This window comes from Gasterosteus aculeatus, chromosome 1, assembly GCF_964276395.1.
Source record: "Gasterosteus aculeatus chromosome 1, fGasAcu3.hap1.1, whole genome shotgun sequence".
Taxonomy (NCBI): Eukaryota; Metazoa; Chordata; class Actinopteri; order Perciformes; family Gasterosteidae; genus Gasterosteus; species Gasterosteus aculeatus.
Window position 1 is genome coordinate 12,557,873 of NC_135688.1, and position 70,332 is coordinate 12,628,204.

Genomic DNA, 70,332 nt, shown 5'->3' on the forward strand with positions numbered 1-70,332 from the left:
TTGGACTATGAATTGAAACACGCTGTCACATCCTTGATAGAATGAATCCATTCTCCCGCGCTGCTCTGCTTACCTCTGTCTGGGGGGTTATCAACAGTTCATCGAGGGAACATGGAAGTGAGAGACAATACCTTCCTCCACTCTAACGGGCTCTCGGGGTGGCTCGGATCACTTCAATGAAACACCAGCATCCATGCAGTCGGATCATTTCAAGAGGAAGACATGCATTACGAGATTGTCAGCTGCTGTTGTGATCAAAACAAACATAAATAGTCTGGTTAGTGCTTTTTAATGACCGGCGCGATGGTGAAGAGCAGTGTCATCCGTTTCAACACATCACCCCACATGAGGGTGGCTCTTAAAAGATATGAAGGGACATTAACAGACAAAGTTTTTATGGTGATCGAGGGAAATATCACATCTAACCGCTTATTCAACTGTTCAGATGAGTTCAAATTACAATTACACACACACACACACACACATACGTATCAGCCTCCACATCAACTCCAATGCTGTAGCCCCTCGTTAGCCTCATGTGGTTTTTTTCCTGATCACTCAATCCCCTCACCTGTATCAAGTCTCTAGCCCCAAGGGGTTTCCTCACATATAAACGTGTTGCCATGTCAGATTGTAGTTGTTCTTCGCTGTGAGGACTCTGTGGATCAAGATGTCGGTTTCAAGACCCCCCCTGTATTATGGACCTTTGATTATTACCCCTGCTGGACTCATTTGCCCGACTGATCACCCGTGTATAACCTTTATTAAATAAGTATCTACCTGGTCTCCGCTGTCGTTTTGCGCTTGAGTGTCAGTACTGCCTGTCAGGCCCTTAACAAACGCAGTGCATGAAACATCGACCCATACAGGCAAAGTGCAATCAAAAAAACATACAGCTTAAAAATAAAAAATGCAACAATATAACATAGACTTTCTAATGTACTGTGTGTTTTTCATACAGTAAAGCACAGAGTAAACTTGTGCCTTACGACTGCCAACTTCCTCCATTGGGTGTCGCTGTGCGCGTAAACTCTCCTCCGGCAGCTTTGGTCCGACCGGACCCCGGATCGTCACAAGTGTCAGACTGTCTTGTTAACACGTGAGATAGCGAGGGCACGGAAGAGGGTGAAATAAGCGGGGGACACCGAGGGCGGCGAGATTGTGCTCCATAGACCTTTCGAGAGACTGAGCGGGACACGGCGGATACTGCGGAGGTCCTAATGAGGGAATGCCGAGAAGGAGAGCAGACATACGGCCAGCGCTCCAGACATGAGCCCGAGGTAAGATCGAGAGACGGCAGAGAGAGAGAGAGAGAGAGAGAGAGAGAGAGAGAGAGAGGGGGGGGGGGGGGGGGATGTGATTTGGGCTGACGTGTAAGTGACACTTTTTCTTTAGTAGTCTATCATGTTGAGTTTATCCACGTTTGAATGTCTCACTGCTTGGAGCCGATAGTCCTGATGTTGCCCTCAGCGACGAGGCTTCAGCATCTGGATCAGATGAGCGCGTCCGGCCTCACGCTGATAGTTGAGATTTACAGTCACTCGCGCAACATTTTAATGTGATATTTCTCTGTTTTTAATCCTGCCATATTTAAATCCTACACCAACATGGTCTTGTGGAGAAGATGTTTGGCATAAGGACGCGGGCTTAAAGTGAAAGAAGGATCATCATTATGTTATGAGTCGAAACCCTTGTGGTGAAAAAACGTTTCCAAAAGCTGCAGCCTATAGGCGGGCTGTCACACTCTTCTCAGGGGAGGACTGCAGGTGAGACACGCCTTCTTTTACCAGGTGTATTATTTTGTACTTAATTAAAAAGCGTAGGCCTACTATGAATTAATACGTTTGAATGGATTATCCCTATGACACAATAAAGCAGCAGGATTTGGATTTATTTTGGCCTCAGGGACACAATGATATTAGATATGGCAGATATTGGAGGGGGGGTTCCAATTCCTTGAAGGTCCGAAACATGAAACGCTCCAGCAACGCTTGATGTGGGTCCAGGTGCCTCCATTATTAAAGTTACCTCCAAAGCAAATGTGGACTTCTTTCTCATAAACGCGCAACATACGTGCGTAGGCAATTGCTGCCTGTCTCTTTAAGACGATGTGTTGAGAAGTTCAAGTTGGGGTCAGTTGAAGTTCCTGCCCTCGATTTTACCTTTTTAGTTTTATTATAGACTGACATCACACGGGGCGCTAAAACACTTAAGGCGCATAGAGGCTCCATTATCATCCCGGTGCGTATTATTGCTGCGACTCAAAAATAGCAAAGGAAATTACTCGAAAAAAAAATAGGAGGAAACCGAAGTATTTTTTTTTTATAGCAGAGGATGAGAAAGAGGGGAGAGGAGGGGCAGAGACACACAGAAAGAAGGAGAGGGAGGAAAGTGGGTGGGAGGACGGACCCAAGGAGCAACAAGAACTTCATATCAATTAATAATCATAAAAAAAGAGCTGGCAGACGCGCTCGGAAAACTGGCATGTTTTTTTGGAGGCTGGCAGTTCAAAGCTGAAACGTCAGATATGACTCTTAGGCTGCTGAGATGATCATTAAGGGGGACTTAGATCGGATGGCAGAAGACATCGGGCATGCAGGTAAGAGCTGATATGCTGAACACGCGCTGGCCGCCAAACACGAACAGGGGAAGCTTGACGTGAAGGTTTTTAAAAAATCTTTTTATATGCAGCGCATGGTGCAAGAGAGTGCGTTTTTAATGAATTGTTGAAATGTTTGCGTTTTATATTGCGCTTTACCTCTTTCATTACAGTTTGATTTTAACACCGAGAAGAGTGGTGCCGTCTATCTATTCTTTTTTTTTTGACCGAATTTATTTGAGTTAGTTTTGTCTCCAATGACACACAACACTAAATTTAATCTGAAAAATCTATATAGATTTTAAAATGCTTAAAAATTCCCAGCAAATGTATGTCACTATTTGTTTTTTCAAACATTTGGTTAAATTATTTTAATAATTATAATAATGCAAATTGAATGCAAAAGTTGGAGGGAACATCTGTCTCTGTTAAAAGGGAACTTCAACTTATTCAGTAATAAATTCACGAAGGAAGAAACCATAAAATAACGACTTCTCTACTAGATAATATTAATCAGGTTCAGCAGTGTGCAATAATACCACTTCCGAGTTTTTGGCGAACACAGAAACGCCAACGACTATTATAGGAATATTTTTGGTGTTAACATTTTAGTTTACAAAGGTGATAAAAGCCAGTATTTTATATACGTGTAGCTCGACGTGAAAGAAGCTCCTGCGCTGAAGGACAAACAGCTGATCGTCCACGCTAGAAGCGCACACACGGTTCTTCTGGAGGTGATTTAAGGCTCTTTTGGCGGAGATCTGGTGAAGTGTTCGAGGACGAGGAGGGGAAATGCAGTCACTCGTGATCCGGGTTTCTGTACTGTATGTGGAGAGTAAAACCGATTAGAGGCGCGCCACACACACCAAGTCAGCAGACAACTCCATGTTCTGCTTTAAAGACGGGACGTGAAGTTCCCAAATGACATTAGACGATGAACTTTGCATCTCGGTGAGCGATCGACCGTGACACGAGCCAATAAAACCCTCAGAGCTTACATTTAAAAGTCATTTTCGAACGAAGGTTTGAGACGTTTTTAAGAATAAGCAATGCAAGCATAACGTTCGTTCAAGTGGAATAATCTGATGTAGAAGTCGCACGCTCGCACATATATGTGTGTTCAATTTCATCATCCGTTATCTGCACCGTTACGAAAATGCTGTCAGACTTCCGACGGTAATTTTTCTTCATAAATGTGATCAGAATGTTTTTTTAGATGCGTGATTACAGCTGTAACGCAGGAAACTGACTTGTATGTTCCATGATATTGGCTGACTTTAACTCATTTTCACCCATCGTGGTGCTGCAGTTCGATCTGCCCTTAAGGATGCAGTTTCTCTCAGCTAAATATGAAAGTCAGTGTGAAATTTAGTTTGCGTATTTGTCTCTTGGGAGTCACAGAAAAAAAGTAAAAGTATTAAATGACAGTAAAATATCTTCTTGTTATTTTACAGTGACGTTGCACTGCAGTGTTGCCTCATAAATTAAACATGGCCTGTATGTGAATATGGTTAAATGGGTTCTAAAGAAAACAAGGAGGCAAGAGCATGGGTAGCAAATTGAAATGAAAGAAAACAAAATGTCAACACAATGTTTTAAACAGATGTCTGGAGTGTTTATGTGACTGAGGCTGCATGTAGAGGTAAGAGGTTTAGTCTCCCACTTCACCCCAAACCACAAAGTGACAAAACAGAGAAAAACCCAGGGGAATTAATTCTAATCTAATGCAAATAACTTAATGTCATCAATGCAACACGTAAAGTTTCCATTATGTAGACGGGGTTTTAAAAAAAACAATACTATCAGATTGGCACATGCTGCATCAGAATGACTCGAGTATGAGCAACCTACATCAATGATTTAATTTAGCCTGTTTATCACAAACACATTAACAAAAATAGCTCCAACAGGCTTCGTACATTCTCCGAGAACCTTATAGCGAGATGTTATCCCACTAGAAATCCTTTCTATCACAGATGGCCATCTGACAGGATGCTATGGGCTGACACATGCCCTCCGCATCAGGAGTATTATAAATCATGTTTGTCTGTGGTCTTTCATTTTCTGTCAGTAGGCTAAATCAAACAGTGAGCTCAGATATTTTAAAAGGCAAGTTATCGCTTCTTCAAAGACTCATACTGTCGACACAGAGAAAGAACTCTTCCTATCGCCAGGTGTACTTTTTTGTACGCGTTAGCATATTGCAGGTGCACAGATATTTAGAATTCTGCATGAGTTATTTTACTTTTCTTAGGATTTAAAAACTCCAAAAAAAAAAAATATCTGATAGCATGAATCTGTTATAAAAAATGGTTTCAACTTTCTGTTATGCAATTAAACTGTGTTGCATAATAAGGTTGTGTAGGCCACAAACAGACGAGAATGTACATTGATCTTGTGTATGTGAGTAAACACTGTGTCATGCCGAGCGGTAACCAGTCACAGTAACGGTAAGCTAAACACCCCTTAATGCAATGGAGGCTGCACAAGCTCAGCACGCTGTTTTAAGCACTTGGTCTATTCCTCATATCACTCTCTTTTCCAAACACCTTTGATCTGACCGACTGTGAAATTTATAGTAAAATATGACTGTTGAGTAATCAAAGCCAGACAGAAACCAGAGGTGGAAACACTTTAGATGACAACATGGGGACATAATGGGGAGGGAACCTGTCTTACCCACTTTTTTAGTATTCAATTTATTTAATATTCATGACCATATAATAAATAGCATGCAATTCATATATGGGCATAGAATCACTGAAGATAATAATTATTTTCATGAAAAGCTATTTTCCTCAGTTGGGATGACTGTTCTCCACATGACCACGAGCTGGACGTCATGATTGTTCTGTCTCTTCATTTTCCACCAGTGATGAAATCAGTGTTTCCTTCTGATGCTAGACGCCTAATGCTGAACATGCGTTTATGAAAAAATACACAGCTGCAATTGTGTTAATGAATGACTTTGAAGTTTTGGAGTGAACTATTGTGGCGGGCGGGCGGGCGGGGGGTGGCTTAATAGTCATATGGCTTTCTGTTCAGGATTCTCAAGATTTCCCGAGTAACTTAATTATCCGTCTGTATTTTAGATGATTTCATGCTTCCCTATTCTTGAGCAGAGCGTGTACACCGAATGAAATAAACAAGGAGTGAATGAGCTGGTTCAGGAAGACCATAATTAGACAGATGACATGATATTTATTTAGTAGGTTGTTTCCCAGAAGTGAGACTAAACCCATGGACAGTGTGAGACGTTTAATCTCATGTCTAAAATATCCTCAGATGCCACCAGTTGAACAATACACAGGGTTTCATGCATGCAGTTCATATAGTTTATTTTAAGCTTGATGGAACAATTAGTGTTGCTGTGTGTGTGTGTGTGTGTGTGTGTGTGTGTGTAAGAATCTGTGTGTGTGCGCATTAGATCCCCAGAACTAATCTCAACGCACCGGTGATTTACATCACATGCATCACATTCCTTATCTGAATGGTGCTGAAATATCCATCTTTTTTTGAATGTGTGCGTCCTTCGCAGCTTTCTTCCTGCTGCTCATCATACTTGTGAAACATTCATTCCTTGCTTTGTTTAAAACCCTGCACACTACTTCTGGAGTACTTTATCAGGAAGCCAGCGGTTACAACATAGTGATCTGGCGTTCTGTGAATTTTGAGCTTTCTTCTTGGTCACTGCAGAGGAAGTGAATGCGTTGACTTGAATTTCTGATAATGAGAAAACCATTGCAACTGTTTAACAAGTAGCATCCATGTGCACTTTCACCCAAAAGTTCTACTTTTGTGCACCTTGCATTGAGGAGAATCAAAGAATTAAACATGTTTTTGTAAACTGTAGCTTTTATAATTAATTACCATTATGCGATATGTCGGAAATCCGTTGTTTTTTACTCGTTTGAAGGCAATGAAATTCCTCTCAAATATATTTAAAATATAGTCTGATTATTTTCACACAATTCACTGTTCACTTGAAACAATTGAAATGCTGACTGCCACATGATACAGATATCTGTTGTTGCAGGTGGCGGACTGAAGACGATGCTGGGTGCCATGGAAGTTCCAAGTCATGCTCGGGATCTCCTCCTGCAGCTCAACAGCCAACGAACCAAAGGCTTTCTGTGCGATGTTATCATTGTGGTGCAGAACGCTCTGTTCAGAGCTCATAAGAACATTCTGGCTGCCAGCAGCCTCTACTTGAAATCTTTGGTGGTCCACGACAATCTCATCAACCTCGACCACGAGATGGTGAGTCCAGGGGTCTTCAGGGTCATTCTGGACTATATTTACACGGGCCGCCTTAGTGATGGAGACCCCACCTCTCCCACTGAACCCAATTTAGGCGCTGTATTGGCAGCAGCCAGCTACCTTCAGCTGCTTGACTTGGTGGCTTTGTGCAAAAAGAAGCTGAAAAGAAATGGCAAGTACCCTCCCCGCCCAGGTCCTGCATTTCTGCCCTATCCAAAGATGGTGCCCAACAGCATGGGTTTAGGGGGTGGTGGCAGGTATAGGATTTCTACCCCTGTCATTCAATCCTGCCCTCCTGGAGGGATTTTAAACAGCCACGCAACCCGTGCATCACCACTAGAGGAGCTAGTTCCCCATCGGCTAGCCATCCATGCTGGGGAGTTGTATGCTCCAACCTCCCTCCAGGGCTCTCAGGTGTTCCCGTCCCTGCAGTCAGCTCTGCCCGCCCAGCTCGGGCGCTCGGCCCACCCTGAGAGGAACCGCTCCCCCAACTACGGCCTTGATCTCTCCAAGAAAAGCCCCAATTCCCAGTCGCAGCACACACCGTCTCGAGCCCACCTGGCGAACGCCCACAACGACGAGGAGCGAGACGGGAGTCTGAGCGGCCGCGCCAGTCCCATGCATGGGACGAATGGAAGGCCCTTCCCCTCAGAAAAAATGGATTCAACCGACCAGGGAAGCTCCCTCACTCCTCCACATTTCCCCCATCTCAACCAGCCTCTTGGCCCACACCTCCCCCACCTGCACCGCTCAGGCTCCCGGGCCAGAGACCGCTACCCATGCCCCCCCAGCCCTGACACCCCGACGGAAGCCGGAGAGGCGGCCAGAGATATGGGCAACATCTACCGCTGGGTGAAAAATGAGCCCCTATCATACACGGCTGAAGATGAAGATGAGGACGAGGATGAGGAGGAAGGGGGTGAAAATGGAGACCAGCATCATAACCACCACAAAGCCGGGGAGGAGAGCGAGGGAGCAGACGACAAGAGCGGGTCAGGCACAGAGGAGACGGGCAGTAGTGAAGGCCGCCCGTCCCCGTCTGGGCTGATGGGCCGGTTCCACATGCCTTATGAGCCAGAGAGCTTCGGGGACAATCTCTATGTCTGCATCCCCTGTGACAAAGGCTTCCCGAGCTCAGAGCAGCTCAATGCGCACGTGGAGACACACACGGAGGAGGAGCTGTATGGCAACTCTGGCGGGGAGATGGGGAACAGCAATAACAGCAGCACGAAAAACGCAAGCAGTAACACAAACGGTTATGGGAGCAACAGTTTGAACTGTCTGTCCCACCTGGAGACCAAGTCCAGCCAGGGGCTGAGTTCAGGGGGCCTCGGCGAGATGATCCGACCCTATCGCTGTTCCTCTTGCGAGAAGTCCTACAAAGACCCAGCAACTTTGCGGCAGCATGAGAAGACCCACTGGCTGACCCGGCCTTACCCCTGCAGCATCTGCGGCAAGAAATTCACGCAGCGGGGCACCATGACTCGCCACATGCGCAGCCATCTGGGCCTTAAACCTTTTGCGTGCGATTCCTGTGGCATGCGCTTCACCCGCCAGTATCGCCTCACCGAGCACATGCGAATCCATTCCGGGGAGAAGCCCTACGAATGTCAGGTTTGCGGGGGAAAGTTCGCTCAGCAGCGCAACCTCATCAGCCACATGAAGATGCACAGCAGTGGCGGGTCTGCTGGAGGCCTGACCACAGATGGGAAGCTGAAGCTGGACTTTTCTGAGGGCATCTATCCTCTGAGTAAATACGCAGCGGAGCACCTGGGGCTGAAGCCGGAGAAGGCCAACGAGCTTCTCATCCAAGCCCAGCAGCAACTTGTTGCCGACGCAAAGGTCATGGAAAGCCTCTACCCCCTGTCCAAACGGGCCTCGGAGCACCTGGGTATCTCCCACGACAAGATGGACGTCCTGGGTCAACCCCTCCCTCCTCCCCAACAGGCCCTCTCTGAAGCCCACACCATCGGCCGCTACTCACCCAGCTAAGACCACTAGAGCTGTATAAATGGCATTCACCACCATCATCGGCCTGTGTGCGCACACACACACACAACTTGCAGTATTCTAAAGCCATTCACCTCAACTCGATAGCTCCACTGCACCTCAGACTCAGGCCAAGAGGAATTGGTCTCTTCCTGCACACCAAAGTGTGTAAACTCTAAGTGCCTTTCTATGCATCTAATGTGTCTTAAAGTGCTCCTGCATAAAGGAGCTCTATGCTATTCTGTAACCAAGAGACAATCACTCAAACACGTGCAGTATATGCAAAAAAACGTTTAGAAATTACAGCCATTGAGCCAAATTGAAAACCAAAATGAAATTGAAATGTTTTTGTAATTTATTTTTGTATTATGAAATCCAAAGAGAAACCGTCCCCTAAACCTGTTTACTATTAAATATTATCTTTTGTATAAAAAATGAAAAAGCACATAAGGACAAGTGTCAGGGTTTTGGTCCAGATCTGAGCGGAACTTTTACCAAATGAGTAAGCAAACTCTTCTGTACTTTAACGTAATGGTTGGATGTATATTATTTCTTTTTTTCTCCTTTTTTTTCTTTCTGTTGTGGGGGTGCTGGACAATTTATGTATCTCCCTCTCCAGCGTCTCCAAATCATGTTAAGGCTTCCCAAGTTGTAGGGAAGTGATAAGAGCAACGGCTTCACCATTTCCCTCAAGTTGCCTCTGTTTTATTTTCCTCCACATTTTGAAAAGTAACTCACTCCCCCGCGTTTTGTGCCGCGGATAAAGGCTCCAACTATGTGACAGTAATAGTAGCTTAATCAGCCGTAGCCTTGTGTTAGCGTGTAACCCTCCTTGAGCTAAAATCTTCTCTGCATCGCAGCTTTCAGTTGTTATTGAGATGCAGTTAGCACGGCCCTGTGATCTCATAACTGGGACATGATCGCACATACCCAGCTGATGACACACTAATCCCTGTTCATGATGAGTGTATCTCCGTCTCATGCTGTAGACGAAGCTGGGGTGGTGGCGCTGACATTTCGTAACATTTTGCAATTACCGAGGCAGCCGATCGGCGAGGCCACGGACAGAATGAATTACACAGAAAATGTTGAGTTTGACAGCACAGCGCGTCGGCGTTTAGCGGGTCGTATAGTCGGATGCCGCTTTGCAGCTCCGCTGTCATTTGACCTCCCTCCCCTGCAGTCTGTTGTCTGGGTCCCCCAGCTACTGTTGACGGGCCAAAAGTGAGCGCCTTAAACGCGCTCCACTCCACCGGCCACACACACATATGCACCCCCCCCCCTCGCCCCCCCTGCACACGCACGCACACACTTAGCAAGCTGCTAATCTGTCATTGATATGAAAAATAAGAAACCGTTTGTGGGCCTTCCCTGGGCCGGCGAGGTGAACGGCCAGCTGCTGTGCCTGCAGTAAGCCCTGTGAAATCTCACTTTCTCCTGGACAATTCCAACTGCTCGCCCCCGCGTGATGTCCCATTTCATGCCTGCCATCTTACCCCGCTGATCCACTTATTAACATCTTGTCCGAGGCTAGCAAATGTCTGCCGGCCTGGCCTCCCTTCCCCGCTGGTATCAAACGCGGAAACAAAGAATGACACATTTCTGTGTTGGCTGACCAGCAGTTCCTCCGGCTTGAAAACAAAAGAGCACTTAAAGGCTGCGGGTTGACGGCGCAGTTTTGTCTAAAACATTTTGAATGTTTAAAGAACACGCTGTCCTTTTCTTTACTTTTCTACTGGTCCTTGTTTTAGAACAAAAATGTCTGATCACTATAGCGCCAATGCCAACCTCAGTGGGTGAATGTGAAGACTAAAGCCATAAATACACTGTGATAGAGGTGGTGAATCTTAAAGGCAAAAACCAAACAACAATGTGCCTGACTTTTAAGATGTTTTTGTTTTCAATGTAACAATAATTTAAGGGCTTCTCTTTTTTTGTAGCATATGATCATATCAAACATGTTGTTTTCTGTCACTTACTTTTCTTTATTTTGGTTTGAACTGAAAGCAGCGCACGTGAAACTGGTGCTTACCTCAGGACTGAACCCAGCATGGGGATGCTAAGCTTTACTAAACTTTTGGATTATCAACACACAGATGCACACTCACAAACCGTATTTTATTTTGTATATTAACAGGGCAGTTGTCCTGTGTTAAACCTGTGGTTATTTCTGTGTTTATACATTTCTTGTTACAGTTTTATGGTGGAGAGATAATATGTGGTATTAACATTTTATTTTATTTTCATTTTTACAATGCGGTATACATGTTCTATTGTGTCCTCAAAGAGGCTTGTACAGGTCTGACCAATGCTATTCTTTCAACGTAAGGCAAAGTGTTTTTGGTAGTGTTTCAACTGGCTGTCTGTGAATTTCTGAACCTCCCTTTAGTGAGCGTCAATCTTTGGTTTCAACCACGCATTGCAAGTTCTAGGTGACGGGTGTCGTGCTTTGAAAGGTCTCCACGAGACACAACGTGCTCCCCGTACTTCCTTTTAACAGACGCGCAACGGCTTTTCAGGGCGAGTGTGAAACCTGGACTCGTTCTGTGTGACTCCTTTCCTCCAGAACTTAGTGAAGGCCGAGAGTCAGACATACGCTGCAAATGCACAAAAACACACAGGAAGTCGGCTTGTTTTGGATGATGCTTCAAGTAGTGGGACTGTTTTGTTTAGCTGTGTGACAAATAAAACGAAAGTATAGCTTCAATTAAACGGCATCTTGTGCTTACGTGCCAAACATGAGTTGTGGGACTTTCAGACCTCTCACATCTTCTCAAACTTTCTCTCCTTCCTTTCCATGCCTTACACCATTAAAACAACACACAAATCACAGGGTTTTCCACTGTCACTCCAAATCTTTGCACGGGGGGTAGAGCAAGATAATGGCTGAACATTTCTGTGGGATGTGCACCGTTTGAAATTTGCTTAATTGCATTAATGTGTACGACGGGCGCAGAGGGAGGGGTTGTGTATCTAAGGAGAGGGGAAGCGTTTGCTTGTCTGTTTGTGTGTCACGATGCCGTTCGAGCGTTCGGAGGGCTGTTAATGCACGTCCTGGGAATAGGGTCGGCGTGAAGGAGAAGAGCTGAGGAGCAGGAAGTGAACTTTTGGCTGGTGTGTTGCGCTAAGCAGGATGTGCCGTGTGTTTCTGCTCAGAGGCAGATAGAGAGGTGGAGGATGGGGAGGGAGAGGAGCAGGAACGGCGCAGCAGGGTGGATGCAAGCCATTGTCTCAGTATGAAAGCCTGTTCGTACTTCTGAAACCCACCATTCAGAAAACAAGTATACTGTATCTTCTCTTTTCCTTCCCCTCTTTGCTCTTTGGGAATAGACCTCTGCTCAGTGTCACGGTGATACAACATGATGGCCTTTTTAAGGGCCGCGCAGCAAAGATGATAAATTGGTTTATGACAATATTGTTTCATATTCATGAATTTTTACTTTGGGCAGGCTATACTAAACTATAATGAAAATCCAAATAAAGAAATTGCAGTATTATTGCTCTGTAGTAAAATTACAAAAGCATTGTTTTAATTTACTGGTTTGCCCCTTGCTCCAATTGTTTTTTATGCCTTTATTTTACTTTTATACAGCAAACCAGAATAACCTCTTATTGCCACAAAGTGGTTTAGACGAAGATGTTTTGAAATTGCTAGAATTAATTACATTAATTTATTATAATAAAAATGAATAAATGCAAATATAAACGAGTGTAGGAAGATAAACCAACTTGTTAGTATTTCGGCCACTTTATTCCTCTCATGTTGTTATGGCAACCAGCCCAGGCCTGTAACTTTTATAACACTAACAATATAGAAGTAGAAAACCTGGATGAGGTCCAATGGCGCTAGACCAAAAAGGGGTTGAGGTTAAATGTAAAAAAATGTAAAGTATGTCATTAAGCTTTCTACCAGCGGCAGCAGGCAGAGGTCACCTCTGTGAATCTGACAGCCTGCATGGTCCCGATCTGCAATCATAGCGCCGTTTGACATTTTATTGTATTTCTATACGCGTGCCAAAAGTACTGGAGCATTAGCAGACATCGCAGATCCCCCCCCCAAAGAAAAACTGAGATCTTTTTTTAGTTTCCACGGGTTTCATTCTCAGACTAAGCTTCTGACCAACTGGAGTTTGCCTTATCATGAAACCTATTATCTGCAGTATATGTGTCTACTGTGGCTTGAGAGAGAAAGTGGGATATACCACTTTTGTGTACATATTTATTTTCATGAGGACTAATTTTATATGTAAACTAGAGCCAGATTATATCAATAATCAAGCCTTGTCTTGGTGTTCAAACCAAATAGTGACTCGCAATATAACAAGCATTGATGATTCTGGATCCGCTTGTGTAATATATATATATATATATATGCATGCGTGTCCACACAGTGCACCTGTCCATCTACATGTCTGATCACCTTTCCCACAGTGTAGCAGGGTGAAGTACAAGAAATTTCACTTTCAAAGAAATTTGACACCTTCAAGAGTTGTAATTACAAGCAGCTGCTTGAGATTTATTGCCCCAGACAGCACTTTTCTGGAAAAATCATTGTGTTGTGATTTTATTTTTTCTATGATCCCCTAGAAGTCCCACAACTGCCCTTTTCCTCTCGCACCTTGCTCTCTTTTGCTCTCCTCCTCTTCCCCTCTCTGGAATTTGGCCGCGCTCGTTCATCATCGCCCTTGTTACCTCGAGACACAACTTCCCTCCTCACCTCTCTCCCCCTCTCTGTCCCCTCTCTCTTCTTACACTCAACACAAACCGTTGACCCCCAGCGCCCACTGCCCCCTTCCCTTGATCCACTTACTTCCAGCTGTTTTTCATGCTGACGAAGACGGTTGTCTAAACGTTTATGTGAGGAGGAGCTTTTTCTCTAAGCCCTGATCAGTTTCCCAAACGAACTTTGCGCCATGTGTTAAAATACAGGAGATGTTGGGCCAAATAGTAATTAAAACCAAAAAAAAAGTACTCTGATTTCCAAGCCAAGAAAGGGCTTACAAAGGAAGATTAAAGGCAGCATATCGTTGTAGAGGAAATGCAGAATAATGTGAGGGGAAATGTTTGGGGGAAAATATTCTCCGAAAGATGCCAGTAAAGTAAACACTTATAAATTTCACAATTGAGCCTCCGCTGCACCAGCCAAGTCATGCACCGAGATGGAGAGAACAAGAGAGATCAGTCGAGAGGAAAAAGAAGCAGCAACAGAGAGAGAAATTGCTTGTGCTTGATAGTCACAACCTTCAATAAATCACAAGGAAAAGCTGAGACTCTTTACCCCCCTTCACCCTCCCACCTCATTCTGTGAGCTTACTCGATTTCATTTATTTTAGACATTTTATATTTTTGCCTTTTCATGTTCACTGCTGCTGGTTATTGTCACATTTTTTTTTCTTCTTCTAGATATTAATGTTCGAGTCATCGCGCCCCCAGAAATGTCATCCTTTTTCCAGACCTAACAATTATCACCCGATAAGCACACGACCCGCTGTAGGCTCTCTGCAGTTGATTAGTGAAAGGGGGTTCTGGCTGCCCGCGTCGTCTTCCATCTGTTTAGCTTGGACCTCTGTTTCTACCTTGAGCACATACAAGACAAACTGAGTGGACTTTGGCTGGAATCCTTTTGTTTACAGTGTACAACTTCTGCTCCAGAAGCTTAAATTTTAAAGACAAACAGAGCAAGGACAAAACTAGCTGGAATTTGTAAGAGCAAATGTTGGTCAATGAGAATATTTGATATGTGTGTGTGTTTCTCACACACGTGAAAGTTTGCACGTACAAACACACACACGTACGTCTCCCGTAGACGCACACAGCTGCACGGCAGACCGATGCTCAAATTCAGATTAGATCAGATTTAATAAGGTTTCCCTGCACTGTTCGGACTGCAGCTTTTTGTAGAAAAAGCCATTATTAAAGAAAAGCTAAAGCTACTGACTGCTAAACAGACGCTAAAACACCCGCCAAAATGTTGCACAGCCTTAAGTGTCTCGCACACACATATAGTCACACACCCGCAAAAACAATTTACTCTGGTTTTGGGAAATGGCTGCGTTGTGAAATGATGGATCGTGAGCGAATGGAGATCAGTGTGACGTTTCGAGGTGTTTGTTCCCGACTGGATGTGGTTGACGGATAAGAAAGTTCAGCAGTAGCACAGACTGCCACGCAGACAGTAGTAGCTGCGGATAAATGAGGAAAATAATACTCGAAGGAGCATACGTGACTCATTTGAAATATAAATTAGAATGTTTGGTGCAGGACAGGATCTTATTTCAGCAGGCATATTAAGCTAAACGTCAATGCCATGAAGGCAATTCAAAGCAATACATTTAACCAAATAACATTTTCTGCATTTCATTGTCAATATTGATTTTACTTTGCTTAAAGAACTGAATGTATTTATTGCATGTCAACATGTTTTATAATTCATTTTTGTGTAAATTTCAATTTCATTTAAAAAAAAATAATTTCCTTTCAATTATGGTGTCCTGATAGTCATGTTTATAAGGCTTTTTTTTTTTAAAGCCAATGTGAAAATTTTTGTTTGTTTTGATTGTTCATATACTCAAAATCAACTTGGCAATAAAGTGAATTGCATAACGGATTTAATGGGAAATGTGTCATTATTTCATTTTTTTGTTGTTGCACATTTTAAATAAATAATTTAATAATAAATATACATTTCTGTACACTTCTTTTAGATTTGACGAGATTCTTAAATTCCATTACGATAGATTTACCCCAATCCAAAATCACAATTAACTTAAGTATAAGACCAGTACAGCAACCATATAATATTTGTGACACATTTATTGTGCATTATATGGGTTTCACATAGAAAAGAAGAAAAGAAAAACAAAAGACCACGATCAAAACCATTTCACAGCAATGATTAATGCAAAAGCGATACATTTTTTCCAATAATACATTCTCATTTAAGTCCATATTCCCCAATAAGGGACATGAGCCATGTGAGTGCCTCATTTAAGAAAGAGAATTTCAAATGAATCTCATTCATCACACAGTCCACATGCAACATTGAACAGATCCATTACTCTGTCAGCAGGAGCAAAACCAGCCAGGACGGCGCACACACACACACACACACACACACACACACACACACACACACACACACACACACACGCATCCTTTTCCACCGTGTGAAAATAACCTTATTATCACCAGCACATAAGAAATCATAGTGCCTTCCAGATGTTTGATATGAATCGAGCAACTTGCCGCAAACTACGTCTTGACACTACAGAAATTAGCATTTTTTTCCCCCTCGGGTGCCGTAATCCATCAACATTCATGAAGTAGAGGTGCTTCTTAAGAGATCGAGTTGCCCAGGTGTAATCAAAGGCATCATCTGCTTTATGCTGTTTGAACAATGGGTGAAAACAAAAGGAACAGCATGACATTCATCCTGTTTCTTTTCATTCTGTTTCCACAACCTGAAACGCAGGCAGAGTTGTGTCTGAGTTAAAGGAAAAACGTATTACAAACTTGGCTCTATTTTGAAAATGGTGGCAATCGTGGTATCTATTATTAAACCTCAAAGATCACTCACAAGCTTTTTCCAGAGTTTTTAAGCTGTTTCTACTGTTAATAATAAACGTTGTCAAGATCCTTTCGATCAATGATGAGCACAATGTGCACACTAAATTCATTGCAGAGGTCTACAACGAAGTCCAATGAAGAGAGAAACAAAAAATGAAGACGCTGAACCACTTGTGTTCAGAACAAAGCCTTACATTAAAACATTGCAATATTGCAATTAATAAAACGTTTTTTTTTCTCCAAAATTTAGTTTCAGTGCCAAGTGAAATTCCTTGTATGTGTGACATATTTTGGTTATGAATGTTCCTGATTCCTGATTCCTGAAGGGTGTTGAAAGCTTGGACCTCTAATAATGGATACCGGAATCTCAAAATGTCCATTCAGTCCAATGAGAGCCTCCTTTGCGCATACGGCTATAAAGGTTCCAGCATCTGGTTTACTTTTGGGTTATACAGTGTCTCTGCAAAATAGTTTTGAAACGATTTTGCTGCAGCTGCATTTGTATGTAAACACGTGAAGAAATAACAGAGTAGAAAATCTACAATATAACCACAAGAAATATAATATTAAATTAAAGTCTAACTAAACAAAAGAGCAAAGATTTAACCAAATATTTAACAGTGTAATGGTGTTACAGCAGTGTGATCATTGCAGAGGGCAGGAATTATCAGTCACTGAGGTTAAATGTTCACCCCGTCAGAACGTATCTAGCGAAGGCATTTCCTTATCTCATTTTGCAGGTCAACCCTTTTTCAACAAGACTCACCTTATGGATGCATGAAAGCTTGTTCTTGCAAGTGAGGACCTAAAATATTGCAACCTCCAAACAACTTGTATATTGTAATTACATTGTGATACTTGAATGTTTGCATACCACATTGTGAATGGAAACAAGGCTATGTCGATGATATCGATTTAGAAACTGTACTCTTGGTTCAAAGAAAATTCAACCAATATAACCTACGTCGATTTATTATGAAAAGCATTGTAGAATTGATGTTGTTTTGGGTTGAAAATGTCCTATTAACCGTTTTTTCAGATATCTCTTTTATAATGGTGGCCTGTGGAGAAAGATTTCTCGCTGCAATACCGCAAATGACCACTGAGACAAATTGGAACCAAGGCTGCAATTTCATTTCATCATAACTGATAAACTGATAGAAACAATGGCCAAACGATCCACCAGGTTAGGAACATAATGGTGCTTTCGGTGGATATCTTAACTCATTGGCAGCTGTCAGAAACGTCAGTGTCCACTGCTCATACTGAGAGAGCAGTGGACCTTCTGACAGCAGGAGCACCTTCACTCTGCACACACAGACACACTCAGTGACTGCTGACAGAAGGGAAGTTTATATGACAAAAACAAACAAGTGGATCATTATCGAAGAAACAATTCCTGCATAATTTGGCTTTGTGCCTATTTTGTGACGTTAACAAATCCTCTTTAAGATCGAATAGATTTTACACAATTATTGTTTAAAATTAACATTATTGTCTTACTGATTACAGAAACCAGCAACACGTGTTAACATCCGCTCATGTGTACATTCTATTCAAAATAAACTTCACAGGATACAACTCAATTAGGTTCAGGCAAAAGAAATGTGTTGAAAAATAGATTGCAGTTTTGGTTATAATAACCACATAAGCGCAGTTACATAATTTTAATATTTCAATAGCTGCAAAAATGTGTAGCTTATCAATAAAAGCATATTCTAAATTCAAGCGTCTAGAAACAACTAATTTCCTTAAACACACTTGTTGTGGTAAAATGAACAAATCCACATTTCAATTCAGTTTGCGAGAGAAAGAGGGAAACATAGACAGAAAGAAAAGGACACCAGTTCACTTTGGCCATCGTTGTGATCTTAACATGTTCTGTCTTACGCCATGTTTTACAGCCTCCCTCCTCCTCTTCTTCCTCTGCGTGTCCATCCCACCGCAGCCACATTTCACCACTTGAATGGAAAACAGCTGGAGCAGGGACTGCCAGAGCACATTATGCCCAATTCTTCAATGATTCCCATCAACCTCTCCCCTCTCCTCCCCTGTCCAGTATGCTCCCTTGCTCGCTGTCCTCATTTAAGGTGGGGCCGCGCAGCTGAAACAAAAGAAAAACAGCCTGTATGAGAGCAACGTTTCTCACCCACATATGGTACTGTCTGCCTCTCCCACTTTCTGTGGATTTGTTTCCCAACCTTACTCCCTGGTGAAACTGGTGTTGCGGCTAGCTGTGCTTTTGACAAGTTGAAAAACATGGAGATATAATACAGCTGAGCCGTACGGCCGAGAATGCATACGCTTAAGTGACGTGTGAGAGTTATTACTTTGCCCTTATAGCCAACCTCATTCACCCAGTGGGCTAAGAGGTAAAGACAAAGGCAGCCATAGAAATGTGCTTGAATTCTTTACGGTCCTGATAAACAGCTCTGTAGAAATAGGTGTTTTTACAGGGTTTTTTCTGGAGATATGTCTAGGTGCAATACGTCAACACTGCTTGTATCCACCCATAACGTGTTAAAGTACGACCACATAGCTTGTGAAATCTGCTAAAAAACAATCTTCCCTTAATTTAAATTAAGAAGCAAGATGATGGTTTGGCCCACTTTGGAAAGGTGTAACAAGCTGGCAACAGAAATGTTTACATCCAGCCAATATGGAGCATTATCATTTGTTTGGACATCGTGTCTTTGTCCAACAACCTGCTTGCTTTGTGGTGTTGGACAAATAGATGCCAGTTCGGAGGCCATCTGTGTGTCGTTAGAGTTTTTCTACCTGGAAAACTAAAAATAATTAGCTATTTGATGTTAAAATGATATGTAGCACTGAGGAAAAGTGAATTAAATTGGTTTAAGCAATGGTCAATGCAATGTAATCTTGCTCAATTCAGTATACTGTTAGTTTTGCGGCTACAGCTTTACTTGATCTGGTGTGATCAGCAGCTAATAACAGCTAATGGAAGGTAACATTAGCTAACGAAAGAGATATCACTGAATATAACTTTATAATTATGGACGTTCTTTGGGAACAACTCAATGCATCATTATTGGATCATTGCTATTTTGGACGCAGCCACAGTTTAAAGTGTAGAGACACTCACTTTATCCTCTTTGGTAAAAACTTAAAAGTCATGTGAATAGTATGTGAGGGTCGGTTCAATAGTTCAATTAGATGGTGATTAGAGTGATTAGGAGGATTGTGACAGCGCCGGGTGGTTTGGGGTGTCACAAAGATGATATAAGACTTCACGAGAAGTGTGACAAGCGGCAGGTGATTCAAGAGAAGCGTACCAGAAGGAAGTATTGCTTCAGTTTCTGAAGGGGCACGGGTGACAAACTGGGTGTGTATTGCGGGCAATGTGTGTGTTTGTGTGCCTCTGCCAGTGCAATTTCCTGCCTTCAGATTGACTAACAAGCGGGCACCTGCCTTGACAATTCCGCCCATCCTGTTCCTCTCAGTTCACACAATGTTTATAATCTATCTACCACTGCACAGCAGGCCAGACCAACACTAATACAATTTTGAGGAAATACACACAAGAGTGTAAAAACTGCCCAGGCTTTTGCGTCAAAACACCAATAAACTGAGCTTGAGTGTGAGCTAAACTTCCCAGAAATTGGTGTTTCTTACCCCCATGATGACAATAGAAGCTGGTGTGAGAGGTTCCTGAATTTGCCATTTGCTGGAAGCAACAAGGACAAGCGCACACAGTAAACCAAGACTTCACACTGTAACGTTTGCACATCCAGCACAGAGGAGTGCCGCGGCCAGGCAGGCCTGGACAAACCCGCGTGTCCTCGGGGGAAGAGAGGCTGGCGGCCAGCCTGGCTGAGTGACACACATACGCACTCATATTAATACCGACAGCCCAAACATTAGAAGTAATAATGAGATCTTTATCATTCAGGGGGAAGGAGGAAGCCTTTATACTGTAAGCCTGGAGGGGAAATAGTTGAACAACTAATGAGCTGGCATGCTAACCAATTGCAGTTCGGAGGGTCAGAGAGTTACTGTCAGATACACACATAGGCTCTGTGTGTTAGGTTGGCGTTAGTTGTGTAACCTTTATTGTGAATGACTTCATGTGAAAGCATTGGCGGCGAACGTGTTCTGAGTGTGACACAAAGTGTGAAGGTGAGACCGCCGGATCTGTTGCGGTAACTTCGACTTTATTGTGTTTGGTGACGCACTCTCAAGGCAAAGAAGGAACCTGGGCACAGTGTGTGTTTGTGTACCGTACGTGTGTGTGTGTGTGTGTGTGTGTGTGTGTGTGTGTGTGTTTCAGAACAGAGAAAGTCACTGACCTGTGAAAAACCAGGTGTCCATTACCTCCTTAGCGTGGAGTTACACACTTAAAAGCAGTCCATTAGCATTCTGTTCAGTTTGACAAGGGTAATAAATGACCAAGTGCTTCATCATTTTCACTTTGTGTGAGTGTGTGTGTATAAATGTGTGTTTAAGCACAATGGAGGGGTGTAGACCAACACTTGCAAAGGTGCGGTTTTGGTGCATCTTTTCCTGTTACTAAGCACCTGCCTGTGAGAATTTGTTCATTTATGTGTAAGCATTTAATCAAATCAAATGTTTATTTTTTTACTAATCAAATACAGATATACAGAAAACAAGCAACACATATGAGGAAGCTGTAGCTCGAGTGGTAGAGAATTGCGATCACCAATATTGCCAAGTTGGTGGTTTCATCCCTGGCTCCTCCTGTCAACAGATTGGTCAAACATCCTTAAACAAGGAGCAAATTGCTCCCCATGTGGGTGCAGAAAAGTAAGTTGCTTGGGAAAAAAAACGGAAAAGCATTTGTTTCCCACGTACGCTGACTGCATCGCGCTGAGTAAACTCTGTGAAAAGTACGGTGAGAGTATGTTGTAAAGGCACATGTGGCACAGAGAGGTTAGCTGGTCTGTTTTGGGAAACTCAGGAGACAACTTGTGTGTGTCATCCAGCTCTATAGATTAGAGCCCCATTAGCCTCTGTGGCCGGTCTGTTGTTTAGATTGAGTGTAAACACAGAGAGAGGGATGGTACCACGTCCTCTGTCTCCATCTTCAACCTCCCGACAACACACGCAAAAACACACACTTACACACATGCAGACACAAAAACATGTCTGGAAAGGGATGCATCAACATGCAACATGTGTGTGTGTGTGTGTGTGTGTGTGTGTGTGTGTGTGAGTGTGTGTGTGTGTACTGTGAGAACGCTCTCATGCCCTCCACTGGCATCATCCTCACTTCCTGTACCAGCTGCAGCTTGTCTCCCCTCCTCTTCATGTCTTTCTCTCCGCTGCAAATCATATTCTTCTCTCATTCCCACGATCGTATTACAAAAAAGGGTTTTAGGAAAAGAGCGTCATCAGTTATATCGTTGGTGATATCACCTTGAGAAAATGAGGTCAGCAAATAAAGCAGAAAGCAACTGCACGCCATGTAAGACAAAGTGGATGAATGTACATAATACATTAGCAAACGCATTTTATAATCCAGTACATTTCAAATCAGCTTTGTCATATGAATGTTTGTCTGAGGGGCTGTGACTCAGAGTAGGTTGCCCCTTAACCATAAAGTGAGTGTCCTCTGTGGATGTGATAAGATAAGTTTAATATGGTCACTTCAACATTAGATACGATTGGAGAGGATGAGACTGGATGGGATGAACCCCAAACTGGAAAACAGAAAACATTTTAATGGAAGTTAATTGTTCATCAATTGTGTGGAAAATGTCCTCTTTCGTACTTCGTTCTAACAAACATGAAATAGCTTGCAGATTTTTGCGTCCCTGTTTCCAGTCAAGCTTGGGTAGTTATTAAGCTTTACATTTAAGTGAATAATGTTGACCTATTCCTTTCAATTTGTGCCATCCGTACATGCGATGGCTCAAGCAAAGGCACCGGCTCTGAATCGTTGTGAACCGTCTCCTCTGCCGCTCGCGTGTGTGGCAGTCAGCCTCGTCCCACAGACGCCACGGCGAGCGACTGCACATCTCCAACCAACTCTGCCCCGGTTTACTGGCAGCGACCCCACTGTCTGTGCTAGAAGTCACGTCGCGAAGAGAGAGAGGGAGAGAAGTCCAGAGAAAAAGGGAGGGGTGGGAGCGAGGAGGGAGGCCGGGGGGGGGGGGGGCATGTAGAGGGCACACGGAGCAGGACACAGGAAGTGGAGAAAGATGAAGAGCAGGGAGAAGACAATGTGATGCACGGGGGTTCTGAACCGGAGGGGAGGACGGTGGGGAGGACAAGCAAGCAGAGGAGAGAGTAAAGAGGCAGAGGAGGAATGTTGGAGAAGGAGGAGAAGAGGGAGAGCACAGGGTGTGTGCATCTGGCACTAGGAGGCAGGGGAAGATAGCGTGGGCCAGGCTGGCCGGACGTGTGTGTTTGTGTTTGATTGAAGAGGGATGTGAGACAGAGACCCCTCACTGACTCAGTTTTACTGGAATGCTGCCACGGAGAGATGGACACAGACACACATGCTTTAGAAACACACAAACACACACACACACACACACACGTGCACACGTTTGAACAGTGCAGAATATGGAGGAAGGGGAAGTGAAGAGAGGCGAATGAGAGAGTAACAAGGATGCTTTATGGGTACAGAGGAGGGCATCCTTTGTTTTTTAAGCAACATCATTACGGACTCATGCTGTGTAAGCGTTCAGTTATTGATTTAGAACACGGGGAAGTCCCCAAAGTTGTTTGTTAAAGTTTAGCGAGGCAGTAATTTGGCCGCGGCGGGGCTTCACAGGCCGCAGTCCATTGCCTGCAGTTCAACGCGGCTGCTTAATGCTGGAGATTCCATCAAAATAACTAAACTCTTTTTAATTTCCCAGGAGTCGACGAACAATCAGCGGTGCTTGAGAAGGAAAGCCGAGGCACTTCCAGGGGCCCGAAATGGGGCCGTACGACAAGAAATCCTTGCAGGTGTGTGGTGTAGTCGTCTCCGAGGAGCATTGCTGCTGGTGTGATGTTGTTTTTTACCTTTGGAGGCTAGATGTTTTACCTTTATAGTGTTTGTGCTAAGCAAAGCTAATTGACTCCTTTCTCCATATTTGTCAATCAGACAGGGAGCGTAGTGACAGTCTTCCCAATATATTACCTGCAAAGAAAGAAAGAAGTAATTTCTCCCAAAATGTCAAACTATAGAGGAAGGGAAGAAAGAAAGGATGAACTAATGAGCTGCCAGCGAGGCTTCCTCACAATCCCAGATGATAACAACACTCGTTTGTTTTTAACAAGACACTCCAGAAAAATGACAAGTTTCAAGGTTGCAACCAAAACAGGATGGACCTCAGATCACCCCCTCAACTCCTGTTTGTGTGCTACTGTAGACAATCATGCCCCTACAGAGTGGTGCAGGATGAATACGCACAGATAGGCCCTGACGCACAGCGCCGTTGGTTATTCAGAGGGCTGATTACATAACCTGATTAGTTAAAGGGTCAGTCAGAGGTGGACAAGACCGATGCAAATAAGCAGAGAAATAAAAATCTAAGAATATAGTGCGCTTGGTTCTAATCATATGTTTTGGCCCTTATGACGTCGGAGCCATCTTTCTGAGAGTTCCTACACCCCCGAGAGTCACTTCCTGTCCAGCAAGGCAGTGCGTCCCCAAAGAAACGACATTGCAAAGTGAGCACAGGAGCTGCTAAACCTTTTGCTCTTCCTTATGAGACTCCAGAGGCCAGATGGACACTCACACACACACACACACACACACACACACACACACACACACACACACACACACACACACACGCCCCCGCACATGCACTCCTACACACACACACACACACAAGGAAGAGGTAGAAAATTCAATAATGGCACAAGAAGTGTGTGTGTGTGTGTGTGTGTGCTGGGTGGGGGGAGGATGGGGTAGTGACATAGGGGGTCCATTGTTTTAGACTGGGAGGCAGAAGTGTTGGGAGTGGACGAGGGAAAGTCTAGGGGAAGCTAAATTTAGAGCACCTCCGCTCAAGTATTCCAAATATTCTTACGTCTCTTCGGATACTCACGTATACACTTTGTCACTTCATCCACTTCCAAAAACATACGTCACTAAGCAGCCATGATCTGATCATTATTGATTAAAATACGTAGCTTTAAATCTATTCATACCGTACCCTCGGACTGACAATGCCACTGTACTTTTGGCAATAACAAAAAAGGTACTTCAGCGCTTTTGATCATTTTAAAAAGGTTACTGTAAGATGTGTTTGCCACTTAATTTAACCCTCTGCTCAAAATAAAAGTAATAATAGTTGATCTTACATGAAATTAAAACCCCAGATGAGAATATGAAATGGTACACACGGGGTTAATGCTTCCTGTGCATGTTTTAGGTCATTTCCTGCTGGCTGTACAGCCCTGACCTGCTGGTGTGGACCTGGCCAAACAGACAGACATGCACGCTGACACACACACACACACACACACACACACACACACACACACACACACACACACACACACACACACACACACGTCCTGCACTGACCTACACTTCCTGTCAGACAGCGACACCCCCTTGGAGAGCGAGCCTAATCTGTCTCCGCTACGTCCCCTGAAGAATCCTCTCATCCACTTCTGTCTCCCTCATTGTTCCTTTCACACTTGAACGTGATCACCAGGGACCACGACTGAAAAGACGGCGGCCTCCTGAACAGGTGTTTATTTACATAAACAACACACATCCTTTGTCATATAGGCAACCCCAAGAGTAAAGCCAAAAGGAAAAAACTGAAAGAAAGAAAATTACGCAAAGACAACTGGATTGCTTTCGGGTTCCTGGACTCGTTGCAAATATCGCGTTCTATAGTTACGTTGGCTGTCTTACTTACTCCAAGAAGCTTGGATCCTTTCTTTTCTGTTTCCTCAGCTGTGTTGAGGGAAAAATATCATTTTGATTTGTTTGTGATCTGTTAGTGATACTGTCTTTTTTAATAACTGCCACAGTCTCTGGAACATGTAAGACAATGGTTTAGAACGGGTAAGAGGCCTCCCTTTCTTGACTAAAAGTTTTCTCTTTTTAGAGGTACAGGTACAGAGATGTTGTCTCTGCTGTTACACGAATGGCGATCTTACGCTTTTTTGAAAACCTATACAAACCTAGTACATAGTCCTTATATGGAGGAAAATGCATATGTCAAGAGGTCATTTGCTATTTTCTGTCCTTCCTCTTCAGCAAGACCAGCTGTGATGTATTATCCTCATTGTAACATGCAGAATAATGAGTGTCTGGTAATGGGTGTGTTTGTCTATGTGCGCATCTGGTTTACCCATCAGAGCTCCGGTGTCATGTCCCTGACCTGGCGAGTGGCACAGCGCGGCGAAGCTGCGTGTGTTACGTGTTTCCGTCAAATTGCCGGAGTCTGAAGTCAGTGGGAGTGAGGGGTCAGTGTCGGAGCGAGAACCGGAAGACTGTCTGAGATGCTGGAAAGCAAAGGGAGAGCTCTGAGAAGGATCCACGAGGAGCTGAGTTAGGACTGAGAGTAAGGACGGGCAACCCTGGATAGAGAAAGTGTACGTATAACAGTAGAGGAACAGGTTTTAATGACACGCTGCGAAATGGCCCATGATGAAGAACACAACACATTCAGTCTGTGTTGTGGTACGTTGGTCAGCTGTTGAAATCGGTCTGTTTTGTAAATTAAAATGTGCCCCTTGGGCTCTCTCATTTCTACCTGTAACACGGGCGTCTTCTCATCTCGTTGCGGTCATGGCAACCGCACGCTGTGCTCTGTGATTGCAGCCGAGTGTTTACAGTCCTCTCATGTTAACACTTGTGTGAAACAGCATGGGGTCCCATCCAGCACCAAGATTCTTTTATTGAAAGTGCACAAAATTACACAAGGTTTTAAGTGGATGCCACCAGTTTAACGACACCTTTAAAACTTCTGCCCATCTGAGGCGGACAAAATAGAAGAAAATAACTGAAATTAGATTTTTCATACGTAGAGAGGGGATTTTAAACGATTGCTTATGTTAAACGGAGCATAGCACTGTAGGAGAGAAGGAGAAAGGGCAGTTTGAGAAGTTCAAAGTGGATTTTTAGCCGTTACTTGTCATGTTTAGCACATTAAATATGCATCATAAATGTTGCTTGAGAATTGTTTTGGACTTTTTCTTGATGCTGCTGCTGTACTTTTGAGCCTTTCTACTCATTCAGCTTTTGCTGCTTTCATCCAGTGCCAAACTACCAATGCCCAATTTCAAATACACATATCATTTAGGAATGGCACTACGTCTTTGAGATTGCACAAGTTTGCATATGCATCTCAATGTGTGTGCGCATACTCAAGTGTGAGGGTGTGTGTGTGCGTGTGTGTGTGTCTGTCTGTGTGTTCTGGGTGTGCACGGCCATGTTTCTAATGAAAACCAAATGGTGGGGTGTGTGAGTGCATGGTTTCTCTCCCCCATCTCTAATCAGACAGCCCCCAAGAGTACGTGAGTGCGGACCGAGGGCTTAGAGCACTGAGCTGCAACATAAATCAGCTCTGCCCGTGGAGAAGCCTGGATACATGTGGACTCCTCTGACCTACCGACTGATCCACAAAATGTGTACGCTGTTTGGATATGAAGGGTGCAGTGTTTATGTTGGTCCACAGTGATGATTAAAGGTGTGAAAAGAGGTGTGAAGCTGCAGAACCAATGAGTTTGGCCATATTTGATGACCACTCCCACCCAGACCACACCATGTCTGAGTAGGTGGTCTTTAATGACAAGGCCGGGTATAATTTATGCTATATCCCATCTCCTTATATTTACCAGCTATGCATATTTCCCTTTCTGTCTCCTGTTTTATTCTGTGCAACTTCCCCACTCCCTTTTCCCAATACCTTCACTGTCCACTCTCTGTTTCAGTCCTCATTCCCTGTAGGAGGTGGCCTCTCCTTGTCCTCCGTCTCTTGTCCTCCTCCCTTCCTTTCTTTTTCACATCTGGCCAGGCAGCTGTGGCTGGCCAGGGTTCAGTGGGGTGGGAAGGTGTGGGGTGGGGAGGAGGAGGAGGAGGAGGAGGAGGAGGAGGAGAAGAAGGGTGGTGGTGGTAGTTGAGTTTCGAGGAGGCTATCAATTGCAAAGCCCAGGGCACAGTAAAAGAAAACAAAAAAAATTTAACACAAAATGTGCACTGCAAAAAAAGAGAAAGTTTGAACCAAATCTTTTCAGTTTTTCTCAGCCTATCTATCACTGTCTCCCTGTGCACTATTAAACTCCATTAAAGAGAACAGCAGCGCAGGGGGAAAGAGAGGCTGGGGGTTCAGGGAGAAGCAGGGGAAGGAGGGGGAGGATGGCGAGGGCAAAAATCTCAATATCTGATTTCCACATCTTAAATACATTAATGTACATATATTACCCTGGTGCTCTTTTAAACGCATGAGAAAGAAGAGGGTCCGATGGGAGCAGGCAGAGGGGAGGGGACGAGGGTTCTCATGACATTTTCATTGTGGAATCCCCTTTCTATTGTTTCTGTGGTCAACATATTGCCCAAAGATTCCACATGCCATCATGACCACACAGGCTGCTAAACGGTCACAGATGGTACAACAGGCTGCAAATGATTTGATTCCTGTCAGGTTTTTTTTTTGGTGCTTTTTTTCCCCCCAATGTCAGCGAACGATTTGATGCCCACGGGTGAGTCATTGTGTTCCACATTCCAGGATGTCACCCGCCCTATACCTTCATGCCATCGTCTTTGTCAGTCCTGCCAGTTTCCTCTGCACCGAAGTTCACAACCCCTCAGAGTTCACTTTGGGACGAAGGAAGAGTGAACTCTTCGCTGTACTCTCATGTGACTGAGCATATGGAAAAGGCTCCACTTTCAGTTACTTGCAGTTCCTTCCAACTTATTTTATGGCCAGTTGCAGAGCACGAGGAGCCAAACAAACAGAGGGGGGATACGTGGTCAGAGAGTGAGGGGGCAGAAACAGACACATGGTGATGGGCCTGCAGGATTCAGCGAGAGGGAGTAGGAAGTGAGAGACTGGAGGGAGCCAGTAGGATTTAAGGGTAGTGTGCAGATGTGTGCATGTGAGCGCCCTTCTGTTGTGTATTGTGTGTGTGTGTGTGTGTGTGTGTGGTTCTGGGGTTCTTGGGAAGGTGAACTCATGCTCCCCTTGGTACAGGAAGCCCCTGATTAGTGCTAACGACAATTGCAGACCATATTAATGCAACCACACACCTCTCCCTACCGCACTCCTCTCTCTCTCTCTCTCTCCCTCACCCCTGCCATCTGCACTCTTCCCACTCTGCCAGACATCATAAACCCACTGCAGAGCCCCGAGACACTCACCAGAGCACCGAGGGGGGCAGCCAGGGGGGGCGGGCACTCAGGCCCCTCTTGCACATTGAACCGCTGCAATAACATGTCTCTCAGTCACATGTTATAGAACAGAACATAAAGGGAGATACAGCTTCTACGGAGGACACTTCACGTCAACACAACATTTGCACCACCTAAACAAGAAGAGAACGGCGGAGAGGAGATACACTTCACAAGCGCAAACATTAACAACAGCACTGAAACACAATTGTTTTCAGTTTCCGGAAAACTTTTCCAAAAACATTTCCAAAGAAAAGAATCCGGGGTTGGAGATCAAAGATAACTTGGAGAGATGGGGCGAGAGAGTGGATGGAAAAAAGGTCTGCAAGTCTTCTTGAATGTTCCTGCAGATGGACAGACAGGGCGTTTTCATATTGAGACATCGATACCCTCTCCTCTATTCTCTTGACTCCCACCCACACATTGACATGTGTTTCACATCCACAGCGGAGATGTGCAAACCAACGGCCAACCGCTCAGTGTGACTGGCAGCCCCTTCTTCCCCACTCGCTTTCTCTTTCCGTAGTAAAAGAAATGAACGGACTTTTGGAGCTTTAAGTGCTTGAGTTCTTTATCAAAAGGAGATTGATCTATACAATTATGTGCCAAAATGAATAAAACAGTCATTGCTGTTCCCAATTGTTTTGCAAAAGTCCAAAGGTTTGTATGGACCGGCTGGTGTAGTTGTGTAGTTTGGCTGGTCAAGTTTGCTCTTCGAACTTTTTGCGTCACCATTAAAACACCTTTCATTGTTCTAAACGCTGCAACGTGATGTCTTTAGTCGCAAGTTATGTCTGTTACTGATTTGAATGGTTTTGTTCAGTTCAGTAAGAAACTAAGAACTCATTGTAAACAGAAAGCAGACATTGCATCGTCTTGTTTATTTGTCTTTCATGGCCTATTAGGTAGCTTTTAACCAGGAAGGAACAGACTGTGTGTCACGACTCCACTCCAGATTCAGTCAGACACTAATGATTCAGTTCAGCTCGAGGTTTCGGCGTTAAAATATTTGTTTGTTCGCCCACTAAACACTTCTAATCCAAACATATTAAAACATGGCATAATGAATGCTAACGACAACACACATAAACACATCACTCACTCTCTTGCAGTTTTAGTGCCATTCTTTTGAAAAAATATATAATTTCTCCTGACTCTTGAGATTTTAGTAGAGCACCCCAAAAATGTATTTCAAAATACCCAAAAAAGTAATAGGCAAAGACTAATTGTTTGACCAGACATGTAGTTCACTGGGTGGGTGGGGGGGGGGGAAATCAGCTCTGTCCGAAGACAAAAGACGACAAACTCTGAAAGCATAAGCAAACGTAGGCCTACAGCATGTATGTGTGTCTGTGTGTATGCCAGCAACAGGCTTGTTTGATCACATTCAACAGAGATGCAAAGACAGAGAGGACGGATAAGGGACAGACAAACACACAAAAACATAAATATACACAAGCACACCCACACTCTCTCACACACACACACAAATAAAAGAAAGGGTTGGATAAAGGGGAGACGGCAGGAGGAAACACATGGCATCACACGGCCCTGAGTAAGAGGAGGCAGGTAGTGACTGTAAACATAAACGTATGTCATAGACATGAAAAAAGGGGGGGGGGGGGGCTGGGCTGCAGACAAAGGGAGGGAGCAATCGGCGGATGGCTGGACGGGAGCGGGGGTCTTTCTCTGTCTAGTTTACCCAGCTGGAGGACTAAGAGACGCAGACGGAACCCTGGTGTCACCCACTGTACCCTAACCCTCCCAACTCCCCTGCTTCCTGTCCCTGCTCCAGTGATGTCACGGGCCAGCTGGGGATGTCACGTCCACACCCCCTATCCCCTCTGTCTGTCCCCTCTCTCCCCTCTCTCTCAAGTCCCCTTCAATCACCGGCGTCCCACTGCGACCCCGGGACAGTCAATGGAGCACGTACCAAACGCAGACAGAAACACACACACAGTGGCGATCGTGTTCGTAAACACAAATCTATCAAGCATAAATCATCTACGTTATGTAACGTAGGCAGAGCGAGTAAATGAAATACCAATAAATATAACAACATAACCAGCTGTAACCGAAACACAGTTTAATTGGTTTATTGTTTCATGTAATTCACTTGTTTTCTCAATTCGAAAGCAAAAGAGGAAATAACACAATCCCGAGGAGAGAAGCTATCAAACCCCGTGACACGTTTCTAGAAACTGCATCGGATCCAGTGACCTCACAAAACCTTCGCTCTCAAGTTCCCTGCTCCTCGAAGTGAACCAGCCGCTGATTTGATTGGGTTGGCTCACGATAGCAGGTGTATTGCCAGTAAACCAAAGTGCGAAAGTAAAGCGATATTGTTGCATCATTTATAACTCCATTTTGGCTCATAAGCCACTGATTTACTTACAAGTCTCTTTTGCTAAAAACTCACATTTTAAGGCTAGGTAACAAGAGCTGGATAATGAACACCATTTAAACCTGTCATAAAAAGCAGCATCACTACTGGGAGGAAGCAAGTGACAGATTTATAGCCCAGGGTGCCCATAAAGTGATCTCAAGCATGTTCAAACTGTTATAGGGCCACCTCAAACTAATGAAATGGCAGTCAGTTCCTGTTAAAGAAAAAATATGTATCATTATACATAAATGACTGGGATTCCAACTCCCAGTCTGTTACGATGTTAAACTTCTCTGATGACACCACAGTGGGTTTAATCTCAAACAAGGTTGAAACAGTTCAAGGAGGTGGGGTTTTATCCCAGGAGGGCCGGGGTACAGCTTCCAAAACCAAGGAATTATTGTTGGACTTTCAACCAAACTGTCTTACAACAAGAACAACGAGACTATTCAAGACGACAGTCTCAAAATTCCTGAGAGTGACAATCTCCTCTGTCTTTATTGGAGGATGGTGGGGTCGAGGGGGGCAGTAATACTAAACCATGTTTCTTTTTTATATAATTGAAAAAAAATGATACTAAAATTATATTTTTGGGGCAGTTTTAGGGGACTTTTTTCCCCCCGTAACATCCAATGTGGTCAAAGTAGAGGGTAAAGCTGCAGTTAAAGGCAGTGGGCCTTGAGTTTATACAGAGAGCGAGGAAGAAAGAGATTGGTTCATGTTTTTTTGAAATACTACATATAAAACACCTCATGAAACTTTTCAAAGAAAAAACAGCTAACTAAAAGGATACAATATGGCCAGAAGTGCATGCCATAAGCCCTTTGGCCACAGTTACGCTCCCTGCATCCATTTAAAACAACAAATAGTAAACTGAATTGTTCTAAATCAAACTCATGAAACTCATCAAAACCATAAAATTCCTCATTTTAATTCATAGCTGCTTTTTATTTCCATGTCTTTTATGTAGTGGCGAATTCTTCGAAGAGTCCACATTAAAACTTGAATTTGAACAACTTCAACACACACTTTTTAACACTTTTACACACTTACTTTTATAATTGATACCTATTCTGCAAATTCCCACATGATGTCAAACCAACCAAGAAATTTGACTTTTTCTTTGCTGAATCTTTTGTTTTGGCATTCACGTGTAAAACCATTCAAAAATACTCACATTTCCTCCTTTCATTTTTCTGCTGAAGTTACAGTGAAACACTGCTATGCTCTCTTTAATTTTCTTGAGTGTGCGAGGGAGAGATAGAGAGAGAGAGACAGAGGTCCATGCACCCACCCACACAGACACTGAGTTACGTGCAGACCAACAGGACCCCCCCTTCTAGAAACTGAACACCACAATCTTCCTCCATTTAGGCATCCCAGCTCCCCTCTCCCCTCTCCCCTCTCCCTGCCCTGAACCCACCCTGTCCCCTGCTGGCCACTGTCCTCAACCAAACAGACAACACACAACAGCATCCACATACACATGCACACATACACACAGTACCCGACATTCTCACAAACCCACACACACTGTCCAAACACTCTCTGAATTTTAATATCCGATTATGTTTCACACACACACACACACACACACACACACACACACACACACACACACACACACACACACACACACGCACGCTCTCCTTGTTAAAACACCCACATCCTTTCACTTTCTTTGATGGATGAGGAAATGCTCACACAAACATATAAACAAGACCTCCATCCCCTATTACATCTGTATGCTTTTCCTAGAGCTTCGGTTGAGCCTTTCAGGACCCGACGTATCCAGCGGCTCCGCCTCCCCTCCAATGCTTTCTCTCTCGCTCTCTCTCTCTCTCTCTCCCGGCTCAGGCCCTACCTGATTGTCTGCTTGTTTTCCCTGGCGGCTCCCAGCTTCCGTTCCCAGGCTGGGAGGTGGGAGGTGGGAGCGCAGCCTACAACACATACTTTCCACCCCTGAAGGCTGAGGGCCAGCGGCGGTTCCTCTTGTCCACAGGCCCTACAGGAAGCACTTAAACCCAATGCTGCCCACCAGCGCAACCCTTCTGGCTCGGGCCCGGGACCAGGAGATGAGAGAAGTGAGGACTGTGAGGATGCAAAATGTTCACTATGACCGAATTTGAATTTGCCTGAGGTTTTCAGACTGGAAAATGAGCAATAGACAGTTGGAAAACGCTCAGGATGCTCAGGAAGCTGCAAAGTTGCTTCTTTCCACCTTTTCTGTGATCAGCTCCTTTTTACTGTCATTACAGTTTTTTTCGATTGCTAAACGACAGTGGGGACAACTGGAGTCACATGTGCAAAACTCTAACTACAGTCTGCACAGCAGCAGTTCATGAGGACCAAACTCATTTCATTGCTTGAACACAGTTTTCAAAACTCTACACACGTATCCCACGACTTATCCAGAACCTGCACAACACTGTGGATTTACAGCACAGCAGTATATATATATATATATATATATATATATATATATATATATATATATATATATATATATATATATATGTATACATACATACATACATACTGTCACGGTGTGGTTCACTTCCTGTCTTATTTTGTAGTTTTCTGCCACTCGTGTCCCCGGGTAACTTCACTTCCTGCCTTGTCTCGTCATCCCCTGTGTTCGTCTAATAGTTTCCACCTGTGTCCAATCACCTGCACCTCCCTTGTGTATTTAAGCCATGTGTCTCTTGTGTCACTTGTCGCGTCATTGTCTTTCGTCTCACATGTTGCCTGCTGGTTTTCCTCCCGGTTCCTGCGTTTTGACTATTAAAGTCTTTTGTTTCCCGCAAGTCTGCGTCTGAGTCCTGCCTTCCCTCAACCTTGACAGAATGACGCGACCAAGAAAGGACTCAGCAGAGTTTTTTCCCTTGGACGAGTTCAGGGGAACCCGTCTAGCAATGGGCGGTCCACGGAGTCTCCAGCGGGCTGCCCGTAGTGGGGGAACGGTCCTCCCGGGGGTTCCAGCTGGGTACTTGTACTACTCCGTCTCCCCATCTGGAGCCCTCAGTAGGCATCTGGGTCACCATCCGCCGCCCCCCACATGGTCCCCAGAGGAGGAGACCATTTCGTGGTCGTCTGGCGGCGATTCGCACTGGGAGCGGGTAATGGACCTTGCGGTCCGACTACAGGCCACCTATGCTCCCCACGCTCGGCCGCAGCGCACTATGTCCAGCGCTGGGCCGCAGCGACGTCCCGACCCCGCTCGGTCGCAGCGCAAGATGTCCAGCGCTGGGCCGCAGCGACGTCCCGACCCCGCTCGGTCGCAGCGCAAGATGTCCCGCGCTGGGCCGCAGCAGATTCCCGTCCCGGCCTCCCGACCCAAGCCCCCGACCCCCGAGCCAGTGCCACGATCCATGTCCCCGACCCCCGAGCCAGCGCCACGATCCATGCCCCCGGTACCAGCACCACGTTCCATGCCCCCGACCCGACCAGTTCCGGCGCCACGCTCCATGCCCCCGACCCGACCAGTTCCGGCGCCACGCTCCATGCCCCCGACCCGACCAGTTCCGGCGCCACGCTCCATGCCCCCGACTCGGCCAGTCCCCGCTCCGAGACTCTCAGCCATGACCCCGACGCCCCCAGTCCCCGCTCCGAGACTCAGGCTCCCTCCCTCCCATCCCATGGTCCTCTCCCACCCTCCCGTTGGTGATTTGAGGGCCGTCTGGGATCCGGCCCTTGAGGGGGGGGCTATGGGGTGGATTATGGGGGGGGCTGAGCCGCCGCCGACTGCGGAGGTGTTCCGTGTCCCCGAGCTGGAGCCGACTACGGAGGTGTTCCGTGTCCCCGAGCTGGAGCCGACTACGGAGGTGTTCCCTGTCCCCGAGCTGGAGCCGACTACGGAGGTGTTCCCTGTCCCCGAGCTGGAGCCGACTACGGAGGTGTTCCCTGTCCCCGAGCTGGAGCCGACTACGGAGGTGTTCCCTGTCCCCGAGCTGGAGCCGACTACGGAGGTGTTCCCTGTCCCCGAGCTGGAGCCGACTACGGAGGTGTTCCCTGTCCCCGAGCTGGAGCCGACTACGGAGGTGTTCCCTGTCCCCGAGCTGGAGCCGACTACGGAGGTGTTCCCTGTCCCCGAGCTGGAGCCGACTACGGAGGTGTTCCCTGTCCCCGAGCTGGAGCCGACTACGGAGGTGTTCCCTGTCCCCGAGCTGGAGCCGACTACGGAGGTGTTCCCTGTCCCCGAGCTGGAGCCGACTACGGAGGTGTTCCCTGTCCCCGAGCTGGAGCCGACTACGGAGGTGTTCCCTGTCCCCGAGCTGGAGCCGACTACGGAGGTGTTCCCTGTCCCCGAGCTGCCGACGGCGACAACCGCGGAGGTGTTCCCTGTCCCCGAGCTGCCGACGGCGACAACCGCGGAGGTGTTCCCTGTCCCCGAGCTGCCGACGGCGACAACCGCGGAGGTGTTCCCTGTCCCCGAGCTGCCGACGGCGACAACCGCGGAGGTGTTCCCTGTCCCCGAGCTGCCGACGGCGACAACCGCGGAGGTGTTCCGTGTCCCCGAGCTGCCGACGGCGACAACCGCGGAGGTGTTCCGTGTCCCCGAGCTGCCGACGGCGACAACCGCGGAGGTGTTCCGTGTCCCCGAGCTGCCGACGGCGACAACCGCGGAGGTGTTCCGTGTCCCCGAGCTGCCGACGGCGACAACCGCGGAGGTGTTCCGTGTCCCCGAGCTGCCGACGGCGACAACCGCGGAGGTGTTCCGTGTCCCCGAGCTGCCGCCGCCGACAACCGCGGAGGTGTTCCGTGTCCCCGAGCTGCCGCCGCCGACAACCGCGGAGGTGTTCCGTGTCCCCGAGCTGCCGCCGCCGACCCCGGAGGTTTCCCGTGTCCCCGAGCCTGCCATTCTAGAGGCGTTCCGTGCCCTGCAGTCGCCGCTCCGGAGCCGGCTTGGTGACCACCCGCCGGGCCGACCCCCAGAGGCTCCCCGCTCGTCTGGCCACCCGCCGGGCCGACCCCCAGAGGCTCCCCGCTCGTCTGGCCACCCGCCGGGCCGCCCGCCAGAGTTTCCCGGGTGGTCCGACCAACGTCTCTGGTTTCCCTCCCCACCCACCCCTTGTTCGCTCTAGTGTTGGCCGTCTGGAATTCGGCCCTTAAGGGGGGGGTACTGTCACGGTGTGGTTCACTTCCTGTCTTATTTTGTAGTTTTCTGCCACTCGTGTCCCCGGGTAACTTCACTTCCTGCCTAGTCTCGTCATCCCCTGTGTTCGTCTAATAGTTTCCACCTGTGTCCAATCACCTGCACCTCCCTTGTGTATTTAAGCCATGTGTCTCTTGTGTCACTTGTCGCGTCATTGTCTTTAGCCACGCATGTCCTGTCTTTGTCTTGGATACCCATAGTTCATGCCTGTGTGTTTTTGCCCCCTTGGATTTTTGACCATTGACTATTAAAGTCCCTTTTGTTTTGAACTCTGCGTTTGAGTCCTGCCTTCCACCCGCAACCTTGACACATACACACACACACATATATAAATATGTAGCTCAGAAAGACTTATTTTGCAAATGGAACAAGGAAGACGGCTTGGTGGAGGGAGACAAAGAAGACAAAGAGCTGTTATTTCAGATGAAATAAGGGGTTCACTTATAGACCATGTGGTGACCCATGTCTCTCATTGAGAGAGTTGAGGGTGGAACCCAATCTGCAAAGATCCACAGTGGCATCTGTAATGCAAGTTTTCCATCATACAAACAGGTGAGGGGAGTTTTTCTCTGCCTGGAGGTGGAAAGTGTTTGGTCACCACCCACATGACCAAATGTCTCTTTTGGAAGCCGGATGTGAGGACACGAGTCCAGAGGACTGCCAGGGATAGATGAGGCTTCCAGAAGGTTCTGCAGGTGCATGGCAAGAGAGAACATTAGATGGGATGTTGATGGAAACCTGTGGCCTGATGCTAGGGAGGCAGGATCAGCCCCTCAATTATTTGTTTGTGTACTTTTATTTTCTACCTTTTTTTTCTCATTACTGTAATTCCGTAAATTACTACAGACTATTGAAGTAAACTGCTAATTTTCATTTACCTTAAAGAATTGTTATGTTCTAAAAAATTTAATAAATCACGTGAAAGAATGTCACTCTTTTCATTGAAAGTGTAAAGATGAACAGCTAGTATTTTGTGTATTGGTGTTTGATGCTGGTGTTTTTACTCTCAGTGTGTTCTGAGTGACAGTGTGTGTTCTCTCAGTGAGGCTTGTGCACAGTGTTTGCTGCACTGAGCCTGTTTTGAGTCATGTGTTAAGAGTTGTGTTGCTTGGAGTGAGTTTTGCAGGTAATGTGGACTGTTTAGCTCAGGTGACTGTTGGTAGTGCAGACTGTAGTTAGAGTTTTGCACATGTGACTCCAGTTGTGGCCACTGACGTTTAGCAATCGGAAAAAACTGTAATACTTGCCATCGCATTCGGTAGATTTTGGGATAATTGTCTGGTTATTTGAAAACTGTCTGAAAATCATCATCACATCATTCCAATAAATTCTGCATTACAGATATCTATCTGTAATGACAATCCATTAATCAATGAAATATCAGTTGCTGAGGCATTTCACTAAAAAGAAAAATGCACCACCTCATGGGGGCGTTAGTAGAAAAGTCAGGGTATCACCCGAGGGTGTAAGATTCACCCTTTCGGGGCCGTGATTGCCTTTACAAAATTGGCAACGGCAATTCATCACAACGCTGTTGGGATATTCTGGTCTGGACCGTTGCCATCCGTAGAGCCACACTGCTGGCATGCCTGCAACAGTTTAAGTCAGTGCTGAGAGCCTGATGGGACGGAGCCAAGAAACAGGAAAATAACGGGACAGTCTCTTTTAAAAAATACCTTTACAAAAATAATATAAAAATACATGCATTCCTTAAAGATTTAGCTACGTTGAGGTAGCCTGAGTGATTCAGCGACCATGTGGGTTCAAATATTTGGAGACATAGAAGTAAAAGGGCTAAAGCAAGAGCAGCAGAGAGGAAATATGAGACATCGGTGCGACAGTCATTGGTCTTTGGAGTACAGCAATTGAAAGACGTTTTAGCAGCTGCTTTGATGGCGCACCTGCTTTTCCAGCTTGATGCTTATAGCGGCTCTTCAGTATGGCCCTTTGTGATTACTATAAATGACTCTCATTATGTGGTAATGCTGTAATTACATGACCTAAAGTGCCGCCCTGCTGTAGAGCACTCAAACTTATTCCACTGTAAGTGACAGCATTCACACAAACACACCAGTCTGTGAAACTTGTCAAGTATTGTATTCCCCCTGGTTATTTGCCTTAGGGCTTTTTCATACTGCAGTGTTTTCTTTTTGTGATTGGGGGTGGTCACTTATTGATGTTTAATGTAGCCAGACATTAAAGTGAACCTCAACAATGACTGTGAGCCTCTCGTGTTAGATTAGTTCTATTTATCGTGAGCTGAGTGCTACGGTAATCCACCCAGATCACATAATGGTAATTTGGTACCCATTTCCTCGTTCAACAAGCTTTTATGTAGACCCAGTAATCATTTGTAGAGAACATGAACTTTATGTTATATCACTCAAGTTCAAAACCAGCCACATGAGCCAATAAAAAGACAAGTAAGGGTATGTTATTAGACATGAGGACTTCTTTGCTGTGGACTGGATGGAGGCGCAGCACTCAAAAAGCAGAAATCTCCAAAATCCGACTGCTAGTATGTCTAAAAGCTTGGATCTGTGTTTAGTGGTGAGTTTGGAGGAAACACAGACACTGCTTGAAAGCAAGAGTAGCTTTTCTAAAACATGGAATGCATAATATAATTTGGCATGAAGCAAATTAACAAAGAAAACTGGCAACTGCAGCTATTTTATTTTGCAGCTGGGTGATTAACTGTGGATAAATGTGAACTACATATACATTTGATGGTAAGACGAAAAAATGACTATGATAAGGTTGATTCAGTGACCTTATAAATGCTAATTATGGTTAGGCAGAAAAGATACCACTCATCATGTGACATAGCCATGCTGACAGGGATGCATCTGAGCGACAGATGTGCTCTGAGCGCCTGACAGATAAACGTACCCACAGAGTCAACAGGATCAGCGCGTTGGATGATACGACGAGATACAATACACGTGACATGAAGATTTGTCAACCATACAGGATTTTGCTGTTACATCTCTTCAAAGTTAGCAATGCCAAGGCACAATCGATTTTTTACCCATTAAAAATAGACATAATGATCTTGTCAAATGGTTTGCAATGATTGCACTTGAATGCAAAGATGATTCATGTTAACAACTGAAGGCAGGAGTTGTATTAGTACATGTTATAATGCAACTATAGCATAAACCTTGCTTCAACAAAAATAACTTAAAGCTGAAGTAAAAGTAAACAAGTGAAACCTGCACAATCGTTTCCAAAACAATACAACAATACATGGCCAAACTCATCAAAATGCATTCTGATCCCGATGCCACTACATACAATCATTATAGCTTCTCATTAAAAGTGGCATCACGTACGGTAACGCAATGAGTCATGCTTTTAAGGTGTACAGTATCTATCTACATTTTGATAGATGTGCCAAACATTTATTTTAAATATTCAGTTTAATAGTGAACATCAAATGTTTGTGAATTCTCTGATCCAAGGTGATGGATTCTCTCTCCACCTACAAAGCAATGACTTCCAACCTCCAGATCTGACTAGGAGACTTTGAGATGGAAGGACCTGTAGCACCTTGTATGCTGCACTCATTCGTCCTGGGATTGTCTCATTTTTTAACATACAAAAATGTGATGCATGCTTATAACGGTTAGGCAGATAACATATCACCCATCACGAGACATCCGTTCTGAACGCCATGGAGATAAACATACCCACAGAGACCATGTGAAGAGATATAGTATATGGTGAGATGATGGCTATTTGTCAACTAATAAAGATTTTGCTTTGCCTTTTTGTTCCACATTAGCGAGACATGGAAATCTGGTTGCTTTGTTACGTTGACTCTCAGAAGGCGGTCGATTTATTTTGTCTCAAGAAATACTTGAAACTAGTGATGAGAAATGTATTAACTGAAGACAGGAGTTTATTGATCATTGTTATAATGCAACCATAGCACAGAAGAAAAAAAAAGTTCAACAATACAACATAAAGCTGTAAGTGATCGTTTTTCAACATTTACTGCACCCTACTCGTGGTTAGCCAGATAAGATAAAATCATTTGAAAGAGGACTTGATGAAATATGATGGTGTCACATCATGGCTTCAGACAAATAATGTTTGCTACTTAATGTACTTATCATAATGTTTGCATGTGTAGATACTGTAAAAATGATTAACAAAAAACTCCTGGCATTGAATGTTTAAAAATGTCTTCACTGAACATAATCCAGGGTTTCGCAGAAATGTCCCATTTGAATGTTTAGTCTGGTTGCATTCACTCTTTGACACTTGGGGCTCATCCAAAGTGCTGCAGCCCAGCTAGTCATGTCTAGCCCTAACTTCTCTAAATCCTCCCATGTACCCCAACCATTATCCATCCCAGAGGCCAGCCAAGGAAACAGACCCACATATTTGGAAGCCACAAATGAAATGTGCAATGAGAATTACATCTGGCCGAATACTGAAAACGTGGTGATCTCTCAGTCCACGCTGGACTCCTGCATTTAAGTTTAGTAACCATCCTCCTCCCAGTTAAGATACAACTAGAGAGTCTCTCTCTCTCCACATCCTGATACAGATTAAAACGTTTTATCTCCCAGGACTCCACCTCTGACCTTGACCTCCAACAAGATCTTCACCCCTCAGCCTTGAACTGAGGTTCACATCCTGTGAGTCCTCAAACACACACAAAATGAACACACTCATGCGCATTCACAAATTCAGTGGTGGTCGTGTTTTTCATTCTTTTAGCCTGTTATTCGAAAGAACGTTTTAGTTGTTTCACTGTTGGATGGACTTTGACTCCTTATTCTAACACACAATTTGTGTCACTGAGCGAGAATCTCTGAATGGCTCAATTACTATCTATCTATCAATGTGTTCATTGACAAATAAATATCAATTTAGTTTAATTAAATAAAAAAATCCTAATCTGTTTATAAATGCTGAAACAAAAAAGGGAAAAAATATATGGGTTTTTAATCTTCATTCTACATTTCAGGTGTGGATGAATTTGTCGTGAAACTTTGCTACGAGCACTTTTTCAAGTGTCATAACAATAAAGCTATGTTTACAAGTAACTGCACAGGAAGAAGAACACATGGCGAGAGCAAAAAGAAACATGTCTTGATGTAAAACCAGGTTGAGGAGATGCTGATTTAAAGCCCGGTCCTGCCTCCTCCCTTTTACTATTATTAGAGGGCGTGAGTGAGTGGACTAATCCTGATTGAATTACACAGTAAAGTCACTAGCTGGGTAGCCGGAGCTAAGACAGTGTCCTCTGTGTACCGTGAACTCAGAACAGGAAGCTGCCAGCCTTTCTGAGATTAGGCCTGTTTCCTCTCCCCTCTGTGCACTCCCAGCGACCCCCTGGCTCCGCGACCCGGTAACCTTCCTCCCAGTATGCATGGCATACACACCATCAGCCAAGGAGTGTGCCAGCTGGCGTGTGACACACACACACGGAAATACAAAAACACATCACTAAATCATTCCTCAGAAAATGACAGTTCAATTCAAAAACAATATAGCCTTTCCTGGCACATGATAGGAATGCTGAAGCGTTCAGCAGACACAACACAGTCCCGTATGTCAATACTGTATCCATATACAGCACTACTTCCATACCCCCCCCCCCTCCATCTCCATCTCTTACACGAATGGGGGCAGTTATTGAGTTTTACGAGCCGTAATGTTAAGCACCTGTAGCCACAGAGAGGCCAGACGAGTCTGTCTGACACGCGCATGACGGATATTCACAATTCATATTTCCTTTGGGAAGCTTTTCTTTGACGCCGATTGTGAAGCTATTAACCTTTATAGTCTAGTGGAGATCAACAGTTAAAGTCACGGCACCGGCGTGACACCATGGTGGATTGCCACCATCAGGTGAAAATTCACTTTATCTTTATCCACCTCTAAAACTTAAATCCTGACTAAAACTTAGATCCTGTGTTTCTCAAGTCTCAAGCTTGAAGTTTTTTGCTTTAACAAAAAGCAACTTTAATAGGAAAACAAAAAGGACTTTAATAGTCAAAATGCAAAAATGCAAAAATGCAAAAATGCAAAAGGCCAACAGGCAAAAACACATACAAGTACCGGGGGGGAAAAAAGGCTGGCAGGAACGAGGACCATCCAGGACAAAAGACAATGACACGACAAGTGGCACGAGACACACACCGCTTAAATACACTAGGGAGGTGCAGGTGATTGGACACAGGTGGAAACAATCAGACAATCACAGACGATGACAGGACAAGGCAGGAAGTGAAGTTACCCAGGGAGACAAGAAGCAGAAAACTACAAAATAAGACAGGAAATAAAACCACACCGTGACAGAGCTTAATGCAGAAAAATATTTTAACGCAGTTGTTGTTTGAAAACGTCCTGGCTAAAGATTGTTGGCACTTCAAACACCAAGGTGATCGAATGTGTGTAGTTTTGTGTTTAAAAAAATGTTTAAAAAATACAGTTTTCTGATGTGGTTTAAATGCAATGAAGAAAAATACTTTTACTAAAAGTACTTTTAATCGGGATTGATCTTGAAGACTGACAGCCCTAATAGTATATAATAATATAATACAATCAACCCACTTGAATCCATGATATAAACAGAGTGAGGAAGGAATTGGCTTATAAAGATTTGTATCACACCACCTGATCGGGGCAGCGAATGCTGCATCTAAAAATGACTGAATGAAAAGGACACTGGGGTCACATTCAACACTAAAGTTCATATAGCACTTGCTGGGAAATGGGGGGTGAGATTCCTTTCATCTTTCCGTGTATGTGTGCGCGAACTTGTAACTCACAAGCACTCATCTTCCAATGAAAACAAAGGGTCATCGGTAGAAGCACAAGGCTATAACCTGCAGGTCTCTGAGGTTTGAGGTCAGCTGCTTTTTATTACCTCAGGGGGTGAACTTGGTGCAGACTGATCCCTGGCCAAGTCATCAAGTTTGAATACAAACACTGATGCTATTGATGGCCTTTTGCTGTCAGTCACTCAAGAGAAAACCCTCAGACGAGAGGTTAAGTATGTGTGGGTATGAACAAACTTAAACACACATAACAAGCTAACCCTTTGACCCGGTCACCGTGCGGTTATCCACATCCATAAAAAAGACTTAAATCTGTCACTGCACCAATATTGTGCATGCTTCTATCATTAGTCAACCTATTGCCCGTGGTTTATAAAAACATCTTCTACAATTATCAGTAAGGACTCAGGAGCAAAGTGAGTACAAACTCTTATTTAATTTGTCTTATTAAAGAAAGGCCGTCAATTGATTCGATGGCAGTAAGGGTATTATTGTCATAAGCAGCCTGTCACCACAGCTGCACTGCAGACGATAAAGCAAACAGGCACCGACTTCAGCACAGTTTCCGTTATGGCTCCGCTGCAAAGTGTACAGAGGTGTGGGTGCATGTTATTTTCTACTTATTCTTCTTCCGGCCAACCGGTAAAATCCAAATGATTCCAGCAGGTCAAATAATGTATGAATGTCTTTAAATGTTATTTAAGTCACAGTTATTTTACTGTAATACAGACAGTTTAAACATGTGAGTTTGTGAATGTGATTTTGTTTCACTTACTGACTAACAAATTAGTTTTCCATTCACTGCTCCTACAACCTTACACTGCTGCACACCCACACATCTCCTTCCACTACTTCTTCTCACACCTGGTCCCAACCTTTGCTTGGTGGTTTTTCTGGCCCTCACTAGCTGAGATCCTGGGCTTTGGATGGAGTTAAATCAAAGAATTGTTTTGATCTGGGTCCAGTTTACTGAGTGAAGAACATGTTCAGTCAATAAGGTTATGACTGCAGGGCAACGCAACTTGTTTGAAATGGAAATGAGCGCTACTTCTTCCTCTCCTGGCTGCCACTAGGACTCACCATGGTAATTCCCCTCCTGATTTATTGGTGCGAATTCATTCCAAATGAATAGATTATTTCTTCTTTTGCGGAAGGATGCCATCTGTAACGGATCAGAAGCTTGTGAGGAGCTGCAGAAAGTGTCTTGCACTGTAGTTTAAACCTTTGTGCGGCAGACACTTAAACCCTTTGATAAACATTCTTATCTGGAGGTGAGATGTTGAAATATGATCAGCTCAGACGGAGCGGAGAGCCAAGGCCCAAGGGGTGTGTGTTTGTGTGTGAGTATGTGTGTCTATAGTGTAGAGGAGGAGGTAGTCCCCACATTGCCTCTCTTTCTCCTTCATCTGCAGCGCTGAGGGCCGGTTTTATCAGGTTCATCTCTGGAGCTGACAGTAATGTGTGCCCACCCATGTAGTCAACTCTCGGTGTGTGTTGATGTGCTTTGTCTGCGTGGATATACCTCCCTGTGCATGGGTGAGAGCATTGATGTGCGTGTGTGTGTGTGTGTGTGTGTGCCAGTCGGCGGGCCGGGACAATGCTCGAAATGTCTTGGCTGTATTAGAGCGTCTTCTCAGGCTTTAGAGAGATCCGAGGTCTGTGCAGGGACATCTACGCCTAATGACTCACACACACACGCACACACAGGTAATTTATGCTAACGAGCCACACAAGCAAGTACCCATCAACAGATTAGTCTTACCCATGTGGATTGATGTAAACACATCAAGAAATGAATCAATTCACCGGATGCACAAATCAGACTTATATTTACTGGCCACTGAGATTAAGAACGCGTGCAGTCAACCACCAATTCTTTCTACCATAACTGTGGTTATGCCATTCGCTTGTCACACTTATATTTCTGGTCTGAACACAGTTGGGGACAGACCATGGTGAGTGCCTGTAGAGCATACACATGAACCCGTCTTGTCTGATCAATTTGGAGGAAAACAGATGATAATTTAAGGAATATTAATTAGAAAGGAAACTGTGGGCTAAATGCAAGGATTCAAATGCATAATAGAGCATGTCCTCTTACCTCAGTGACTAATTTCTTTTTTAATTCCAAAGATATGGATGCAGTGATGTGAGAGCGTGCTGCTGGTATGCATTGGTGAGTTTAGACAACTGAAATTGTTTGGTAAATGTTGAAGGAAATTCACTTCCAGAGTAACATATTGAATACAGTCAAAGACTTTCAAAACCAAAGAAAGCGCACAAGGGTTGTTAATAGTCAAAGAGGATTTGACAATGCCGGAAAGCTTAATCTTAATGGCAGCTACTTTCACTGTGACAAATATGACTTATACTACTGAAATACGTTATTCATGTTACAAAAACTTTTACCAGGAATGTAAGCCTGTATGCATGTGTGGCGAAAGTTGAACATGTTGCAACAGTGCGTTGCTTTTGGGGGGTCAAGGATGAAAAAAGCAAATGGGCCATTATTTTAGATTGTTTTCAAATGAATATCTTTAGTTGTGCTAGTTGACGCCGACAAAACAACAAAAGATAGAGAGAACCTCATAGAAGGTTATTTTCACCGATAGGGTACTAGCATTCTATACGACTTCTGCTCTGCTGTGAAGTGAAGACAATGAAGACTTGTATTCAATTATTTCTAAGCTGGCGGTCTGAAGAATGTTTTCATAATGTTGTATATCATTATTCTACAATGCGTCTTGCATCATGCGATCTCAACCGCAGCTCATGTTTCAGTGGACTGTTGAGTCATTTCTTATCAGAGCGTCAAATTGGATCATTTATGTCCCACCCAGGCATTTCAGAGTGACCACAGAGTCACCACAGGGCAATAACGTGATCCAAAACAGAAGGATTTACAATACAGATCCGTCCATGAAGATAATCTGCCCTCCGAGGCAACCAACTCCCCTTATGTGGCGCTTTACTGGAGCCACCTCGGCTCGCGAAGAGGGACGTGTACCCAGCACAGATATGAGAGCACCGTGAGCAGGACGCGGGGGGTGACGAGAGGCCGGCCGAGGGGGGGAGGAGGGGGGTTTGAAGTGGAAAGAGATCCTAGAACACTTTAATAGCATTTTCTTATGCCCTTCTGCAGGGAGAAAGCAAAAGCGGGGTTGTTTTTTTCAAACACATAAAGTTTGAGATTTTGATGATTTATGGAGAAAGGAAGAGAGAGAGAAAAGGAGGGAGGGGGAGAGAAGGAGGGGTGGTGGCAGGAGGGGGTTTAAACATGATGCAAACCATTTGGAGCGGGGAGCGGAGGTTGCCAGCACAGCCTGCTCTGTTTAAACTGGAGAGGAAGTGACCGTATATACAGCATGCCAGCAAACTCCCTCTCCTTCACTGTCTTTCTCTATCTCCTCTCTTTTTCAGCTCTCTCTCTCTCACACACACACACACACACACACACAGAACATCTGAGTTTCAGAAGCTCAAGGGTGTACGTACAAATACGCACACACTCACATCCACGCAGGTCAAATGATGACCATTGGTTAGAGAGGGTGTTTGTTATTCTAATATTAGGTTTCTTTACATCACCGTCACCAGGCCCATCACCATTATTATCATTATTACTATTATTACAATCTGGAAGGCTAGGGGGTACACGGGAGAGTGAGGATAAAGCAGCTCAGAGGGGAGACAAGAGCCAAGAAAGAGAGGCTGAAAAATGAAAGACTGAGCAGGAGGGAGGAGAAGAGGTCAGCGTTTTCCCTCAACACCCGTCCATGACTTAATCTGATTCCGCTCTATTGAGACCTTCGTAGGAATGAGGATTCGGTGTAAGAAGTGAGAGACACAAGGAGCAAAAAAGATGACCAGTGAGAAGGAGACGATAGAGGGGAGGGTGAAGAGGAGCTGAAGGAGAAAGGGAGCAGAAGAAAGGCTCAAAGAAAAAACGTGTGCCTTGATAATGTTACCTGATCTACCTATTGGATTAATGGAAGTATTTTGATTAGAGAATATAATGGATTAAAGGAATAGTTTGGCTTATTTGAAGTGCCTTTCTTTTGGAGAAACAGACAGGAGTTTAGGCACAAGTGAAAAGTAATGCACTATTGAAAAATACATTTTGCCCATTCGAGAGATAAGTCAGTACACTGAAGCAATAGAAAGTTGCCGCCTTTTTCTATTTCAATCAGGACAGACGTCATTGAATTTAACTGTCTTTAATACAATGGGCATGACCTTGCTAATTGGTGGAGTCTCGGGCGGAGGAGGGTCACATCGGCCCACGTATGGCTGATTGCATAACCACAGGCAGAGAGGTCAGCTTGTCTCCCTGACTGAACTTCTGCGTAAGCTTCATTAAAATGGCATCCGTTTGACATTAATGTACTTTATATAGTACTGTAGCCCCTTTGCAAGTTGTTTTAGTGCATTCTTTGTGAAAATGTCGTCATTTTAACTTAACAGTCAGATATTCTGGGAACGTTGTGTTACTGTCTTTGAAACCTGTTCTTCTGTCTGTTCAAGTAATGAATAGAATATTCTTAAATTTTTTCCCTATGCTGTACCAAACTTTTACCAAACAGAGATGTCAAATTTAAATCAATAAAAAATTCAATCAAGCGTGAATCCAACTAAAATAGTTTTACTTTCTACAAAGCAGACACGCAGGCCACCTATTTCTGTGGAGTCGGCCTCAGCTGTGGCGTATCAGTCTAGACCTCACTAAGCCAGTCTGATGATGTCATCCTAAGAAAACACTCTACAGCTAATTGGTTTATGATCACCTCCAAATTGTCTCCTAGTGGACTCACGTGGAAAGTGGAAAGGTTACTTGGCAGTTGAGAGGTTTGACAAGTCGCCCTTTGCGCTAACTTGTTTTTACTTGTACTTTTTTGTTCTTTCCAAATGAACTCTTCTAACGAGGGTCATGCAGTTAAAGTCAATAACTGGCAACAAACAGGATCTGTAACCAAAAGTAAAGGGAGATTCTTCCCTTAGCCCAAGCGTTGGCATTACTCATAAACAATACACAGATGGTTTCTTTTCAACCAAACAAAAACTGACTCATGATTAAGGGTGTAATCCTTTATTGCCAAAGTGGTAGACAGGAATTTGCTTTAGTGAGCTGAAATAAAGCAAAACAAAAACCTCAAGACATCACAAACCCAGTGGCGAAAATATAACATTTAAAGAATCGCTGCATCTCTTATAGGGTAACATTTGATCGCGTACGTCCTTCTCTCAGAGTTCACTAAACAGAGACGAACAACACATGCTCTAAATGCTTCAGAGTGTGCAAACACACGCCCACATGTGTCCGCGCCAGTGCGTTTGAGTGCCGTTGTGTTGCTGGTGGCTCGACTTCAGGATTGTGTCGGGGCCGTCTGTAATAAATGTGCCCAGGCGAGTGGGCCCAAAAAGATATATCACAAACAGGAGGGGAGGCAGAGTGCACGGGGGGAAGGAAGAGGACGCAGCAAGTGGGGGCGAGAGGGGAGCGGAGTAGAAAAAGAAACGCAGAAGAGGAGAAAGGAGATGGGGAGAAAGGGGAGGATCGATTAGCGAGGGGAGAAAAAAAGAAAGAAAGCGGGGCAGGGTCTGCTTTCTCCTGGGTCCTGCTATGTTTCCCATTATGTAAGCCCTGGTCACCGGCAGCATGCCAGCAGGCAAAATAAAAGAGTCTCTCTGGCTTGGCACGGCTCGTATTTTCCTATCCTCGGCACGGGGTCAGCGAGGGGTCAGGCAGCTGGATGGGGCGCTGGGGGGATTGTGGGGTCTGGGCTGGCCTCCAAAACCCAAAGGCCCCGGGTTCAAGTACCAGCTGAAAGCAATCAGAGGGAAATCTGGGAGTGCCACAGCTGCTCGCAGCAGCGTTGTTCTGTGGCTCAACTTTCTCTGGGTCTGTCTTGTCCCACTTTCCCCCTCGTCGTTGCCTGTTTCCCCGATCCCCTTACGTCCTTTGACAGGCACGCGCGCACACACACACACACACACACAGGCGAAGCCATTAACGCACACGTACGCTGGTGTGTGCCTCAGGGTCGTGTTCGGGAGTTATCTGACATGTTTGCATGCGTGTTCCATGTGTTTGTGAGCGTGAGCGTGTGCAGGCCGGGTCTCTGGAAAGACAAAGAGGATACAAACAATGGTAGCGGTTCAGTCTGCTTAGTCCAAAGCGAATCTGAACCATGCGGCTTTTGGATGTGGTTTTTCAAAACACAACACAAATATGTAGTTGTTCTTTAAAAGATGTTTAGTTCCGGCATTCAATCCGTCACAATAGTTTAATATTGGCCTTAGAAGGCACGAGACATGCCAACAGATATATTTATATTTGTCACTTCTATACATTCTGGACGTTTTAAAGTCTGTATTTCTTTTTCTTCCAAGAAAACACAGGGCTCAAGACGTAATGCAACAGTTTGATGACCCTGAAAACAATTTCAGGCAATTTCAAGTATGACTAACTTGCCTTTAGGGCCATTTTTAGCAACCTCTTGTTACGCAGACTAATACTTTTAGCTTGTATATGAATAGAGCCAATTCTCACCACCACTATCAGAAAAACTACATATTGCTATGATGTTTTTAATGAGGAGCGAAAATGGAACATCAGCAAAGATCAGCAAGTTGTAATTCCAAAAATTCAAAGGCCGGCGTTCTTCCGCCATCATTATTATCATTTGAGACAATATTTTACAACAATATTCCATAAATACAGAGTCACTGGATTTGGGACAATAGACAATATCGTATCCTTCTAAAAGTGTTTCAGACTTATGCAAATGTTCAATGACACTGTTTTGGCAGGTTGCAGAAAATAAACACCCCATTAAGACACCCCATGTTGTAAGAGCTTACTCGTTAACGCGGTCTTCTATGAAACCTCTCATCCTTTGAGAGATCAGCAGCTACAGCACTACTAAGCTTACTTCAGAGCCATTCATCTAATAATGGACCAGAGACAGTGCAGAGCGTCCAAACAGGGGCCATTAAGCTTTGCATAATGTTTAATATGGGCCATGGATCTTTGTTATGTCTCGCTTAATGTGCAGAGTAGATTGTCTCGTGGCCTGCTGTGTCTCCGACAAGCTGGCACTGCTGCTCCCGCCGGAGCGAGAACCCTCCTTCACACACGGGACAGGATCGCAACGTCAGCTATCATTTGTATTCCCCTTGTATCTGGACTCCCTCAACTAATGCCCTCCGTCTCGACACCTGGGAGGAGGACGAGGGAGGGCCGGCGAGAGGGATGGAGTGTGAGGGGAGGATAGAGAAGCAGGGTGACTGAGAGTGGCAAAAACAGAGGAAGTGATAGAGACAGTGAGCCAGTCAGCTGAGCAAGAGCCCAGACACAAAGGGCCGGGACAACACACACACACACACACACACACACACACATTGACATTTGCTCACTTGTGGTCCAAGAAAAGGGGGGACTGACAGATAAGACTTGTGCCTGGGGCATGTGCTGGAAGAGACACCCACGCTGGTTCGCAGAGTCGTTCCCTCGCTCAGAGTGACGGAAGGAGCAGGGGCTGGCTGTCGTCAGCCTGGCCCAGAGCAGGAAGTGCGCTGGGGATAAGGCGGCCATGTGGCAGGATGTTATGGATTTCTAATTAGAGCAATTCATCTGTCAGCAAGGGCGCGCTTTCACTCAAGCTTTCTACGGCGCTGCTCTCGCCGGACCTCAGTACTTCACACTCCCCAACTTCACCCACACTTTACCCCGTGCATTCCTCGCACGGCACGTCCGACATACTTCTCCTTGGACTGCAACACGACAACTAATCCAATCACCGCCTCTCACGTCCACCAAACAGCCCGAACCGGGCTGAGGGCATCCCCTGGGAGAGCTCATTCTTCAACAGCGTAAAACCTCAACTGAGATAAGGGAGCCGCCAGTACAGAAGGTGGAGAGGGACGGAATCAGACCAGTTGTCCGCGCGAGTAAACGCCGCACGGTGCAGTGTTCTCACAGTGCCTCGAGGCGAGCAGGGAGCAAGCTTATCCCTGGACAAAAGCGATAATGCTAAATTGGATGCTCCAGCAGACTAACTGTACAGATCAGGGAGCTCCCCGGGGAACAGACCATGCTATTGTGTTACACCAGATATCCTGCTGCTGCTCTTTTGGACAGGGGCTGATAATCAAACGAATAAACAAACAGAGAGGGGGTGTGCCGTAAGTCCAACCGGTGTGTCTGCGTGTGTGAAACAAGTAGTAACACTACAATCTGATACTTAGAATTACCTAATTATTGCAAGAAATCACACGGTGCAAAACATCATCTCTGCCTGCAGTATAGCTGTATGTGTGATTCTTTTAGTTGTTACAGTAAATCATCTTTCAAATTAAGCTCTAGCGTGAGTTCAGACACTACCCCTGCATGCCTATAAGCCCATGGCTTATTTCTCACCTGCCAATCACTCCTCACGCATGCTTACTCATTACTTGCCTTCAGTGTTCAGGGCTGTCATCAGCGCATCAGCTGTTTGGATCAGCTGGTCTTTTCTCTGCATCTGTGAAATGACTTCAGTGATCCCTGACCCGTCTAGTGGCCTCAGCCGGCCAATTTTGTAACCGGGTTACTTTATGACTTCAATGTACATCTCCTCGAAGGGTTGCCACGTACTCCAGAATTTACTTTACCGATTCCCTGACTTTCCCCTCAGTGCGACTGGAGATTTGACTTTTTTCTGGGGAAATATTGAAAAAATACATATCTTGAAAATTTTATTACACCTCAATCATCAACATTTGAAGTTGTCCAATACTTTTGTAAATGTGCAGAATGGATGACATCATCGCAGCACACTAAGCCCAGTACTGACATGGTAAACAATGTAAACAATCTACGTGCTAAACTCTAGCATGTTAGAAGCACCCGTATTAGAAGGCACCATATCTAAATGAAAGTGTTTCTGAGAATGTCGGTTAAAAATCAATTTAGTTTTTTTTGTGCAGAATGAAGAAAACAGTCACATAAGGATTAAAAAGAGATGACAAAACCATGAATAAGGAAAAAATATCAGAATTAGAATTGCGAAGGGATGGTGAAAACTGTAATCATAAATAGACAAACATGTATTGTGTTTTGAAGAAGCCCTTCTTCATCACAGCATTCTGCTTCTCTAATACAGCACGGCAAAGTAAAGGTAAAAGTCAAAGAGAGACTGAATTATGGCAAAAAGAAGCGATCTGGGGCGAAGTGGAGCCGACAGACTATGCACACGCAATGAAGAAGAGGGGGGGGGGACAGTGGATAGGGAAGACGAGAGGACCCACAGTGAGGGAGCGATAAAGCAGGAGGAGGCTGTGAGAGAGAGCAGAGTGAGCTGGGTTGGGATGAGACGGGCGGGAGACGAGGGGGGGAGGCTGTGCGAGGCCGGGAACACAGAGCAGCGGCCGGGGGGATGTTTAGATAGGTGCAGGCTGCCACTAGGAAGTCCACGCTCCAGTATAAACAGGCCGCCACACAACCCAGCACTCCCAACTGTGGGAGAAATCTGCCCTGAGACGCACGGAGTGGCGCTGGCCGAAAGGAGGGAAGGATGGAGGGAGGGAGGGAACAGGGGAGTGGGTGGCGGGAGGAAGGGGAGGATGGGTACACGGCCACTTTCAGATCCCCACAAAACATATACACAGCTGAGTCTGGCCTCTGGACCCATTTCCTCTAGCTTTCCTCGCCGTGGTCCGCGCAGGAGTCCCGAGGCCATTTTGCCTTCCCTTATCTCCATGTAATCTCTGCCCCCCAATATACACACACGCACATGCAAATGCATGGAGGGTACACGCACACACACTGTGTATTACATTCAAATACTGCAAATGCAAAAAGTAACAGTTAAACACTGATTGCTCAAAGCAGAGACAACTAAAATGTGTGTTCAAATTCAATGTTCATTTAACACGTGTATAGAACCCTCAAAAATGATTACCAGAACATGCACTTCCCTTCTTCTTGGCAGATATTTTCCAACTCTTTGTTTGGTTTTCCACAGATTTATTGTTTTCACTCACTCTTACGGCTCGTTGTTTCCTGCTGCTCTCAGATAGCTTCTGAACACTACCTGCCAGAACCAAACAGAAGACGGACTGAATTAGGATTTAGCCGCTGAATGCAGGAGTTCTTCAGTGAGTCGTGGGGACTCAAGAGGAGAGAGCGAACTGGAATTTATTCAGGGGCCAGAAAACACATTCCAACACTCCACACTGAATGATAATGTTGCACCGTGTGTGATAAACATTACACCTACATGTAACTGGGCAAAAAAACCACATCACACCATATAGCTTGCAACAACTTTGGTAATCCGTCGTAGTTGTGGCCACCGTCCTGCACGCTATTCATACTCAAACCAACAGGTTGGTCTGTTATTAGTGATGTGTGTTTACAACCGACCATTTCTCTCACATATAAGTTTGATCGACCTCTGTCATTTTGTTTCTCGCCCCTTTGGGCTTGAAACATGGGCTTGGGCTCTGTAGTGATAATAGTGCTTAGATTCCAGCAATAATATTTGCAAAAATATAAGTAAAAGAAAATGTTCTTACTGTGGATTATTAAATCCTTGAAAAAAAGAAACACCCCCCCCCCCACATAAATACCGGTGTACTGCCACATAACAAACAGTCTGACACACACAAGTCTTGTGGATTATTTGCTACGCACACTGTTTTGAGGAAAAGTTCAGTTGAAAATAAAACCGAGCGAAAATGCGGACGGTAAATGAAGAGAAACATTCCGAGGGGAACCAACACAGCGGCGAACCCCTCTCTCCGTCCCAGAACGCTGACATCATGTCCCGTCGGGTATCGCGTTCCCCTCCGCATGTACATGTACACACACGGCAGCGTTCGAGGGAGTCCATCTGCACCTGCCCCAGACGCCTCCGAGCTTAGAGGGGAGAAAGGCCAGTCGCACCGTGTTTAGTCTGTTCCCCGGGCCCTTCAACGTGTGACGAGACCCATGAATGGCGGAGGAGTTACTGTGGGGACTTACAGTGTCATGATAGATTCACGACTGTTCTCCTGTCGATGTACATTCAGTGGAATATTTACTCGGTCTCTGTCACTGAGAAAAATTGTAGGTGAAAATAGTCTTAAAAACACATTTTTAATTTCCCAGAATTTGACCTGTTTTAACCTCTCAATAGTAAATCCACGGATAGCAGCTAAGCAATATTCAAATCTACGGTAGTTTAATTCTTTATTTAGCAGATATCTCAATGATTCCCAATGTTCCAACTGTTGTATGTCGAACTGAATTTTGGAAAATATTTTACAACATACATATAAAATACAGTAAAAACACGGAGACAAAGGTTTGGAGCTTCAGATCAATATGGAATAAAATTACTTTTCAGAACTAAAATATACTTAAGGAAACAGAAAGAATAACGATAAGATATATTGAGCAAGAAATCAGGAAATGTCTGCCAAGTTCAACGTTGTGAAAACACAATTCTACTGTTTTCTGGAGAGGACAATGAAAATTCAATTAGTATGTTATTTTACACACGTAGCAAATGATCTGCATATTGGGAATTTTCATTGAGCAGAACATATATTCGGATCATTAAATATTCAGTATTTCATGTTTTTGCCATTGTGTTACTATTATGAATAAATCTCCAGTATTCTTTCCTAGTTTTAAGGTCATCTTGGGGACAACATGATGCTCTCATCAGACAACATCAGACAACAGTTTGAATGTTTTTTTGGCAAGCACCAGCTATGCTGACGTGTCCATTGGCAGGCCTCTGATTCTTCTCGGCCGTGTGGCTCTGTATGTGTCGGGCGAAGTAATGAAGGCAGAATGGGGTGTCGTGTTGTGAGCGCAGCCCTCGGGCTGGATCCTCCCGCAGCAATCCCCTAATCAGGGCCAGCGTAGGAAAGGCGTTGTTGCCGTGTCCTCATTTCTTTTTGGCCCCTTGCTCTCTGGTCTGCATTGGTATTTTGTTTAATTTGCATTGTTGAAGTGCTTTTTGTTTTTTTTAGGTGAAGAAGAGTGGCACTGTTTATGCGGCCTGTTCATACTGTGCGTGTTTGGACACTGGGACACAAGTGCAGACTGAGCCCTTTCTGTTGTGAGGATTCCTCGGTTGCACAGGTGGTGTCTTCCAGGTAGCACCTGCGGGTGTCCCTCAGTGCCGTCTGCTTCCCCACAAGTGGCCTCAACTTAAATCCCACCGTTTGCTTAGTTTATGTTGGATGGGACACGACTGACTCTGACACTCCTCCGGTCACTTTCTTTCATTCTGCACACGTCACTTTTCACTCGTCACTTTTGTCACTTCCTGTTCGCTAGTGCACTTTATTTTTAAATTTTTTAAATATTTTTAACTTTAACTTTATTCTCTTATTTTAAACTAACCAATAGCCTTATTCTACCAACCCATAGCATTAGCATTTATTTTATTTTATTACTCGTGCACTGCTGTCTTGTTGTCTACTGTCATACTGTCTACTGTCACGCACCAACCGCCAAGTCAAATTCCTTGTATGTACATATTTTGGCAATAAAAGTTTCCTGATTCCTGATTGCTGATAGAATAGTAGAGAAAATGACGTAGTTTTTGCTTTTCTAGTAAGAGCTTTTGACAATACTGGGAATAAATAACTATTTTTAAACCCTTTGTCATTTTCCTGTAAGCGCTTATCTTTTCTTTCCCGCAGCTCCTGTGCCCATGAAATGTTTTTTTTTACGGTTACGCTGACTAATTTCTTTTGGAAATTTCATAAGTAGACACGGAGAAGAGTGTGTGGGCAGCTGAGGAGGAGAACAAGAGTGGCCCAAGAAGAGAGGACCAACGCCCAGTCTAAGACATTGATGCAGATCGACGCACACCTACACACACTCACAGACACACAGACCGACTGCCAGTAAACACTAACAGCTCCAGCAGCTCTTCCTGGAACAGCACCATGAGGCAGCTGTGAGCCCCAGCATAGCCTGACTCTCCCACTCACTGGGCCTCTCGCAGGCAAACACACACCCATGCCCTCACGCAGTGATAGACATACCACACACTCTCATACAAAACCACACATGCCCCTTTTATGCTGCTCACGCAGCTTTGTAATTATAAAGAATATCTACAAATACTGCTTTAATATCGTAAAAAAATGGATTTGTTTTGATTAAAACAGATAGTACACGCTGAGCATTTCAAATCTGATGAAAACTGAGAGAAAATGAAGGCTGGTGGGTTTCCAAGTCATAAAAAAATAAATGACTTCACAAAAGTGTGAAGTGTGTGAACCCAACACATCCCAAACCCAAGCAGGAGGCCATGCCAAGAGAGTCAACAATCACAACTGTACGTGACCATCCAAGGAGCTTATCATGAACTATTATCACTCGGGCTGTCAACATAAACGCATTAACAACACACTGTCATACAACAACACAGAATCATACAATATCCAGAAGAAGCAGAAGTATGCCCACTGCACTTTGAAAGCACAAAAAACTCCCTGTTCCTGGCAAATTCTTAACAATGATAACACACAACTTACCAGATTTTGTGGTATTTCTAGATCCGGCCAGTTTCAATGTTGACGCGCAGTGATTTGTGACTTCCAAAGAAAACACCTCAGCGCTCTACTCTGAACGGTTACAGTAGATGACTTTTCTAGAGTTTTCACATCAAAATATTCCCTCTGTGTAACTCAACGGGATGACTGGATCGCACAGCCTTAGGTAAGCCGCACAAAACCAAACAGGCTTTAATTTAGAAACGGGAGGATCCCATTTGGGGACCGAACAAGCCAGAACCAGGTCAGGACCAGTAACATAATATTGATATATTTTTTTCAACAGTAACATATAAACTGATTGTTACACATTATAGCACTTTCAGGGGTCCCCTTTACCCCCCAAAACATAAATTGTACAAATAGACAAAGTAGTTCTTACACTTTTTATCATGGGTGTGCCATTTTCGGAGAAGAGGCCAAAAAAGAGGCCGGTGTCCAAAGGGTTATTAACAGCTTTATTGAAGGTTTCCCCCACAGACCGATACCCAAAATGATTTTAACAGTTGTGAAGAAACATTGATAAACAGGGTGAGTCATGTTAGAAAAAATGTAGCTGCCCTAAATTCCAATATTCCTGCAGTTTCACCCTCCTGCTTTTCATAAAGAATTCTGAATTGCATCACCCTGTGGGCAAGCTAGGGGATTTAATTCAACAGAAACAAAGAACTGTCTGTGCACTGACTTGCTGACAGGCATTATACTGCTTCCAGCATTAGAATTATACATTTCATGTTGTGCACATTCATTTAAAATAGCATACATTGGTTAATGTAAAGTGAAAGGATAAGTAGGGGACAGGGGCTGTGGAAATGCAGGGATTGCTCTCTCACCACAAAATACTCTAACTTGCTGACACTATTAAACATAAATATCCAAATGTTTCATTATAGTGCAAACAGACTGGAAGAGGATGTAAGATGCACGGATGCACTTTCAGTGACACAGTTTCCCAGGCTTTGCTCGGCATACGTCTTGCGTCACTGCTTCTGGTCTCATGTGGTTTTTCTGTGGTTGCAATTGCTCCAGTTAAGGCAAAGAGCGCTAAGCTTCTAATAAGGCTCTTGTGATCATGGAACCATCCTTGCAAACTCACTCACTGTTAAACATAACTAAACAGCACTGGCACAGATTACCAATCAGAAAAAGAGTTCCGGGTTAGGGGTTAGTTTTCCCACATGGGAAAAAAGATTTCCCTCAAAAGTCCAGAGCCACTCGGACACGTTGAGTTCGGCCCAATCTGAATGACCTTAGCAGATGGTTCGGTAGGAATGTCACTGTGGTACTTTACCGATCTGAGGAAAAGCCGTTTCCCCACCTCCCGTAAAATACCGCCGGTCCAACAGCGCCATGCATCGGAGTGTGATTATGACGGAGCCCACTTTCAACAAACCAAAATGATGATGGACAAAAACAATATTAAAAAGTTACCTTGGACCTATTTACTAATTTAAAAATTTCAAAAAGTTGCTTTTGTATACAAACCGGAATACATGGATATATATATAACGGCAAAATGTAAAGCCCCACAATGCGCTGAGCAAAATCTTGCTCTTTCACGGTTAATTGTGCCACTCTGTCCAACAGCTAGTTGCTAACTGTTTTTATCAGCCGATTGGTGATGAGCAGATAGCATGGAACCAGTCAGAGCTTTTTTCACTGATAGCAGTTGGAAACAACACTGAGGAGAGCAGCAGAATAACTAAGCTAATAAAAAGTTGTTACAGCTGAATATAATGCGCTGAAATGCTGAGAGACAAAAAAGCAATTTCCTTAATTCGAGCTTGGCACCTTCCTTCTTCTCTATTAATGTAAATTCATGAATTCCTTTTTCAATGACTCGGCTAAAGCAAAAAGAGATGCGGGGCGCCACGTGATGTGTTGACAGACTAAAATCCCATCTCTTTTTATTTATTCTCTTGCTCATTTGCAAAAGAGGGGAGAAGGGGCTGGTGGGGCATTTCCCCTTTGTCTTCTCCAAAATCTAAACCAATGTATAAGTGTGGCGTAATGGTTTCTTGTCCTGCCAGCAACGCCAAGTGTGGCGTTTGCTGATGGACACAGAGAAAACACTCTGGGATTTTAAGATTTCCGACAACGGCACTATAGGATAGGCCCAAGACTTTTTAAAGCACACAGGTTTGTTCCACTCAGTAGACAAGGGCAGGGCTGTAGTGGAGGGTAAACGCACGTAAACGCGTTTACGCACCTCTAGAATTTTGGAAATAGCGTTTACGCACCTAGAAATAGCGTTTACGCACCTTTAAGTGGCGTTTACGCACCTCAAAGTTCCCTGCGCCTTGTATTCTTCCGTTGGAATAATCCGAAATAAACTTGGTGTAATATTAAAACCGCTAAGACTACGTTTCCTATTGTTGAACATATAAACGCCGTAGTCTGAATCACTTTCATCTGCGCTGTATTATGGTCTGTGAACATCCAATCAGTGCCTTGCGGCTGCAGCAGCGACACCAATCAGGATACAGGAGGTGTGTAAACACGTACACGTTGTGGATCAGCCCAGTGGTCCCAAACCTTTCTTACCTCACGGACCGGTTTCAGGTCAGATAATATTTCGCGGACCGGTCGAGAAGGTCCGACGGGGGGGGGTCTGTATGATCACAAAATTCAGAGTTTACCCACCTCTAATTTTACCACTACAGCACTGGGCAAGGGCTCGTGGTTCTCAGTTTACAAAAGCATTTTTATTCAATAAATATACATTACCATAAAATCTAACATTCATCACAAAATAAGAAAACTAATCCCTAAAGCCTAATGGTGAGAAGGGCCGGTGAAGGGGAAGGAAAAATAAAAAGAACTTAGAGAAAACAAACCAGAGTTCACCCAGTGATAGCACAAAAATCAAATGGGACACGACACACGAGGAAGACCACAACCACCCACGCCACCGGCACCACCACCAGCCTACAGCCGGTAGGAAGGATAACCAAAAAAAGAAGGTTACAAGAGAATTAAACCAAAAATGTACAACTATGCGAACTAGACCAAACTATGCACTTAGCAGCATTTAACAGTGTAGACAGTTACCGACAAAGTTGCATTTAGCAGCAGGCAAAGCAGCAGTCAAAGCAGCAGTGGCCCCAATCAACTGATGAGAGGGGGGGAGAGAAAGACCCACACGGCAGGAAGACATCTACCTGTGACCACACTAACATTAGCTACAGAATATTGTTCGGTCTAGCGCGGAGAGAGAGGACACTTACCACCGGTTGAGAGGACCAAAGAGCAAAAAGGAGCACGGTGCACGGAACACTGACCACCCGAAGTGTCGATGCTCCAACAGGTGGAATCGTCGGCGAGCTACCCCCAGGAGAATCCGGGTCGGATGACACTAGCACTTCGTGTGGAGGTAGAGGGTTCAAAGTCGATCTGTTGCAGGGCAAAGCAGAAGGGCGCACAGGGGGAGATTGTTCAAGAACCCACAAGCCATCCTCGTATGACGGCTCATCCGCAGCGGGTGGCTCCTCCACCACCAGGTTGCAAGGAGGGGCACCGTCAAGGGGGTTAACTTCGACCACGCCTTCAGCATGTTGCGATGAACCTGCCTGACCTTTGTCGGGTCATCTACTGGCACAATGGTGTACACTGGACCACCTTCCCTGGGTGCCCTCAACACTCGATACCTCACAGAGCTCCACCGGTCCCAGGTCTTATGGGGCCCCCTTGCACTGAAGCCACGCAAGAATACCAACTGACCCTCACCCAGTGGAAGGTCCTTTACATGTCTATCATGGATTTGCTTCCTGCGGTCGGCCGCATGTTGCATGCGTTCCCTTGCACCTTCAAATGCCACCCGTAGTCGAGCCTGATGCTCCTGAACCCACTCATGGACTGTTCCACCAACTGGACTCTCAACTCTACCCAACAAGAAATCCACCGGAAGCCTAGGGTCCTGACCAAACATTAGGAAAAAGGGGGATTCTCCAGTAGCCTGATGGGGTGTGGTGTTATAACAGTATAACACCTGGGGCAAGCATGCGTTCCAGTCCCGCTTTCGAGACACTGGCAGTGTGCGCAGCAAGTTGTGGAGGGTTCGGTTGAACCGCTCACACTGACCATTCCCAGCTGGATGGTATGGGGTAGTACGGGTTTTTACAACACCGTACAAACCACAAAGCTGTTGAAGGAGGGAACTTTCGAAGTTACGGCCCTGGTCAGAATGCAACCGGGCTGGGACACCGAACTTCTAAAACCACTCTGCCACCAAAACCTTAGCCACCGTAGGGGCGCGTTGATCTCGGGTGGGTATGGCTATTGTATACTTACTGAAGACATCTGTCATCACCAAGACATTCTCCACCCCATTCTGGGCAGGCTCTAAAGCAGTGTAGTCTATGGCAAGGACTTCGTTAGGGTGGGACACCAACAGATGTCCCATGTAGCTGCGAGCGGTTGGGTGTACAGTTTGACACCTCTTCACATGTCTGACACCACTGGACCACATCCGAAGACATGCCAGGCCAATAACACCGAGACCGGAGGAGCGCCAGTGTCCGCTCTACTCCCTGATGACCATGTTCTTGGTGGACTTGGGTCAAAACCTCACTTTTCAGTGTACCAGGGAGCAACAACTGAAGCACAGCCTCCGCACCATCGGAGCGGAACATCTGGCGATAAAGGATTCCATCCTTCTCAACCAAACGGTCCCACTGTCGAAGGACAGACAGCGTGGGCACGGACAACCGTGCCCTTTCTTCAGGACGCCGCTTTGGGTCCCAAAATTCCAACAGCTCCTGGATAACAGGATCAGCCCGCTGAAAGGCACACATCTCAGAGGGGGTGTGTTGTGGCAATGCTACAATGGCAGCTTGGGTCACCTCTATCGGTCTCGACCCCAAGGCTTGCTGCAAAGGCTGAGGTATTGCAGTACCAGGGAGCATCAATTGGCTATCCTGAGGACCTGGAGGATGATGACGGGAGAGGGCATCAGCATTTTTGTTACTCCTCCCAGATCGATACTTCAATTCGAAGTCCAATGAGGCAAGCTGGTCTGCCCATCACTGCTCAGTAGCAGCCAATTTAGCAGAGGACAGGTGACTAAGGGGATTGTTGTCAGTATAAACCACACACTTATTGCCCAACAAGTTCTCCCTAAATTTATCGGCCATGGCCCACTTGAGGGCCAAAAACTCAAGCTTCATGGAGCTGTAGTTCAACATGTTTCTTCCGGTGGGCCTCAAGCCTCGACTAGCGTAGGCTATCGGTCTTACCTTTCCCAATTGCTCTTGGGAGAGCACAGCTCCCAAACCGCCATGACTCGCGTCAACCTCCTGAATGAAGGGGAGGGAAAAATCTGCATAAGCCAGCACCGGTGCAGTGGTGAGCTTAGCTTTCAGTGCTTGGAAGATCCGTTGACAGTAGTCAGTCCAACACCCAATGAATCCACGCTGAGACCTCTAACCATTCTTAGCATGGCCGACCTCAGCCACAACCTTGTGCAAGGGGGCTGCCAACTCAGCAAAGCCCTCCACAAAACGCCGGTAATAACTGCCGAAACCAAGAAAAGACCGCAGCTCAGAGGCGGTAGTGGGAATCGGCCAATTGGCTATAACTTCAATTTTCCTTGGATCGGTAGAGACACCCTCGCCAGAAATCACATGGCCCAAGTAAAGGACCTCCTTCTGAAAGAATGAACATTAACTTAGCTTGGCCTTGAGGCCCTCGGTTTCAAGTCGGCTTAGCACTACTTCTAACCGCTCAAAGTGCTGTTGAAGAAAACACGACGATATCATCAAGGTATAACAACAGAGACTGGCACTGCCGATCCCCAAAAATATGCTGCATTAGTCTCTGAAAAGTACTGGGGGCATTACAGAGCCCAAAAGGCATCCGGTTCCATTCAAATAGTGGTCTCTTTGGCGTACAAAAATCAGTCTTTGCCCGATCTAATTCGGCAACTGGTACCTGGTTATAACCACTGGCCAGGTCCAGGGTAGAGAACCAGCAGGCACCTGATCGCATCCAGGGACTCCTCTATGCGTGGTAGAGGAAAGGAAAGGCCCCAGACTCCAAGGGCTCAAACAACACTGTGGAGGCAGAGAATTGTTCAGAGCACGTGGCTGCAACGATCGTCATGACGCCACCAGGAATCCGCCAAACCCTTTTAACCCTGACCTTTACGCTTCCTGGGCTATCCTGAGGAACCTCTGCATAATAACACTGCTGCAGTGCTTGCACAATCGGCCCCGGAGCCTCAGAAACACAGGTCTTGGTAGCATTTACGGATGACATTCATGCCCAGAATACCAGGCACTTGAGCCGGAACACCACCAGGGGGATCTCTCACAACCAGAACTCCAGAGTGGGGCATCACTTTGCCACAAAGCTGTATCTCTAGCTCCAAGTAGCAGATATAGGGGATTGCCAGACCATTAGCAGCTTTCAGCTGTAGCCAATGACACGATCGAAGGCGATCCTGACCCCAAGGCTCAAAATGCTGGTGGAAAAAGCTCTCAGAAATAGTAGACACCATAGAACCGGTATCCACCAAACAAGGAACCTTTGCTCCACCTATGTCTACAACTAAATGGGGACACAACGCAATCTGAGCTACTTGGGGCAACTTGTGATCCAGTAGCGACCCCTCCCAAACTGTGGCTCTGGAGTTCGGTGGGTACTAGTTTTCCAACCCGGATGAGAAACGAGACTGCCCACCCAAATTAGACTGTGGCTTTGAGTGAGGAACGTGCGCTCGACACTCCCTGGCAAAATGGCCGGGCTGATTGCAGCGCCTGCATATCAGCGGACCGGTACGAGGTGGATGTCTATGCTGGAGACCTGCAGCAGAGCAAACTTTCAGTAAGCTTACTAAGCTGCTCCTGCTGACACTGCAGCATCTCACTCATCTGACACAGGGGGGGGAGGGACAACATCCTTTGGGTTACCTTGGACACCATACTGGACACCAAGCACTGAGGGGACGGAATGACTGCGGCCCCTCACACCGCCAGGTAGACCTTCAAGCTCCCACTGAATTGCCTCTGCTCTGACACCAAGCAGGGTGTGATTAGGCTGTCTACGCACTAACTGCTTCAACTCGCGACGCAGGGAACTGTCCAGCACATGCTCAACAAATTGGTCTCGCAAAAGGGCTTCTGCATTGTGCACACCAGTAGGTGCATGCTGTTTCACCTTCTCCATGAGGCCCATCAAAGTGAGGGAGAATTCCTGAAGAGTCTCTCCCTCTTGCAGTTTTCTTAAGAAAGCCTCCTGCAAAGCAACATAAGACTCTGCACACCTGTACAGCTCCTGTAAAATGGCCAATACTCTATCGGGGTCCTTTCTCTCCGCGCTAGAACGATACTTTAGCTCCTCCCTTAGCTCCTCCCTAGCCTCACCCTCTAAGTGGTCAAAAAGGAAAAACACCCAGTCAGACTGGGATAACCACCGGGACCTCATACACGCATCGATTTCTCTCTCCACTCACTCAACCCCATACCTGATCTTTCCCTAAAAACAGGACACTTCCGATCACGAGGTACGAACACCAGCCTCTCTGATACAGGGACGCTGGACGTGAAAGGGGCAGTAGGTGGCACAACAGAGGTAGACGGTAAGTCACTAGAGCCAGCCTGTTCCTGTCGTAGCCGCTCATTGTCAGCCTTTAACCGAGTTATCAGATTTGTGAGCTGCTGTAACTCCTCCATGGCTACAGTCAAAACCCCAAAACTGTCACCCACGTCTGACCTGTTCTACCAGACCTCACCAGACTGGCATGAGGATCCACTGGAAACCACTGCTGCTTTGTCCCCTTAAACTCTCCCAAATGCCTACAAGACAGACATTAGTGCACCAACAAAAAAAAAACTAAAAACACCCCGGGAACACACGTCCATGTCGTTAGGAGAGTGAATCCTGCCGACAACGCCAAGTGTGGCGTATTGGTTTCTTGTCCTGCCGACAACACCAAGTGTGGCGTATTGGTTTCTTGTCCTGCCAGCAACGCCAAGTGTGGCGTTTGCTGATGGACACAGAAAACACTCAGTTTCCGACAACGCCACTTGGGTTGGCCCAAGACCTTTTAAAGCACACAGGTTCGTTCCACTCAGTAGAAAAGGGCTCGTGGTTCCCAGTTTACAAAAGCATTTTTATTCAATAAATATACATTACCATAAAATCTAACATTCATCACAAGAAAAGAAAACTAATCGCTAAGGCCTAATGGTGAGAAGGGCCGGTGAAGGGGAAGGAAAATTAATAAAACGAACTTAGAGAAAACAAACCAGAGTTCACCCAGTGATAGCACAAAAATCAAATGGGACACGACACACGAGGAAGACCACAACCACCCACGCCACCGGCGCCACCACCAGCCTACAGCCGCTAGGAAGGATAACCTAAAAAAGAAGGTTACAAGAGAATTAAACCAAAAATGCACAACACGAAACAGAAAAAGAAAATAGTTCACATAAAAATCGTCCTAATCAAACAATTGACCTAACCCAAACAAAAAGAAAGTAAGGGAAACAAACCAAAAGAAATACAAACTAAAGGATTAACTACTCAGTTAGTCAGCTAGAATCAAAGAACTACACAGGTCCAAGTCTGGTGCCGGCAATAGACACGCTAGGTACGTCGCTTGGAGACCAAACTGTGCACTTAGCAGCATTTAACAGTGCAGACGGTTACCGACAAAGTTGCATTTAGCAGCAGGCAAGGCAGCAGTCAAAGCAGCAGTGGCCCCAATCAACTGATAGTGCTGTCACATCAATCACCACCTGTGGATTTCAGCCAGCTGATGAGCATTCCCTGTCAATGAACATTGAGTTAGCATTGCCAAGCTACATGTCAAAGATTTTTGGAAGCTAGTTTTAAAGTCACGTACCTGTTTCCCAGGTCAAACCTGCACAGGGAGAGGGAGGGAGAGAAAGACCCACACGGCAGGAAGACATCTACCTGTGACCACAATAACATTAGCTACAGAATATTGTTCGGTCTAGCGCGGAGAATGAGGACACTTACCACCGGTTGAGAGGACCAAAGACCAAAAAGGAGCACGGTGCACGGAGCACTCTGTCGCTACTCTGCGCAGACAGAAACCTGACCCGGAAATGATGCATCAATGGGGCGCGAGAAGGGGGGCAGCCTTTATATACTACCGCCGCCCTAGTGGTCGGCAGGCGCAGTTAACTGTAGCAGGACAATCCTATTTCCATACTGCTACATAAGCATGGTCACCCGTCAAATGAACCAAGAAGAAACACGATAAAGGTGCACCTCGGTCTTTCGTTGACGCGGCAGGCCGCCAAGATGAGCTATCACTCAATCGATGAGTCCATCCACCAATCATGAGTTTGTCCCAGGCAGTAAGGAGAGACATGAGACTACCCAGTGACCATTGGTTTATAATCAGTCAAACACAGGGGTGTCAGACCTGCGCCCCGCGACACTGCGCTATGCACACTAAGCAGAGCTGGCAGCCCAGTGAAGTCCCGCTAAGCTCCGAAAATTCTGTCTTGCCTTTTGTCAAATTGAATCAATTCATCCTCATGACCCGTGGCGAATCAACGTGACCAATTTACAGGCCGGTCTCAGCCGTTCCTGTCAGCGCAGCCCTCTGGTTTATCAGGCAGAGATACAGGTCCTGCCAGAGATGACAGTGTGGAATTTAAACATTTCAAACCATGGAAAATGTATTATTCATTTATTCATTTTTCTCATAACTGTGGCCATATGGGATTTGGCATATTCATAGCAGGGACAGTAGATGAAGACTAATGCAGCTGTGGCATGGTACTTATCACAGTGTGGATTATTATTGGATAGTGACACAAAACTCTGGATTATGTCTTAGTCCTCTAAGTGCTTGTAATGTAAAACTTGGGTTTGGATGTTGAGAATAAAATCTACAGCCATCTTCATACAGTGTGGCTCCTCTGCCCGAGATTTACAGGCAAGAGATATTAGTGTGATCATGTTACATTCTCTGCAGGCTATAAATGGTAAAAGTGACCTTACTTGAAAGCTTCCGCACAGGTTAAAATAGCCAGGCATCCATCAGTATTTGTAACATGGGTGAGAGGTGGAGAAAGCAGAAAGTATGTGAAAAGGAGAGTACAATATAAACACAGCTCATGGGATTGAGCAGAGAGGGATGACAAGGGCCAATCAGAGGATGGCAGCTGAGAGAAAGAGGTCAAATATTATGGAATATCCCATTTTGTCACCTTGGTCTACTTTCTGATGTGCTGTAGGGCATATTCAGATGAGTTCCTCGTGGAAGAGGCAGCTGCTGCTCTTCACTGTGTATGTGAATACACATGCCACTTGAAGGAAAGAAATTATTCAAAGGGAAAAAAAAGTGCAGATAAAGTATCATGTATCCTGGCCCTGATAAAATCCACATCTCAGAACAGAGTTAACAGCCTCTCAAGAGGAAACAGCGTGCAATGTGCACATACTCAAAATGCATGTTGCAATGTGTGTGAGTTTTATTTTGTGTGTCTGGCTGATTGAGAGAGTTGCATTTTCGCCTGTGCATGTTTTGCATTGTGAGTGAATATGAGTGATTAAGGAGGGGCCGGGGGATTGCAGGTGGCTTGACCCGGTGTTCTGCCAAGAAAGCAGAATACCCCGGGGTGAGGTGGAAAAAATGAAAGTGGGAGAGGTGAGCGAGGGGAGGAGGAGTGCAGCAAGGGAGGAAGGGATAGTGAAGGGGCTTGATTTAGATGGTGGTTATCATAATCGATTAAAAACTGTTTTCTTCTCTTGTTCGGCGCCCCGTGTCTCTCGCCGGGGCTCGGGTGGGGCTTCCAGGGAAGGGCCAGGCCAGATGACTTCATTGCCATATGGTGTCTAACCTCTCAGTCACACTCATTTTCAACAATACAGCGCATACCCATTCTCCAAACACTCCCTTTGTTATGCAGCACTCGGTAAGTCTGATAAAACCATGCCCATACTCAGCGCTCAGTCAGCCAAGGTGGAACCTCCAGTAAGTGGCCTCTAACCACAGTCAGCCTCCCTGATAGATTACTGGTGCCTCCTGTGAGTCTCTCATAGATCACTTTTCTAGTAATTTTGCAATCTAGGCCTGCTTGATGTCACAAGCACATTTTGCTGATAGTCTGACATGTTTGTTTACTGATGTCGAGCCAGGGCTGAATGAGACCGGCTTGGGGCAAACATTTGCTGTTTGGACCCTGAAGTTTCTATTTGTGCGCGCAGCTTCATTTTTGGACACCAAAGTGAGCTTCATTTTTGGAATGATGCAATGTTTTCATAGATTTTTCACCCAACTCCCAACAAGATACTTTTACCAAAACCTGCTAATTTTATTGATGTAAATCTACATTTTTTTTGCGTTTGATTTTTAGTTTTGGAGATTTTGGTGTTGTTGTGTCGCCCTCTTAACCTTGTTTGTAATCCAGCTTTGTGTAGAGTGCGGTGAGATAACAAGACAATCCTGTCCTCGGCCATGTAGTGGCTTGTTATTCTTCCCTCCACCATCCAGCTGGCTACTGGCTTCTATTCAACAGCTTGTCCAACAGTGTTGTCCTCATGATACAAGATTGTTTATACCAAAACAAATGAAACCACATAATTGTACAGCACAAAGTATACCTGCATATGACCAAACACTCGACCGCATATTTAATCAAAATCCCAGAAATGGCCTCAAATGCTGTCATAACCGAAAACCAAAAGCTCCCAGTAGCTGCAGTAAAACTATCGCATACTTCTGTAATTACTATGTGCTTTAAAGAAAAGCTTTGCCTCTATAGGGGTACATAGAATTAGGGGTTACACCAGGCTGTGCCTATTGAGAGGAATATGGATGCACGGAAAATAACAGACACTTAGATGCTACAGCAAGCTAGTGAACAGAAAATACGGAATGCATTACGGAAGTGACAGAGTTAAAGATGAAGACCCGGACAAACACATAAATCCGCCATATACAGACACACGGACGGTGTTGGAGACAGACAGGCACCCTCCGCCGTTGCTATCTCTCTACATCTGCTGTGTTTCCCCCTCTCCCTCTGCCTTTATCACACCAGATTGTAGCCTTATCCCTCACATCCTTGCCATTGCTCTCTCTCTCTCTCTCTCTCTCTCTCTCTCTCTCCCCCCTTTGCGTCCCGAATCATCTATCTTCGGTTTCCGTCTCCAGTGCCCAGGGTGGACCGGGTCCCACTCCCGCTGTCCATCTTCCTCCTCTTGTTTTCCAGCCTGAGGCGCAGATAGAGAGAGCGAGGCAGAGAAAGTATTTGCCCTGTCTCTCCCTGTCTCTCTCTGGCTGTGTCTTGGCCGCTCTATAAAGGTTAGTGAGCGCATGGTGTGGGTGTTGGTGTTTCAGGGTGAGTTATGGGTACTACAGCCAGGGGACCCCAGAAAGAAACGAGTGAGCGTACTGCTGGGAGAAGGATGAAAGAGAAAAAGAAAGAGGGAGGGATGGAATAAGGGCAATTTAAAGGTTCAGAATGCCAAGTGCTGATGTGTTTGTTTTCCATCACTGCTGTTCCGGGCAATGACATGGAGAGAAAACAAACGGCAACACTGATATATTACATACAGACTTTCAACTCTATTTTCAAAGCAATAATTCTACTAAGGAAGTGTCTTGCTGTCGTCGCCAAACCTCGCTTATCTCTTCATATCGAATCTTCCCGCGTGTCATCTTGGAAATAGATAAGTGACTTCAAAGCAATGTTTAATAGTTTTACAGGAAGAAAAAAAAAAAAAACCTAAACAATGTATATGTAAGCCCGTGACTGTAAGTGTGTGTCTTCGCAGCAGACTCATCACGCAAACTGGCTGCGCAGCTGCTCACATGAACATGAACAGACTGGTGGTGTTGGTTACATTAGACGTCCCGGTGGCTTGACCAAGAGCCACACATATTCACTCCATGGCGTCTGTTCAAAACCGTGACTTTTACTGTATCGTTTCAATAGCGTCTGTCAACTTTTACACTGCGCAGTAGGGCGTCATGCTACGTGTGAATACCTGTCTTTATAAGGCAGTGTGTTGTTCCTGTTGCGTGCAGAGACAACTCCAGGCCCGCTGTATCATCCAGCCCTGGCGCTGTAAGGTAATGTATGGGACGGATTGGAGGGCGGAGGAAGAGGCGGATGGACGAGAGGAAGGATGGAAAGAGCAGAGGGATGAGAGGAACAGGAATGAGACAGGAGAAGGTGACCTGCGCGTTGGGTCAGTCATTGAATAAGTACAAACATTGTTCAGACCCACACAACTTTAGAGAAAATTGTAGTGGAGTCCCCAAACTTTCCGAGAATACCAAATCTTACGGGCTGAGTTTTGGGGAACACGCAGAAAAAGGACAGGACAGCACAGGGTTTTAGGTTCAGTGAAGTTTCAGTAATGAGCTTGAGCGAACCGACACAGAAAATCTATATCATGTTGTCACGCTGGGATTAATACTTTATTTTCCAACCTTAAATGTAGTTAATGTGAAATTAAAAAGGGGAAAAGTGGGTTTTAAAGTGTAGACGAGAAGTAAAGGGCACAAGAAGAGAGCAGAAGGGGAAGACCCCCAGCAGCTCACACAGACCCAACCTGTGCGCCGTCTGACCCACAGCGTTTCTTATGAATGGAAGGAAATTGTCTCTTGAAAAAAAGCCTGTTCAAAAAGCTTGAGTAATAATAATAGAATCAAGCCAGCTTCAGAGAGCAGGACACCAGTGTATGGGACACAATACATGGGGCGAGAAGAACGGGAAG

The 70,332-nt window shown here is 45.2% G+C and overlaps 1 protein-coding gene and 1 long non-coding RNA gene across 3 annotated transcripts; one reads left to right on the plus strand and one right to left on the minus strand.

Moving 5' to 3' along the window:
• The first annotated feature begins 1,069 nt into the window (after window positions 1–1,069).
• Window positions 1,070–15,455, plus strand: hic1 (hypermethylated in cancer 1). 2 transcript variants are annotated; one of them, XM_040176291.2, is made up of 2 exons: window positions 1,070–1,280; window positions 6,636–15,455. In XM_040176291.2, exon 2 carries the CDS (start codon window positions 6,653–6,655, stop codon window positions 8,849–8,851), a length of 2,199 nt encoding a protein of 732 aa, XP_040032225.2. In that variant the 5' UTR covers window positions 1,070–1,280; window positions 6,636–6,652; the 3' UTR covers window positions 8,852–15,455. The 2 variants fall into 2 exon arrangements, with proteins under 2 accessions (XP_040032225.2, XP_040032217.2); XM_040176283.2 differs by lacking the exon at window positions 1,070–1,280 and adding an exon at window positions 2,208–2,599.
• Window positions 15,456–15,643: 188 nt separating this feature from the next.
• On the minus strand, window positions 15,644–32,370 carry LOC144404486 (uncharacterized). The gene is made up of 2 exons (XR_013466431.1): window positions 32,306–32,370; window positions 15,644–18,518 (listed from the first exon to the last, which is right to left on the minus strand). It is a non-coding gene; the product is annotated as an uncharacterized LOC144404486 (long non-coding RNA).
• Between the last annotated feature and the right edge of the window lie 37,962 nt (window positions 32,371–70,332).

Bases quoted from the DNA above. Each gene is read 5' to 3' on its own strand.
- hic1 (XM_040176283.2), top strand. From the start codon at position 2,548: ATGATCATTAAGGGGGACTTAGATCGGATGGCAGAAGACATCGGGCAT. The intron at 2,600-6,635 runs GTAAGAGCTGAT...CTGTTGTTGCAG, and splicing joins AGAAGACATCGGGCATGCAG to GTGGCGGACTGAAGACGATG.